At 41.0% G+C, this 70,960-nt stretch overlaps 4 protein-coding genes across 4 annotated transcripts; 3 read left to right on the top strand and 1 right to left on the bottom strand.

Annotated features, from left to right (window-relative positions):
- Positions 1-5,414: 5,414 nt before the first annotated feature.
- cry2 (cryptochrome circadian regulator 2) lies at positions 5,415-20,670 on the top strand. Its single transcript, XM_030770116.1, has 12 exons — positions 5,415-5,642; positions 7,926-8,034; positions 11,442-11,584; positions 13,099-13,283; positions 13,690-13,778; positions 13,906-14,046; positions 14,524-14,835; positions 16,165-16,316; positions 16,818-17,020; positions 18,161-18,247; positions 18,821-19,035; positions 19,404-20,670. Exons 1-11 carry the CDS (start codon positions 5,485-5,487, stop codon positions 19,027-19,029), a joined length of 1,788 nt encoding a protein of 595 aa, XP_030625976.1. The 5' UTR covers positions 5,415-5,484; the 3' UTR covers positions 19,030-19,035; positions 19,404-20,670.
- Positions 20,671-22,436: 1,766 nt separating this feature from the next.
- mapk8ip1a (mitogen-activated protein kinase 8 interacting protein 1a) lies at positions 22,437-33,999 on the top strand. The gene is made up of 12 exons (XM_030784835.1): positions 22,437-22,507; positions 23,402-23,513; positions 24,732-25,067; positions 28,397-28,478; positions 29,013-29,951; positions 30,367-30,442; positions 31,180-31,335; positions 31,456-31,573; positions 32,319-32,435; positions 32,959-33,029; positions 33,646-33,744; positions 33,927-33,999. Exons 1-12 carry the CDS (start codon positions 22,437-22,439, stop codon positions 33,997-33,999), a joined length of 2,250 nt encoding a protein of 749 aa, XP_030640695.1.
- A 3,397-nt stretch (positions 34,000-37,396) lies between these two features.
- cstpp1 (centriolar satellite-associated tubulin polyglutamylase complex regulator 1) lies at positions 37,397-40,555 on the bottom strand. The gene is made up of 9 exons (XM_030788381.1): positions 40,507-40,555; positions 40,076-40,178; positions 39,805-39,935; positions 39,606-39,690; positions 39,236-39,321; positions 38,653-38,842; positions 38,160-38,269; positions 37,863-37,926; positions 37,397-37,562 (listed from the first exon to the last, which is right to left on the bottom strand). Exons 1-9 carry the CDS (start codon positions 40,553-40,555, stop codon positions 37,397-37,399), a joined length of 984 nt encoding a protein of 327 aa, XP_030644241.1.
- A 2,197-nt stretch (positions 40,556-42,752) lies between these two features.
- ckap5 (cytoskeleton associated protein 5) lies at positions 42,753-64,604 on the top strand. Its single transcript, XM_030779280.1, has 44 exons — positions 42,753-42,817; positions 44,418-44,507; positions 44,950-45,143; positions 45,963-46,169; positions 46,428-46,599; positions 46,853-46,985; positions 47,360-47,460; positions 47,567-47,680; positions 47,775-47,879; positions 47,976-48,065; positions 48,980-49,144; positions 49,267-49,395; positions 49,652-49,795; positions 50,362-50,463; positions 50,618-50,728; positions 50,857-50,949; positions 51,187-51,372; positions 51,467-51,561; positions 51,704-51,761; positions 52,216-52,341; positions 52,874-53,010; positions 53,315-53,489; positions 53,675-53,788; positions 54,051-54,179; positions 54,281-54,475; positions 54,699-54,834; positions 55,368-55,465; positions 56,064-56,192; positions 56,480-56,629; positions 56,856-57,059; positions 57,415-57,550; positions 57,913-58,106; positions 58,774-58,940; positions 59,977-60,150; positions 60,573-60,693; positions 60,852-61,031; positions 61,339-61,526; positions 62,091-62,166; positions 62,660-62,848; positions 63,006-63,143; positions 63,339-63,422; positions 63,575-63,734; positions 63,836-63,987; positions 64,257-64,604. Exons 2-44 carry the CDS (start codon positions 44,451-44,453, stop codon positions 64,473-64,475), a joined length of 6,027 nt encoding a protein of 2,008 aa, XP_030635140.1. The 5' UTR covers positions 42,753-42,817; positions 44,418-44,450; the 3' UTR covers positions 64,476-64,604.
- Positions 64,605-70,960: the final 6,356 nt, after the last annotated feature.

Below are 70,960 nucleotides of genomic sequence, written 5' to 3' on the forward strand. Positions count from 1 at the left end.
TATGACTTCAGTCATGATAGAGGGATTCATTTACTTCCTTAAATATACCTAAAGGCTCAACAGAGCCAAAAACACAAATCCCTGTCAACATTTTTGATGTTTGATGATGATACGGTTGATGACTGATGTATTATTTGCATACACAAGAGTCTAAGTTTAGAGAAAGGCTATTGGATGTGGAGGTTAGTCCATTTGCACTCGGTGAAAGAACTGATTGATGACCCTCGCCACGCTTGATGGATGATGGCCCAATTTGACCAATATGGATGCAGGGACAAAACTATGCTACTCAGACAAAGCCAAGAAAAGTTAGGCTTTGCAGGGGCCAGCTTGTTAGTCAGCTATTCTGAGGTATCTTTGCAACCTCAGATTTTATCAAGTATTCTCCCTCATTATCTCAGAGCCGTATAACTCTGAAAAGTACCGAGTCTGCAAATAGTGCATTTTTAACATTCAAGACCTTTGTGCAGATTCTTTAATCTCTGGTACACTGTGGAAAAAGATCTGATGCCATAGCATGACTGTGTTAATTAAAGGACTGCAGAAAAATATGCGTGGAATGCAGAGTTTCTTTAGATCTCATTCACAAGGAGTCGTATCAAAAAATAAATGCCAACTTTACATCACCAGCTTTGAATTTCAGTGTGGAATTCCGCCTATAAGGTCATTTACAAGAGAGCTGACGGGTTATAACAGATTGAATTTAACTGTAAATTTGCACTTATACAGTGTTCCACAATGCCAAAATGGAGAACTTTGTACATCTTACCTTTAGCACTTTAGCACATACAAACATGTGTGCTGCATCCATTCTGCGCCCAGCTGTAAAACCTTTCAGCTTGGCTGACACTCCTGTGTGCTTGGTATCTTTACTAGCCTGGAAGCATTAAGTTAACAGAGCTGGAAGTACCTCTGAAAAGAGTGCCATGATGAAGTCAATTTCTTTGTGTCACCTCCAGATGGCTCTACCATTTAAATGGGTAAGAGAGAAAAAAAAATCCATTAATCAGACCATTTTAGTTGAGTCATAGCACTTTTCCCTCCACGCATTGCACCATATTTCTATGGATAAGCTTTGCACCATCTGCTCTCTCACTGTAAGCTTTACACATCCAAGGATCCTGCTCTTCAGCCCAGGAGAGTCACAGGATGAGTAGGATGCACAGAAAGGCATGACATAGACACTATGGTTCAATCTGCTCCGTCATAAACATGCATCTTAGACACAAGATATAAAACCACAAGACACAAAAACTGCAGTCAGTTTAAAATACCTGTGTTCCCATTTTGTTGAATGTACACTAAATGCTGAAACATTCTGCTTCTATGTATACTGGTAGTCTTCACCTTGAATAGAGATCTCTGTCGAAAATTTGACAGAGACCTTTAGTGATTCAGACAAAACTTACAGTACCAGATTTGCGTCATATGGTGCGCATGTGCACTATAACAGGGGGAAGGTGTAATTAAAGTGCCCTTGTAGCAGACTGGCCAAAAAACCATTCGGCATCACGACGGCCTTGCCATTCTGACTGATGTCTGGCCCAGTACAAGTGGAAATGGCTCAGACACCATTTTAATACCGAGCTCACAGATGGTCACTGGTTTGAAACGCGCTGTGTAACATCCATCTTACAGACAGCACATTCTGCCCCCTTGTGTCATACACAAAGGTTACGTTAGACAGATTACTGGAGGGACGGATTTTCAGAGAAACAGAACAGTAGATGTCTTATAGATGTGGGGTTTTTTTCTTTTCTTTTTTTTTTTTTTTTGGTATTAGGTTCATTCAATACCTGTCCAAAAGTGCACCTGCACGCTGCTGGCACATTTTGTACAAACGGGAAAAACAAACAGGTGTATTTCCTCAGATATAAGCCTTCTAAATATAGAGTTCTGTTGATTTTTTTCTGTCAAAATTCAGAGGATGCCTTATAGTTTATCATTTACCTCATGACCAAACAAGTTCAGCATTTGTCTTGTTGACATTGGGTTTGCTTTTTTGGCACCAAAAGAAACAAAAAAAAAAAAAATTCCTCTGATGGATTGAGGTAGAGTTTTGCTTACTCCTGCTACACTACAACAAATTACAGAAACTTTGTATTAGACTTACTTGCTTATTTTTCTCAAAAGATTGCAATAAATAGCACCAAAAATATTTCATTGAGGGCTTTTTCTGATATTCTCAGATCCAGTGAACAATCTTAGATTCTCCTGTTTCTTAAGATAAGGTTTTCACATTTGATGAATCCCATATTGTTTCCTAGTCCGAGGTAGAGTATCTTTTTTCAACATTTATTCAGTGAATTGTTCTCAGCACCAGGGAGCTGAGATAGAATTTGCAATACAGTCAATGTAATATCCCTAGAGTGTAAAGATGCCCTTGGTGATAGGAAAAACATCATAATTAACGCATATCCTGGGCATTGTTTAAAAAAAAAAAAGATTTCAAATGCAATTTAAGTTTACAGAGTGAACACTACTGTGTATCTGAAATAAAGAGATGTTGAAACCATAGACCCTTTTCCCAACACATGCACAAAACAACTTTCTGAAAGAAATTTCATAAGAGGTGAATGTAAACTGTGACCATTCCTATGAGAGCTATGACCTTCAAGACCAATGTTTGCCCTGTTTTCATGCAGAGTTGTGAATCAAATCTGCTTCACAAAGAAATAGTCATATTTTAAAACTCTCTGATGGTTCACTGTGAGGTGAACAGTCTGAACAACAGAAATTGCAAGACAAATCTCACACACACACCACAGATAGACATCCATACAGCACACCAACCATCAGTTGGCTGGAGACATATCTGCCCTGGCAAGATATGAATTATACCCTAAATAGCACGGAACTCTAGCACCTCTCCTCTCCCATCAGTGCTCCACAACGCTGGATTTCAAGGATGAAAAGTCACAGGCTAACCTTCATGAAATTTCTTTTCAGGTGTTGTTGAATGTGTTCTCTTGAATTATTTTTGGTATGCTTTTCAACTCTGTCACTAGTCTCAAACTTTGCACATACACATACATACATACAAGTATATATCTGTATGTATTCAGTGTATCAGTGATTGTCTTATCAATTAAATCTTAAATTTAATTGTCTTCATTTAGAACTGGCAGTAACTGAAATTGCCTAACTGTATTGATACTCTTCTATTGCAGATTGAAAATGAAAAGGTCACAGCTCCAACCAAAAAAAAATTCAAACACACTGAAGACATCTCAGATAAATCTTACTGAGATCTTTGAAAAGACTCAGTTTAACAGACCAATATATTTCATCATATGGACTGCACAAACTCAATTTAAGCATATGAAAAGAAACGTAGATATGAAGTTGCAGATTTTCTTTTGAGATGTGCAGTCTAACCGCTGTTTTTTTATCACGTGTAATGTCAGATATGGATTGAAATGTCATAATCTTCATCCATTTTCATGTCTAAGCCTTCAGATGTTCTGATAAATGTGCGTATTACAGAAAAGTATTTTATTTGACATTTTCTGAACACCACTTTTCAGCGGAGCCAGAAAGTTATTGACAGGAACAAATGGGGTGCGGAACAGAAATTCGTTGGCTTTATAGCCTGTGTTCTTTAATGCAGATGTACTTATGTTCACATGGCAATATTTTACCATTTTAGGTTAATCAGTACATTTAAAAAATTGTGTAGGAAAGTTTCATTGTGACTTTAATGTTGTCACTGTAAACGTATGTTTAAGAAAGTTTAAATGAAATCTCTCCCTCAGTAAATAATAAAGAAAGGATTTCCACACATCTCTGTGATATCATCATATATCCTGAGTGCTTCTTTGTCTTAAAATGAAGGTCACAACCAAATATATTTTATTGTTATTTATAACAAAAGTCTGGAATGCCACTAAAATCAGTTTGCATTTTAAGATTACTGATAGAAACTGTAAAATAAAAACATGACTTTGCCCATGTCAAATATATCAAAATATGAACCAGGGAGGAAATACATGCACTGTAAAAATAACAAATTTGTCCAGGTCTCCATGTTATGATTTGAAATGCATTATTCAGTTTAGAATATCTTGTGTTTAATGTTTTGTCTGTATGAAAAGGTGCTGCACTGAATTCAAATTCATTTTGACAGTTTTCTCACAAGGTGTAAAGAGCTCCAGGAAGAGCTGTCACATAAAAAAAACTTAGCTTATAGCACCCTCTATCGGTTTGCCTTGGGAAATCTATAAGAATCTATAAAATACAAAACTTGAGAGAGCTAGGTGATGTCAGTTATTAATAATAAGAAAATGTATGTGTAAAAATGTTTGTGTGTGTGTGTGTGTGTGTGTGTGTGTGTGTGTGTACTTTTACATATATGCATATACATACCCTATATATATATATATGCACATATATATGCACATATATACTGTATATTCCTATATCTATCTATTGTCTATGTGTCCATGTATCTATCTGTCTATTTTTCTGTCCATATAGCTAAATAGAGACACACACATACATACATACACACACGCACGCGCGCGCGCGTGTGTGGGGGGTGGGGGGAGAGAGAGAGAGAGAGAAAGAGAGAGAGAGAGATGTGTGTGTGTGAATCTGTCTGTCTGTCTGTCTGAGGTCTGCTAAAAGAACGTATTAGAAACATTGCGAATGCCCCTGTTCTGACAAAGACACCCTTACCCTTTAAATCGTGGTAGCGATTTTACCAAAACAGAAAATGAGATCTCTCGGAAACAGAGACAGAAAGTTATTAGTTAGGTATTCCCTTGAAATCTGACACCTTAGAATCAGCGGGACGTGGAGTCAACACTGAAACATTTAATGGCAATGCAAATGTGTATTAATCTCCATATTAGAGTGTCCTCTGTACTCTCCAGGGGTTGCTAAGTTTGAACCACTACTTTTTAGATGAAGAATTTTTAATCGGTAAATGATCGGGAAAGTCACCACTAGGATATAAGGACCATCATCTACCCTAATGCGGAGAATCTGACCGATTAGGTTACAGTAAAATATAATTGCGTCACATCCTCAGAAGTTGGGCGACTGCTGTGTCTTTCATGTGTAAAGATAATTGCAAGAGCGGATAGGAAAAGCTTCTGCTGTTAATCATGTCTCTCTGGTTGATTTTGACTTAACCGACGTTGTATAAGTAAACATGGGAGGTCTGAGTCTCTCGTTTGCAGCATCATTTTGGCGTACAACCATAACACACCAAGTAAACGTGACGGGGCTTGGCCTACACGTGCTGACTAACCAATGGACGCGAAGCTGACGAAACTACTTATTTTAATACGGTGTACACGTGTCATTCTTCTGACCAATAAAATGAGAAAGAGGTGGAAAACGATTACGTCTGATGTCTCTGTCATTGATCTCAAACTTAAGAAGGAGATAATGTAGCAAACGGCTGTTGAACTGTGGATTGCTTGAGAAGCTCAGGATTTCTACGTCGAATTGTACATGAGAATGGACTGAATTGAAATCATGGTCGTGAATTCTGTTCATTGGTTTCGAAAAGGGCTGCGACTTCACGATAATCCGGCTTTAGAGGAAGCCTTAAATGGCGCTGATACAGTGCGCTGTGTTTATATTTTGGATCCGTGGTTTGCTGGTTCTGCCAACGTGGGAGTGAACAGATGGAGGTTAGTTGCAGAAAGAGGGCTAAAATTTGTTATCTAACCGTAAGAAACACTGTCGGTTTTGGATTTATACGATAGCATAGTTCCTCGGCCTGTTAGCTTACGTGTTAGCTAGCCAACGCCACAACCGCCAATTCACGATAAAGTTGCTTCTGAATGCAATGACAGTGTTTTGCCTTGGCCCACACTACTGAGCGAACAGCGCACGTTAGTTAGCGGCCAAGGTGTGCTTAATAGCACGTTCACTACCTCATTTCAGTTCATTCGCAGTTAATACGAATGTTGACTGTAACCGATGCACGACACATGTTTAATCCCAAGATATTTTTTCTCCCCGATCGAATTAACAGTTTAGGTGTGTTGACTGGCGTAAGCACACGAACGCAGTTAGCTAGCATACCCCGTAGCAGTGGTTCGCTAGCTAATTAAACGTTGCCTTGTCTGGCCTTGTAGTAGTGCAGCCATACAGATATTTATACAATGCATTAGGTCCCCAGTCATTTTGTGTTCATCACTTAATTCTACAAAATAGGCTGGACTGGCAGGTTTATAAACTTCACTGATATGACTTCGTACTGTCCGAAAGTAGCTTGGTGAATGAAGAACATGCTAGTAGCAGCGAGGCTTCGCTCACGCCCTCTTGGTCACTTGTATTTTATGTAACTCATAGCAGCGCTGTTTTCAGTGTGCGTCCTCAGTTCTACAGAGGCATGTGGGAAGTTTGTCTCCATCTCCCTCCCATAATATTTTTCAGCCGAATGTGATAAATAAAAATGAAAGACGCATTGAGGGCGTCTTAATAGGAATAAATGAAAGAGGGGGCTGTTAAACGCTACGTCTTAGATTTTCAAACCGCATGATTTTCTTGAGTCACTGTTATAGAGTAGTCCCTTTCTGAAAGAGTCATGACGTTATAAAAGTAGAATAAAGTTGGACAGTGACGTCCTGGATTTCCTTCACTGACACACACACACACTTCCCCGTGCAGCCCCATCACAGAAAGCGTTTGGAATACGAGAAAAACATTTAACAAAAACAAAATACATATTTAAAAAATGAGAATTTGGGGTACCCAGGGGCACAACAGTGCTCATGCTTCAAACATGTTTTTATTGACTTTGGCAACCGCATTGTGTAAACCGGAACAAGTATGCCAGTTTTTACAACCGACGGATATTCGTTATATGATTATGGGAAATAATTATGTGTATTTTTCAATATTCGTTGTGAAATGTATTGATATAGGTTCGTCTACTGGGGGAATATGTAAAACCTTTGAGAAGCGACCCAAAGCGTGATGCAGAGGGATTTGGCTCCGAAGTTCAAAGTCAATGAAATTACTATTTGCCACTATGTGACAGTTTGACCCCAACTGAGGCGGAACAAACAGTTGTTGTCGCATCTTCCATAAGTACTGCCACCATGGTGGAAAGTTCGTTTTGAATTTCATGGCGGTTGTTTGCCTGTCTGTTTCCCTTTGCTGTTTTGTTTGAAATTGCCCCTGCCGTCATATGTTTTCACATTAATTTGGGTAGAGTAGAATTACACTTAAGCTCTTGCATGGTACCAACATGGAAAGCAGGATTTGGGGACTAATGGTGGAGTTCTTCCTCCCACATGAGTGGACAAGTTCCTCTGTCATGTCGTGTTTGTTGAGCAAGATGTCTCTTAATGAGGAGACTAGAGTTAACCCCATGGTACCCCTCCCCCACTGCATAGTTTGAATAATTTCTTTAGAACTTCTTTAAATCCCACTCGTTTTTTTTTTTGTTTTGGTTTTTTTTAGACATGTCATTTTTATACATTCTAGAATCATATGATTGTTCATCTGGTGTTTTTTGTTTTTTTTTGCTGTACAACACATGTTTTGAATTTCAAATAATTCAAGACTGTGTTTGAGGCTTGTATAGATTAAAAGCAGGTTTCTTTTCTTGTGACCTTAGGTCAGAATGTCATTTTCTTAATCACGATTTCAAATACACGCACACACACTGTGTCACTATTATTGGTCACTATGCAGTTTCATATGGAAAAACAAAATGAGAGAAAAAAAAAGAATGTTGCTTTCCTGTTTTGTCACCAGTTCAAATGGATTGACTCAAGCACCCATTCTCAGCTCATATTTCAGAGAATATTTGTCTTTAACCAAATGTTCTCAAAGCCTAGTAAAGTAATTTTGCATCAGGTTGAAAAAAGTCACAATCTCCTCTTTTTGGATTTTTTTTGTCTATTTTTTGCTTAGAATGTGGCAGTTTGTGACCTCTGACTAAATCTCTTGACCTACAGATTTTTGTTGGAGTCTTTAGAGGATCTGGACACAAGTCTAAGGAAACTGAACTCGAGGCTTTTTGTAGTACGAGGTCAACCTACGGATGTGTTTCCAAAGCTCTTCAAGGTCAGTACACTCTCTCACACACACACACACTCTGTCATACCAACACACAAACAGTTTGTGTCTCTTGTAGTACCTCCTCCACGCAGGGGCTAGATGTTTGATGTTCATTTTAACAGTTTTGTGCACTAGATTTAACATCTGATGGTATGCAACAGCAGGTACTCCTCAGTCTTGTTAGTTAACTGTGTATACAAGTTGCTGTGGCCCATCTTGTTTTTGAGATGTTTCAGAGAAACCAGTATTTTGGTGAGATATAGATCTTTTCTTTTTAAACTTCTTCAACTTCAGAAAAATGTGAACTATTCCAGACCATTTCACATTGAATGACATCCACATGTCTCTGGCAACTGAACAGTTAAAGGCTGGGAAACAGCTTAAAGATTCTGTGCATTCCCTTTTCATTCCATTTTAAGCTTTCTTTGTAGGTAGAGCACACTGTGCTTCATAAAATCTTCTCTTGATTGAGCACTTACATTGTTTGGACAGTTTCATGAACTGATTTGTTGAATAACCTGGCCATTAGTTCTATTTGGGTGTTTGTTGTGGGTTTTTTTCCCCCCCCTCTGAAGAAGCATTCTTCGAGGAACAAGTATAGTAGGCTAAGTCAGATAGGTTATTACACTTGTGTTAGCACGCAAAGAGGAAGTACCCAAGAATGAGCCATACTGAGGTACTGGAACAAAACCAGATGTCAAAAGTGATTCACACTAGCAAACAGTGCTCCTGATACAGCTGGCACTCCTCTGTTTCCTATCACCTGGTTATAATAACACAACTGATTTTTCCAGAATATTCCACATCTCTAATACACAGTCTCCCTGAGCAGCCACTGACCACTCAAAGCCCTGAGGTGAGCATGCCTTATACAGGCTTGAGGAGTGTTTCAGAAAGCTCTAGTTGTTCCAGAAAGTTCTGTAAGCTTTGGGGAAAAAAAATATCCAGAGGTCCCCAGAGTGCTCTCAGCTGTTCTTCTATGAAGCAACTTACAGAAAATTCTTTAAAAAAGCCTAACTACAAATAATGAAGGTTTGTAGATAATTATGCAAGATAGAAGTTGTTAAATAGGCTACATTATCACATACCATCTCAGCAGTGTGAATTTGTGTCATGTTGCTTCGGTTGCGAAGATGGGGGTGGGGGGGGGGGGGGGCCTTTTTGATTCTGTTGCATGATAGACAAACAGCAACATGTGGCAAATTTCTCTGGGCCCCTGCACATTTTTGTTTCCGCCATCGGATGATTCCAGTGCCCACATCTGGATCTGAACTGAGTATCAGCTGTTGCAGAGTTCAGTTTTTACCCAGTTACATGATACATGATACTCCTGAGTTAGTTTAAATATGAAAATACAAAAACAAAAAATTAAAATATGCTAATATATATATACACACACACACACACACACACACACACACACACACACCCCAGTAAAAATTAGCTCCGTCCCCACCAAGAAATATCAAAGGACAAATCAAAACACCACCCCTCTCTCCTGTGTAACACGTTAATTCCTCATTTCAGTCTTTTACACTTTCACACCGTGAGTGTGTGCTGTGGCATAGTCAGACAACAGCACATTGTAGGTTAAGGGAAGCGGTGGGCGAAGCGCGTACCCCGGCCTGAAACACCACGGTCAGTGTGGTGAACATCCTCTAGGTAATGGAGCCATTGAAATTCAGTTCATTTTCAAGCACTTCCACATGGTACTAGACGTTCCTAATGGAGAGATGCAACGTGATGGTGGTGGTGTCATTGGGTGATCTACCTGCAGTCATTCTGTATCTTCTCAATTAACCAGGTAGCATGAGCCAGGTGTTGCTGATTCATATCCTCTACATTCTAATCTTGACACATTGTGTGCTGCAAAATATTACAAAGTCTAGTAAAGTCTTTCTTAATTATTATGAATCAGTATGTTAATGGTATGCTGTATTTCCTGTCATGACTTAATTGGAAAATGAGAACAAACAGCTGTAACTGTGTCGGTACCTAATTGTAACTGACATTATCGTTAGTTTTTCAGAGAACATAGAAAGGGAAATTGCAGCTCATTTTAAAACAGCATTTGAAAGAGTGGTCTTCTTTTGGTCTGTAGCAAAGTGTCTGGAAACAATCTTTTGTTCAGACGTACTGTGGGTGTGTTTGAGGCGTTGGTTTTCAACATGAATGAAAACCAGTTTACATTTGTGCCATAGTGAAGTAAACTACAACACTAATTTGAACTCGTCAACAAGTTGCTGTTCTGGGAGTTTGGTTGACCAGTGTTTTGACAGTGGCTTCCGCTTCTGATCTGATTTTATCCCTCTGTTGGTATTTTTCTCAAAACTACAATATGGAAGCAGTCCTGTTTTTGCTTTCTTTTTCCCCATTTGACAGTACATGTTAACTGCTGAGTAAGTTGCCTTTGTTATTTTCCACGCTCTTTGTCAACTGAACGATGAAGTTCAAAGTTTTACTTGCGACAAACTTACAGTTTTTTAATGGTTTCTAAGTAACACTGTTGTATCTTCTTCAAATTACACCTCAGTATTTCCATAATAATTCCAAGGTTGCCATGCCGATGGCAATGACCACACCTCTGTGAACGTGTGACTCTGTCTGGTTGCATTGTAACTCTTAGTTACTCAGTTAAAGGTTCAGATTGAATACTGAGTATTCATTGACTGACATGACGGTCAAAATGACACTCTCGCTAGGACTGCACGCAGCAAAATTGGCCTCTCTGTCTTTCTGGTGGCAGGTGAAACGTCCAGTCTCCCCAGACTCTTGCGTCAGTTGAAGCATGAAGTGGTTTTCGTTCCCCTATTGGCAGGTTACCGCATCTGTTTATGCAAGAGTCTCTTTTCTGTCTGGGTAGGGTGTGCAGAGGCAGACTGACTGGATCGCTTGCATAAGCACAGAAGCATCATTTCTCTCTCTCTCTCTCTCTCTCTCTCTCTCTCTCTCTCTCTCTCTCTCTCTCTCTCTCTCTCGTCCTGTGTGTGTGAGTGTGTGTGTGCGCACGCAGAACGTGTCTTACAAACAGCTGCTAGGGCAGCCTCTCAGATGAAGGGGATTGGAATGAGAGCGTTGCTGGGTTAGGGAATACGTGACATGCCATTTAACAGACACTCAGCCCATCACAGAGTCACCCCTGGCGTGGCTAAGATGATGCTTCAGGGCCAAGTCAGTTACGATCAGAAAGCAGCAGTCCGCTGCCAATTTGAAATGAGAACACTAGAGATTGAAAGACTAATAAAAATATGTGGAGTTTTTTTTTTTTTCCCTAGCTGTTAAGAAATTTAAAGTGCATAATCTAAATTATCACACACTGTGTATATTGCATGTGAGTCAGCATTGGTCTTGACAGATTCACGCTCTAAGTTCCTTTCTTTCTGTCTTCTGATCTTTCCCTGTTTAAAATGCAGGAGTGGAACGTCACCCGCCTGACCTTTGAGTATGACTCTGAGCCGTACGGAAAGGAGCGCGACGGTGCCATCATTAAAATGGCCCAGGAATTTGGCGTGGAGACAATAGTGAGGAACTCTCACACGCTCTACAACCCCGACAGGTGGGTGTCTCGGCTTTTTGCGCGTCCGTTCGATCCGATCAGCGTTCTACTCCGCACTGAGCATCCTACAACTACCGTGAAGCGACTCGTGCAGAACACTTTTCTTTTGGTTTTTCTTCCCTAAGAATTATTGAAAGTGTAGTTCGACATTTCACATGTCATTTCAGTAGCGATGAGTCAGTATAACGCACAGTGGATAGAATGGTCAAGGTTTGTGACGTTTGCACTTTAGGCGTTGTTAAATGCGCTGTTGCGCAATCCGGAATCAGTCTTGTGCATTGCCCTGTGGTTGTATTAGTGTGTGTCAGAGTGTAACATAATAAGTAACCACATTCCTCGACAGCCTCCCTCCACTGTACACTGACCTTAAACTGATACAACAGTCACATCTCATTGTTGAATCCACAGTGTAGGAGGAATACTGCTAAATAAGAGACCAGAGAAGATTTGCATCCATTTTGACTAAAAGAATGAAATGCAAGCGTTTTAATATAAGGGAAACAGTGGAACACATTGCCTCAGTTATGTAAAACAGGAATGACGCAGTTAATATACCCGTAAACCCTTTTTTTAAATGGGAAAAAGACACAGGCTCATTCAAATGCAGAACCTGCTCTCCTCTACCTGAGTTAAGTAACACTTTTTCTCCCTCCCCTTTACCATTTAATCGCAAACAATGGCAAAAGGCTCAGGAACCATAATCTCAGCTCTCTCTGCCTGTGTGTGTAGCAGCAAATTCCCAGGGCTTCTACTCCTCACGCTAACATTACGTGTTCGGTGCTGCCACCTTGTGACGGCACGTCGCATCCGTCAGTCACACCACAGAACATGTGCAGTGGGCGGGTATTGAAATAGCTGAGCATGGGGATCATCAGTGAAAACATGTGCTGGGCTGGAGAACGCCGCAGACACATGGAAGCCTCCTGACCGCAGGAAAGTAACGACCCAATGGGAGGTGCTACAAGTTGGCCAGATATAGTCAGGCGTTGTATAAGACACGGCCTATAAATAAGAGGCATGTTGTAACCGTGTCAACAGAAACGGTTGTACTCTAAAAGCTTTCTCTGGGTAAATAACGGTCATAGCCACAGGATTTGATCCAGTTTTCACAGGAGTGTTGGACTGTTTGAGTCGCAGCAAAAGTTGAGCAACCTAGTGGTTTTGGAGAAGTCTAGTTAGTAGTGTTTGAGTGTGCAGCAAATGTGATAATATGGGTAATAACACACCAAATATCTGGGTCATACCTGGACAACTGTTAATAGCCATACAATAACCATAAGTAATTTTTCAGTCACAAACTGAAAAAAAAGCATTTCTTACCAATTCCAATGAAATGTCTTAGTTAAACTCATCAGATATATTTGTTTTGGAATTAAGCATAAGTACGTAAATATATATATAAAGAGGTTAAAAAAACAAGAGAGAAGCTCCACTCAGAATGAATGAAATGTTAGCTGTGGGAATGTAACTGTGGGTTTGTGTTTGTGCCCCCCACCCCCTCCCCGCCTGGGCAGGATCATTGAGATGAACAATAACAGCCCCCCATTGACCTTCAAGCGATTCCAGGCCATCATAAACAAACTGGAGTTACCCAGGAGACCCCTGCCAACCATCACCAAGGAACAGATGGACAGGTGCAGGACCAAGATCTCTGACAACCACGATGAACACTACAGCGTTCCCTCTCTCGAGGAACTGGGTGAGACATGCTTTTAACCATTGACTTCTCCTTTTTACACAGTGTTTTTTCTCTTTTTTTTTTTTTTTTTTTTCTTTTTTTTTAAGATTGGAGTTACGTGTATTATGCTTGGGTATGAATTGGAGGGGACAAATACATGTTCCTTTTGATCAACATCAGTCTTTGTCAGTAATTATTGTAGGCTCGAGTCTGGTCTCTGCATTAAAACATAATTCTGTTTTTGGTAGAAGTTACTTGTCCAGTTTATGATGTAACTGTCTGGGATGTTTTTTTTCTCTCTCTTTAACAGTTTGTGGTTTTTCTAAAATTAAGATCTTGTGACGACCAATGTTAACCTCACTTAATGTGCATAACACATTGGCATGCTCAGTATGAATGACTTCATAGTGGTGTTTTTGTTCAATAGGGTTTAAGAACCAGGGCCAGAGTGCAGCAGTGTGGAAGGGAGGGGAGACGGAGGCTCTGGAGAGACTCAGTAAACACTTAGACAGAAAAGTGAGTCAGCATGTTTGTGGTAAAACACACACAGAGTTTACCAATAAGGCACACAACACAGTCTAATGATCTCCCCTGTTTAACGGCACGTTTTATCTGCTGTCTTTGTCCGACTTTTGTGTTTCAGGCCTGGGTGGCGAATTTTGAGCGTCCTCGAATAAACAGCAGTTCGCTGTTCGCTAGCCCCACCGGTCTCAGTCCGTACCTCCGCTTTGGGTGTTTGTCATGTCGCGTCTTCTACTACAACCTCCGGGAACTCTACATGAAGGTATGGCTGAGGTTTTGAATTACACCACTTCTTGTTACTCTTGAATTCAGTGCCGCATGAATCTACCTAAAGAGTATTATTTACTCCCTTTTTTTCCTAGTTTTTTAAATTTGAATTTAAACAAAAAAAGAAGAGATGGAGCTTTTTTCTATTTTTTATTGGCTTACCAAAGCAACTTGAGGCAGGCTTAGCTAGAGCAGACCTCAGAAACCGCTAAGAGCACAGGCATGGAAGAGCTCGGTCAAGAAAATCTGAATTTAAAATCTTCAAAACAGTAATTACAGAGGACCACTCTGATCCTGTCAGTGTGTTAATACTGCTGATCATTTTGAAAGGTTTGCGTGTCTAGCTGAGAGAAGTCATATACCAATTGTATTAATCTGTCAAGACCTCAGTGACGTCAGTGGTGATGATGCTGATACCAGGGGTGTCAGTGGTGGCTTAATGAGTGACATTTTGGAGCCTCTGCTCTTTCAGTTGAGGAAACGCTCCAGCCCCCCTCTCTCATTGTTCGGCCAGCTGCTGTGGAGGGAGTTTTTCTACACGGCCGCCACCAACAACCCCAACTTTGACCGCATGGAGGGTAACCCCATCTGCGTGCAGATCCCCTGGGACCACAACCCTGAGGCGTTGGCCAAGTGGGCTGAGGGCCGGACGGGTTTCCCCTGGATTGACGCCATCATGACCCAGCTTAGGGAAGAGGGTTGGATCCACCACCTGGCCCGACATGCTGTGGCCTGCTTCCTGACCCGCGGAGACCTTTGGATCAGCTGGGAGAGAGGGATGAAGGTAAGAACTAGTTAAACATACCTGTTCACTACATTGTGGAGGTGTGTGCCAAGCCGAACCAAAGAGGTCTCGTGTTTGACAAACATGATGGGTTGAGTTTTGTTGATGAAATATGGTGGGTTGAGTTTGTACGCAGGAGCAGGGTGGGTTGAGTTTGTACGCAGGAGCAGGGTGGGTTGAGTTTGTACGCAGGAGCAGGGTGGGTTGAGTTTGTACGCAGGAGCAGGGTGGGTTGAGTTTATCTTGAAGTTGTAATGAATGGTAAGCTGATGAGCAGTGAGACAGATGTAGTTGTAATGTCTGTGATGACATTTCAGAACGGTCTGGACATTCCTGTCTTAGAATTAGAGCAGATTTACTGATGAAAATGAAAGCCAGTCAGTTTTCTTGATTTAGTCAGGTCAGCAGAAGATAGTGGAGCTAACTAGACAAAGTCAGCAGTTCTTTAGAAGCCATTATCAAGCTGGAGTCTGTGCATTAACTGCTTTGAGGCTACGTAAGCAACTGCTTCAGCCTCGTTTTGAAGAACAAAACACAGCTATGAGTTGTTCACATATCCTTTGAAGTAGCTTGACCTTTTTGGTGGAGTGTGGCCAGCTCTATCTCAGAGCTGAAGTTTTTGACTGTCGGACGTCATCTGAAACCCTCATTTTATGAAATCAGAGTAACATATTGTTTGAAACCTTGTGAGTTGTGAGCATGAATTAGAGTTGGTTTGATAAGACACAGCACAACATGACCGCTTCTTTTTTAACTTTCCTGAGTGAATTGACATACTGCTTTCAGCTTAAGAGAGAAGTTCATGAAGACAAACAAAAATCTTTGAATCCTATGACTTTCAGATATAGAATCATACCTGTACAGCCAAGTAAATGTTTCTCAGTGTGTTCTAACACAGTGGTTCTCACCTCCAGTCCTGAGGACCCCCTGTCCTGCACACCTTTGTTTTAATTTTTCATTATCACAGTTGATTGAGCCAGTCAAGGACTTAATGATTAACTGATCGGTGGAATCAGGTGTGTCAGTCCTGAGCCAACTGTGATAATGAAGAGATAAAACAAAAAGACATGCAGGACAGGGGGCCCTCAGGACTGGAGCTGAGATTCACTGTTCTAACACATCTATTTCAAACAGATTTGCAGAACAGTTCAAACTGGGCAAACAGGTTTTGAACGGGTCCGAACTTGTGTGGTTGAACGAGAACTTAAACAAACCCAGTTCAACCCAAATCAGACATTTACTTTCATCATAGTCCAACACAATGTTTTTTTTCAAGTTGTGTCCTGTTTACAGTGCTGTTAACCATGGGCCTGTTTTTCTGTGGGGCAGGTGTTTGAAGAGCTGCTGCTGGATGCAGACTGGAGTGTGAATGCAGGCAGCTGGATGTGGCTCTCATGCAGTGCTTTTTTCCAACAGTTCTTTCATTGTTACTGCCCTGTTGGCTTTGGCCGCAGAATCGACCCCAGCGGAGAATACATAAGGTAACCCGGCCTGTGAAAAAAGCAATTTTACAAGGACAAGAGTAGCAACATGTTGACCTAGTTGCAAGTCCAAGTTACAGGCACTCCAGGGCCAACCAGAGAAGCGGAAATGTAGACATAAAGCCCTAAGTGTGTATGTGCTTGAGAAACTGTGCTGTCGGTCATTCATAGTAATCACGCCAATTGTACGTTTTCCTCTTTTAGCACCTCTCCCCTGTTTTGAATTCAGTTCACATATTGTTGACTGAAACATGAATAGCTTTTTATGTTTCACCTTTACTTTAAGCACATTTCTTTTTTTCTTTTTTTTCTTTTTTTTGCATTAAGCAATACAGTTGTGTTTGTGGTTCTTGTTTTTCAAGAATTCGTATTTTAGGCCTTAATTTGTTCATGTTTGGTTTTGATAGTTTATGAGCCTCATTGATATACCCCAGCTGCCCCCAATGAACCAGACATACAAATGGTATTTCATAGGAATAACAGTGGTAATATATTATGCAGGAGATACATCCCAAAGCTGAAGGACTACCCCAACCGTTACATCTACGAGCCATGGAATGCTCCAGAGTCTGTGCAGAAAGCAGCCAACTGTGTAGTGGGTGTGGACTACCCCAAACCCATGATCAACCACGCAGAGAGCAGCCGTCTCAACATTGAGAGAATGAAGCAGGTCTACCAGCAGCTCTCTCACTACAGAGGCCTTAGTAAGTTACACTGCACTCAAACAACAGCAACACACACACACACACACACACACACAGAGAAATATACCAAAGAAAGACCGAAGCAAGTGTGGATCCAGTAACAGGAGGACAAGTGCAGCCTAAGGTTTCTGAAGATTAGCTAACATTTTTCTGTTAGCCTTTGGTTTTTTCCCCATGAGTTTTTACATCACAGCACAGTCCAAAAAGGCAATGAAAATGCATACTGCTGTCCTGTTAAGACGTTAATGCTTAGAGCTTCAAATATTGGAACAGTTATTTTGAATAATTGAACTGCTGCAAGTTAATGTACTCTAAATTAATACTATGTTAGCAAGTAACTTGTTGAAGAGATGTCAGGCTTATTGTAGCTGTTTTTCCACAGAGGGCTGAGTCATGCTCAGTTCCCATACACACACACACAGAAACCACTTTTTTTTGTCAGTGCCTGGTCTTTTTCCATACCTCATCACACTTTTTTTTTTTCTTTTGTTCCTCCAATAAAGACTTTGGACCTCTTAGCAGACAGGGAGGTGAATAAGCCTTTTAAAATGTGCTAGCATTATAAGAACCAGAACTCTTTTCATATCCACCTCTTGACCTTTTTATTCAGGATCTGTTTGGATGTTCTCAGTAGCTCTTGCCCTCATATTTCTATATTAAAAACAACAGCAAAAAGGAAAGAAGAAGGGAAAAAAAAATGTCATTGTAAAATTGTTATTTAAAAAAATGTGTGATTTGCCACTGGTACATCATTAGCTTTGGTGATAATCTGAAAAGACCCGAGAAATTGCATGGAGGGCACATTTGGGGTACACTCACCTGTAATAAGTGATGATGATGCTGATAATAACTGTGACAGTAATTGACCTTCCTGGTTACACAAGCCTGTTTCTTGGCACATACTGAGCCTGTCCCCAAAATTGTCATGACCCATTTGCAGCAGATGTAACCCCCTGAGTAATGTCCTTATTTCCTGCAAGACTCGAGGTTTTAGTCAGCGTGTATTTAAAACTCATGCAGCGACGTCTTTTACAGCTGGAGAAAGGTTGAGGGCCTAAAACCCAACCCCCCCACATTTCAGAGCTGTAAACCTGTTGTCACAGTGGCGTGCTCTCTGATTGGTTCTCTTGTTTGTCTCAGGTCTGCTTGCATCAGTTCCCACAATCCAGGAAGAGGCAGAACCGCCCACATCAGATGACTCCTCCCAAGCCAGCAGCAGCACCAGCGGTAAATGATAATACTCTCCAAGTCTAAAGCCGTATCAGGTTCAAACTGCAACCCAACCCTCCACCCCTCAGAAACCCACAGCATCAGAATCAGAGGTGTATGTGACAAACTAGTCCCAGTGCCATTTGTTACTGTGCTGATAGGAAATCAGCTTTCGGAAATTCTATAAAGCTAATGGCACAAACAACACTAATTTAATTTTCTATTTTAAAGTATTAAGGGTTCAGAGTGTTAACTATGAGGTGACCCTGACAAATTCTCTGACAATTCTCTTCATCCCACTAACGCAAGAGACTTTTCCACTGAGAAAACCAATCCAGTCTGCTGAGGCTGGGTATATTGGATACCCTGGTATTAATGTTGTTTCATCTTTACGTTACCGGGATTCCTTTGATTGAACACGAGGATGCTGAGAATAGCGTCTCAAAAGGAAATGGACAAACGATCTTGTAAATGTGACTTGACTTATGTCTCATGGCTCTAGGATAAGAAAAGATGGGGAAAGTATAATGTTGTTTTTATTGTCTGTGGGGAAAAACATGGGGTAATCCGTATCTGTTCTCTCTGGTTTAGGACCTGTTCCTACTCCTGCATCCACCCCTACCCCTGACCCCGCCTCCACCCAACAGCAGCAGCAACAACAACAACAACAAGCAGCAATAGCAGCCATCCCCGCTCAGAGGAAGAGAGGCAGACCAGCAGAATTACAGAGCACCCAAAAGTCTAAAGTTCAACACACCAGCCAGGCCAAAGCAGATGACCAATCAGAGGACAAGCAGTGACCACAGGTGAAATCCACCAATCAACTGTTACTACATCACACAAATAACATAGCAGTTGCTAAGTGACCGCTGAACAATTGTTTTCACAGTGAAATATCTGGCAGTTGTCCTCTAAAAGAAAGAAGTATCATCAGTGCATTTTTTTGTTATTTCAAATCATTCTATTTTCGGTGGCACTTCTCAAACGGTTCACTGAATGAGATATGCCATTGCAGCTACTTTGAAATGAGGTTTTTATCTCATTACACCTTAAATGTGTCAAATTATGCATCTAAAATGACTCAATCAGTTTCACATGCTATGTTTACAACGTGTGTACTTCATTATTTTGTGTATGTTCATGCTATTTTTTTTTTTTTATCTCTGCTTTTCAGATGCTGCCAGATGCTATCTTGGAAGATTCACACATACCGCAGAGAAGTAGATTTGTCTCTCTTCACTTCCCAGAAAAACCATCCAGCAGATAAAAGGAGTTTTGCCCTCGCTCACTGCTTCATGATCTCCACTGACTTCAGCAAAACCTGATTAGCCATAGCAAAAACAACAAACAGCAACAAAGCAGTACGAATGCCAATAACAAACAGTGCGGTGACGCGGAGCGTCTTAGAGCTAGCGCTGCAGATTTTTTGTTTTTTTTGTTTGTTTTTTTTTTCCTTTCCCTCTCAGCGTTCCCAAATCTGCTTTTGTAATAGTTTTACAGTTTTGAATTTTTCAACCAAACATTTATAAGCGTGTCTATAACGGTTTTCATGGCTCACCGATGCTTGTTTGTACAGTAGGGGTAAATCTAACTTTGATCAGAAGGCAGAGCTGAAAATGGTACAGTTTCGACCATTCGCTAAGGGCATGTAATTTCATCGATTATTTGTGAAATATAGCTATATTTGATATGTACGGACTGCACCTTTATGCAGTTAAAGTGATTGTTGTTAATATTAATAAAAGTTGAGTTATATTGAACTGTATCGAAATGCTGACCTGGGAATAACTAAACCAGTGGTATTTTTAAGGAGTATTTCACAAAGCAAGATCACCTATTGGACAATCAAGGCTTTTCAGAGCACATACATTAAAAGGATCAGACTTACTGAAAAATCTTGCCTTCTGAAATAGCCCTGCTATCTGCAAATGTGGAGGGGGGGGGGATTATAATCATGTGCCCAGCAGCATTACAATTTAAGTACTAAGGAATTAGCCCTCCCTGCCCGCTTTTACATTTCTATCCAACATGAAATAAAGACAATATCCAGTCCTAAAATAGTAACAAACTGCAATATTCATATTCTGGTCGTCTTATCTGAACTGTTTTTTTTGTTTTGTTTTGGGTTTTTTTTTATCCTCAAATCACTCGTCATAGACAACATGTACCTTTCCATCTGTCACTAAATATTGTACATTCCACACAAACATGTGCATTCACAGTAATTTAAAGTGTCCTCCTGCTAAGTGGAATAGCTTTATTTATTTTATTGTAATTTTTTTTTTTTTGTATTGTACAAAAGAGTTTATTTTCATTAAAGCGCTGATGTACTCATGACCCATTCTGTGCGGAGGCATTAATTTATTAAAGCCCGTTATACCACTCGCTTCTCTTAACCTTGGCCGTCATTTTGGTGACATATTGCATCTACAATATTTCACTGTAGGATACAATGTATCAAATAAATTTCTGAGCATATTTAAACATTTTGTTGACTTCTGTTTTTATTAAAAAAAATTTACCGTAACGTTTAAGTAATGTGTTTTGTACAAAGGAAAAGGACCAGTGTTTGTGTTTTTTTTTTTGTTTTTTTTTTCTTTTAAGGTTTCAGTTGAGGGTGCAATAATGTATAGTGCCACTAGAGAGCAGTGTTTATCTTAGTACTCACAGGACTCCCCATCCCCACAAACACAAACACACACAATCATCTGAAACACCTTAAATAGATCATCTTTATCAAGACACTGTGCTGAAAATTCCAGTACAAACCTCTGCAAGTTCATGAATTTTGTTATAAAGGTATAAATGTAGTGTAGGTTTCAGCTAAAATGTTGGCAAAATGTAAATTTTAAAAATCTGCTTATTTTGAGTAGGAAGAATTCATTAAAGATATTGCATCTGGGATGATTGTGTGGGTAAATAAAGCTCAGACATTTATTTGTAAATTGACAATACATATAGTCTTTTTTTTTGTTGGGGGTTGTACAGTCTGAGGTCTTGTTTTCCTCTCTCACACCGCAGGAGGATGGGAATTAATGGTCTGCATCCCTTTGGGAATTTCCTCTCTTCCCTCCTTATCTTTCTCTCTCTCATGTTAGTGGATCCACTAATATCCACTCCCTGAGAGAATCTCCATGTAACCTGCGCTATTCACCTCTTTTTTTTCTCTCTTTCTCTCTGGTTTTCGCAACCTCCACCCTCTCCCTGCCCACCCACACACTCGAGAGCAGCCGATTGTATCCAGTCTCCAGAGCATCAATATTGAATTTGTTTGGGCTTCCTTTCCATGGATCAGCATTTCTAACGTAATGACACACGTGAGATTGCAGTTGAAGGGGGTGGGGTGGGCGGGGGGGGGGGCATAGCTTGTTATTTTTTTATGCTTCAGAAAGCTCCAGAGCATAAGATTATGGATGGATAAGATCCGTTATAGTTTTACCAAATTAGTTACAGAGAGTCCACACAGGAAATAGATTTTGAAAAACAATAACATCCTTCACAACGTGTTAAGAATAGTATTTTAACACTTTTTTTTTTTGTTCAGTCATCTCCTTCAACCTTTCCCCAGGACACTGTACATACCCACTTGGAACCATTCACAGTGTTGTGAAAGAGAGAGATTTCTAAAGCAGCACTCTCTGCTACCTGAGTACAGCCTGACAGGATGGGGGTCTTGACTTTATTCTCAGCCTGTCGATACAATTCCAGTCCTTGCGTTTCCACTGCTGCAGGACCTCCTCTGTGTGGAGGTGGCAACTTGAGCCGCATCGATCCAGCCCATTCATCATGGGAGTGGCAGGCTTCTACAGAGGTCTGCTCTGGACTATGTCTCTCTCTCTCTCTCTCTCTCTCTCTCTCTCTCTCTCTCTCTCTCCCTCTCTCTCTTTTCCCCTCCCTTGTATATTTTTCTTCCTTTCCCACTCACTTCCATGGACTGAAGGAGAGGACATACATACACACACACACACACACACAGACAGGACAGGAATACCCAGGAAGAGATGGAAGGGGCTGTTTCTTTTAGGAAAAGCAGGGCTTCTTCGATCTTCTCCCGTGCTCAGTCTGAGTTGTCGTGCAGCAAATGAGTGTGTGTGTGTGGAAGACCCTGAGGTACGGAGTCAAGTCAAGAGGGAGGGTGCCTTAATTGACCGTCAGCCAGCTGATCCAGGAAGTCTCCATCGCTCCTGGTCTAACCCACGCCCTGCAGATGGTGCTCCGTCTGGCCATGGAGCCCACTGATGATGGAGAGAGCTGGATGGAGGAACAGTGGGAGAAATGGTACAGCTTCTTCACTCACATGGCCTCTTCACCATGGAGACTTTGCCAAGATCTCACTTTGATAGTTTCAGACAAGAAACCTCCTCTAGCAGGGAGTGGGCCAAAGTTTTTTGGAATTAATCCGAAGACAAATTTGATCTGGCGAACTCTGGAGATTTGTGGTTACCAAGGGCTGGTTCGGTTTGTTTGTTAGTTTGTTTTTGTTTGCTTAGTTTTTTTTTTTGTTTGCTTTTGTTTATTTGTTCTTTGAAAGGATTGTTTAGGGTGGTTCAACCATTGTATGGTGTTGTTTTACAATGGTGCAAATGTCAATAGGAATTGCTGACATACGGTTTGTAGAGTTCTAGATTCTTCTGCATGCGTAATGATGTAATTAGCTGGGAGGTCCACTGAGACCCAAACGACATCACTCACTGTAAAGCCAAATTCCATAAAGATATTGCACAAGATACAAACCATTGCATAAGTTAATTCACACAGTCTGTAAGTTCATTCAGAGTCTGCAATATACGAAGAAAACACTGCCCATCGTAAAGTTACCAATTCTTTACCTAATAATGCAATCATGTTGTAAAACCAGAGATTTTTTTGTTATGATTAAAATATTCAACAATCTATATGAAGAAAACCGCACAAAGCGACGGATTTAAACTGTTTCGTTTTTCCTTTATATGTCATTAAGATAAATGTGTTGTGTTATTGTACTAAAACTTGCTTAACAATGCAGACATTTCCAAATGCTTGGTCATTCTACGTACATAGAATTACACAGTTACGCAGTATTTACAATCTAACATGTCTGATGCTGTTGTAGAGATGTGACAGAGAGAGCCTGTATTTTGTGTGTGTGTGTGTGTGTGTGTGTGTGTGTGTGTGTGTGTGTGTTCTACTCAGGCTCACACATGATATTAGCCTGGAGGAGTACGAGGACGATGACCTGTCCGAGGTAACGGAGATCACCGATGAGAATGGGATCAGCCTCAGTCATAGTGACTTGGACATTGAAGTAAGAAGTCAGGTGTTTTCATACACTGTAGTGTACTCTACCGTGAACATTACTGTACCTGTTCAATTAGCTTAGTCTACATGTGCTCATGTTTCTACTCATCACAGCTTTATCTTCTCTTTAAACCCATAAACCAGGCCACTGCCTTCCCAACATCCTCCACTAAACTGGGGCAGTCATTTTCAATGGTCATTGACTTTTTTAAAGACTATATATTTTAATATTCTTTTTTTTTTTTTTTTTAATATTAATATTCTTTTTTTCTTTTTTTTTTGGTAGTTCTCTGACCAAATATAAAGCTTGACATTACAGACAATGGAAGCACATAACCTATTTGCTGTGTTTCACAGCAAATTTCCCTTTTAATACTCAAGATATTTAAATACTCAAGATACTAACCCTACTAGCTCTTATTTGAGCTACTAAGACTACCTGGCGTGTTTTGTGTGTGTGTGCGTGTGCGTGTGTGTGTGTGTGTGTGCATGTGTGCGTGTGCGTGTGTGCGTGTGCATGTGTGTGTGTGTGTGTGTGTGTGTGTGTGTGTGTGCATGATCATGCTTAGACAGTCTGTCAACCTGAAGGCTGAGAATGAGCTGAGAATGGGAGAAGCAGAAGACAGGCAATTGGCTAATGGGGGATGAGACACAATTATCAGCTTAATCGTGGTCTTTAATGCCAAAAGAGCAGAGCAGAGCCAAGTATACTGGCCCTGTCTCATTTCATCAGAGATTTGTTATTTAAATTTATCTCTGATCGTGTACACACTGTTATTTAAATTTATTACCGATAGCGTACAACTTCTGGGCCAGGGGATGAACAACTGTTGTTGTTATTTGCTAATTTGAATCTGCTGGTTTAACTAGGGTATCATCATTTACAGAGGATAGATATTGATGTCTGTAAGATCAAAGCAGTCTGCTTCTTCTTTTTAATCTTTGGAGAAGCCTGAGGTGATGTTCCACAGCTGAGACCATTATTTTTATTTTATTTTATATTTGCCAAAGACCCGTATTGTTTCTGTTACTGAATTAGCCTGCTATACAGGCAGACAGAGAAGCTACAGGATGATGTCACTGCTGAGCCAGGATTGGCCGACCACATCTCTCTCTCTCTCTCTCTCTCTCTCTCTGTCTCTCTCGCTCTCTCACACATAAACACTCTCCCCCTCTACTGCGGCTCCTACTCTCTGCTCACTCAAACATTTCTTCCCTGATCCAGCATCATGTGACACAGCCAGCCAATGGCGTGGTGGAGAGCACTAAGAGGAGGGAGGTGGCTGAGCTGCAGACAGAGATGCTGCACTTGGACCTCATAGATGCAGTGGGTGGAAACCAGGAAGAAGACGAGGAAGAAGAAGAGGAAGAAGAAGAAGAAGAGGAGGGGGCCCTACAGCTTATCGATGCCGTCTCTGAGAACTGGGAGGAGGAAAAGGGAGCTGGTCCAGCTGTCAACCAGCCACCCCCACTGAAGGATTTTAACTCTGTCGCTATGGATACATACCGGCCCAAGAGACCCACCACCTTGAATCTTTTCCCCCAGGTGCCTCGGACTCAGGTGAGTGTACTGTGGGTCTTTGGCAGCTGTCAACTGGGCCTTTCTGTGTAAGAAGCTGGAAGAGGTAGATAAAGATGTGTGTGAGCTGACAGGACAGTTAAGGCTCAGTTCATTGTCATGCATGTTGCATTCTCATTGTTACAGCTGAAATCTCACATAGGATTTACTGAGGCATCACGGCTGAGATCATTGTGTGTTTTGTTGTTGAACACTTCATCTTTCCCATGCCAGCGCATGTTAATTTGGTCTATTTAACGGACATAACAGAGCGTAAGAATCTGTTGTAGAATATGAAGGATGGATGGATGGATGGAAGTGGCAGAATGGTGCTGCTCTGAAATGTGTGGCATTGCTGACGTTTCCACACTCTCGCTGTGTCACTGCCGATGCCTGTGACGTGGTACAGTTGCTTTTCCGCCGGCCCACCCGCTGTGAGTCATTGCTGAGGGCTTCCCATCACCGTGATTTGATCAGACACACACAGGAGAGATTATTACTCCTGACCTGTCGAGGTCACAGAATAGGGTACTGTATTTTCATGTAACAGTAAAATCACCCTGTTCTTATAAATTATATGAAGATGACTAAGAACCAGGAATATAAAATAAAGTACTTGACAGCAGAATTACAAATGAATGAAATCTGAAAGCATGAAAAGTAGTAGACATCATCAGAACAGTACAACTCAGCTGTTAAAAGACAAGTACATACAATGTTTTAAAACACAAAGGCTGATATAAATGAACAAAAAATACTAAAAATATATTGTGTGACAACTGCATATAAAGCTTCTTGTGAAAATGTGATCTGAGCCAAGTATTATTCTGGATATTTTGTAGAAGAGCATGATTTAAATCATTGGCCAATTTAGAGTCTAAATACTCAGAAGAAGAAAATATTTTACCGTCTTGGAATTATGCGAATTTGTGTGCTAATATTTCATGTTTTAGTTAAGTGATGGCATATTAATCCGTGGTTTGTTCCTGCTCCGCTCTGGAGCTGAACTCACACGGCTTTGAAGTAGTGAACAGTGTAAGCACCTCCTCCTGAAGGAGTTGTGTGTGTGGGAACTGCTGTCAGATCTTTGGAATAGGAGCAGAATGATTTAAGTAATTGGCCTGTAGAACAGTATACTGTCTAATCTCTCCAAAAGGCTTTTAGCTCCGACTGACCACTGTGAACATCACACAGCACAGTTTGTATCCTCTATCAGAAGGATCATACATTATTTTTTTGGAGATTACTTACTCACCGAAATCTGACAACAGACATAGTTTTTTTTTAGTTTCACCATATATGTCCTGGTGCATTGCAACACTTCGTGCCCTCATTACTTTTAGTATTTTATTTTAACATTGCCTCCTATTAATTACACTGATTGTCACAAAGAAACTAGTTTCAGTCATTTTTCAGCTCAGAAATATCTGCCCCACACTTACTGTATATATCCAATATGAAACTGCCATGAAAGCAATGTTAACATCAGGCCAGGGTTTATGACGGCCCTAATAGTGCATTGCCCATTGAAGATGAACACAGATTAGCTCTGGTATCATAAAAGCACAAGTGTTTATATAACAGTACCGGTATCACGGTTCTCTGTTGTATGGCTTGTTGCGGCGCGTAAGCTCGCTAAGTCCTAACCGGGTCACCTGGACAGTATTGGCTTGGAGAAGATGGTGGCTGCCTGGCTGTTGTTGCAAGTCTCCGTTCTGTAATCCCCTAATCTTGGGCGTGTCGGCTCTGCTCACGTCTGTCGTTCGGCCCTGGCTCAGCCTAAAGGCTCAAAGGCCGTAATGGGGATTACTTATGGGAATCTCATTCTGTATGGCCTCATACTGAACTGCTCTTGTAAATGGTCATAGTAATCAAGTCTGCCCCCTTCAGGGACACGGGATGATACTCATTGCTTAAACTTCAGATTGGCCAAAATGTCAAATTACTAAAACACTTGGAGCTGCCACCCTAGCCAAGTTAGGTATCTTAAGGAATATGGATCCATACCCACTCTCTCTCTCTCTTTCTCTCTCTCTCTCTTTCCCTGCCGTGGTACTTATCCATACTTCGCACAAATATCTACAGATTTACACATGAATATACACACATTGGCCGAGTCCCCCGCATTTTTCAGTTGCTCTGTTTCCACAGCAACAGGGGGGTGGGTTGATAGTATAAGAGCCAGCTGTGTGAGGGTGGCTGAGCTGTGAGTCAGCAATAAGAGCCGTAAACATTCTCTTAGCTTCCTCTTCCTGGAAGCACTGTTACTCTCAGCCATGTTAACTGAATGAGAATCACCAGGGTGAGGGCTGTATGAAGACACCATCCCACTTCCCCTGCATTCATGACCAAGTGGAAAAGCAGAATTGATTAATAAAAGAAACATTTGGGTCCAGTCATATGGCGGTACGTGGGTAATACAGTTAAGCATGAAGAAGCTTGTAACTGTTAATTGTTTTGATGGGGGGTTTTTTGCATTAAGAAGAATATCTAGAGCTACATTCGCTTTTCAAACAAAAGGAAGGTGAATGGAAATATGCGAGGTGAATTGTATATGCCTTGGTGCAATTAATAACAGAGAGGTATGAATGACAGGAGCGATGACCAATGACAATGACAGCAAAGAGTTGTAACTGATAAACTCATTTGACTCAGTAGGCAACTTGTACTTTAGAAATGTTGTGAAAGCTGCCTGCCTAAGTTAGAGTGTGAAGAGGGAATGAAGGAGGGAGAGGGCGGGGGGGGGGGGGGGGGGGGGGGGGGGTAGAGGGTGGGGGAGAGGAAGAGAGGGAGAGGGGAGAGGGAGAGAGAGATGCTAGTAACATCAACAATGATTGGTAAAATGCACTCGTCCTGCTCCGTACCTTGTAGTGTTAATCTATTGTTAACATTGTTTATGTACCCATAAAGTTTCAAATATGTTTGCTGGAATTAATTCATCATTGAGTAATTTAACGCCTGAAGATGAGATTTACCCTTTTTTTTAACTGCAATATTACCTTAACTATAAGTGAACTGTGCAAAAATGGATGGGCAGCTTTAAGTGTGCACTTAAATAGTTTGATAGCTTCAAATTCTCAAGTATCTAATCAGTTCAGGCCCTTAATTAACAGTCAAAAATTACTAACCGTGTTTGAGGAAGAATTTAATTCACATAAAGTTAAAGGTAACATTCTATGTAAGGGGAAACCATTTCCATTAAATTATTTTACAATGATAGGAACTTATTTATGTCTATTCTTATTTATGTCTTCTCTCATTGTTGTCTCCAGTTGTGTTTGCCTTACTCAACCAAACCTTTTTCCCCTTCTCTATCTGTGACATCGCCACAGGACACAATCAATAACAACTCATTTGGAGAAAAAGGTAGAAGAAAAGAGAAGAAAACACACTCATCCTCACCCCTTATAAAAGGTAAACACATGGCATCGTTCGGTTCACCGTCATGATCCGTCCTGCTTGATTTCCAACATGAGAGAATAGTTACCTTTTCATAATGTGCAAAGGGCCCAAAACACTGCTACTCATTCTTGTGTAATCAGAAGGATTGTATTTCTACACAATGGGTGACCATAATAACGCTATTCATTACGAGCAATGCTAGTCCGTCCATTAAACATACAGCAGCTGTCACTGCTGTTTTCAGCCTTAAATCTCCATATTCATCTCAAGCTTTCTAAAGACATATAGAAATATAGCAGAGTGCCTAATTGTGTCTCAGTGATTTAATATCTGTCAGTAGGCTCTCGACTGTAGAATTCAAGACAATAGGTGAATGTTACTTTCTTTGAAATTTTGTGTGCCATAAATACAAAAAGTCATTTCAGTCTCTTCTATACTTAGTGAAACATAAAAAAAAATGGAATGGATATTTTCTCCATAGTCCTTTCCTTTTAAGATGCTTACCTAATAAATGATCTTGTGTTTGTGCTTGTGTGTGTGTAACAGGGGATCTGACGCCCAAGCTTGAGCAGGCTGAAGGGGACAAAGTACAGAAAGATGTGAGGCCCAGTAGCCCAGTCTCCACCTCCTCCAAGGCTGGAGCCTCTCCCTGCACCCAGGAGCAGGAGAAGCCTACAACTACTTCGCACAACCTCTGCCAAGCACACAACTCCACACACACAGCCATGAGGGAGACCGCCATAGATAGTCGGCTGGGGCCTGTTAGCTTGGAGAAAGCCCATTACCATGCCGTGAACGGCTGCAAGGAGCAGGTGAGGTATTCTGTAGCAGACCAGAAAAACAAGTACAACCATCAAGCGAACGGGGAGGATAACAAGGCGGAACGGGAGGCAACGGACGAAATTCACTTAACGCCCGTGGTAAACGGTGAGAGGGAACGAGCTTTCCTGTCGCAGAGCAGTGACAGCAATCGCATGTCCATCAGCTCAGACACGGAGCTGCCTCCATTGCATTACCACCCGCTCACCGGACGCGCCAACCCTTCCATCAGCGAGGAGGACGAAGTCTACCCCCCCACGCCTCCCTGCAGGACCGTCAGCCTCAGCGAGGGGTGCAACGCTGCAGCTTGGGTCCCTGCTCAAGCAGATTCGGGTGCCCAAGGTTCAGCTGTGAGCACAGATGCCACGGGGCTTTCCTACGATACAGTGAAATATACTCTGGTGGTGGATGAGCATGCGCAGCTGGACCTGGTCAGCCTGAAGCAGTGTTACCAAGGTTACCAGGACAGCGACAGTGATGACAATACCGTCTACGAGTCTGCCATCGAAGATGAGGAAGATGAAGAGGAGCAGGAATCCAGGACAGAGAGCATGAAGAGAGAACCATCTGGCCTGTCAGGAGATTCCACCACTGACACCACATCGGATTTACCTCGCTCTAGAAAGTTCCTTAATGTGTTTGTGAACAGACAACCACGTTTCTCCGGTGAGTTTTAAGCATTTTGTGAGCTGGTATCGACCTTTAGTTCTCGTAAAACAAAAAAAAATTCTAATGCAGCAGTTAAGTAGGGGAATGCTGTTAAAAATATCAGAGTGGAATAAAAGAGGCATGAGTGAGAATGGCTAAAGGCCAAACACACAAAAAAAAAAAAGCCTTGACGTTCAGCTCACACAGTGCTTTCCATTTTAAGCACAGAACTTCCAAGAAGGGCTGCTTGCCGGCATCTCAATAGAAACCCTATAATAGCTGCTTTGTCAATCGCTGACACTAATATGATGAAATCCTGTGGAAACTGTTTACACCAAATGTGACTTTTTTCCTCCCCAGCCTCTGTTCAGTTCTTTTTTTTTAAGAGATGAAAGTGAAAACCTGAAATTTTGTTTGGCTGTTTATCTCTCAGGGGCTGAGTCCTTCGGCCACTTCTCCTGTGTAATAGATGGGGAGGAGAGAGAACAAAGCCACAGAGCAGTTTTCAGGTAGAGTACAGAATTCTGCTTTCACTGAATCACCCAACAAACGTCTGACAAATTAGCACTGAATGATTTACTCCACACCCTAAAATGGCTGCCTTTCCTTACCTTCTTTCCTTTGTGCTATCAAATGTGTGAGATCTGAGTCATATTGGTAGTAATGAAAACCCATTCATACACTGAACAGTGTTCATCTCTGTACTTACAGCATTATTATCAATCAACTCAAACCTGGATGAACATGAAGTTGAATCAAACAAGTGAGGGCACAGGCATCACTTTCATGTACAGATGGCAAATATAATATTTTGAATTTGGTCCTGTGTTTGTATTCATCCCTAAAGTGTAGTGGTAACTGAATACAGAGCATAAGGACCTAGTATTGTACAGGTTTTTCTTTCAAATAGCCACTAAGGCCATGTCATAGCTTTTTGCTATTGTTTTTTGGCTTATTCTTTTTCTTTTTTGCAAATCTGGGATACTGAACCTCTCCTCCAATTGTAATCAATCTGGCAATCAAATGCTCCTCAGGGCTTTGATTTACTGTGTGTTTCGAGTAGGGTGTGGAGCAGAAATCTGCAAACGTACTAGCTAAATGGAAAATTTGTCGATTCATGACCTCAACTGACTGTAAAACGGCAAGTAGGGTAGGGTGGGGTGGAGTGGAGGGGGCAAGAGGCTAATCAGATTAGTCAGCTGTGCAGTAGAACCTAAATGAATGCTGTTTTGTGGTTTGTGTACAGGTTTGTCCCTCGTCATGAGGACGAGCTAGAGCTGGAGGCAGACGACCCGTTGCTGATGGAGGCACAGTCAGAGGACCTGTGGTGTGAGGCCTACAATATGCGGACTGGTGCGCGTGGCATCTTCCCGGCATTTTATGCCGTCAAGGTTGCCAAAGAAATGGCACATGCTGCAGGTATTACGATCACACTCCACCCCGTCAGCCCCACCTGTGTGATGCTAATGTTTTTGTTGTTGTTGTTGTTTTTGTTTTTTGTTTGTTAAATTAATTTTCCTTCTATTTTGCTATCAGAGGAAAAGGGCGAATGGGTGGACACGTTCTGGGTGAAATTCCTCGGCTCTGTTCAAGTGCCATATCACAAAGGGAATGATGTACTGTGCGCAGCTATGCAGAAGGTATGACTCCTCCTGAATAGCTTCATTTTATGACCTTGCATGAAATGTTCTCATTTTAAGACCCTAAATTTAGACTTTCTGTTGCAAATACCAGGTAACTACCTGAGAGATGATGCAGGATGCAGGTTTCTGCATATAATGAAACCTGCAGCGTATTCAAAACTCTGCGATGATTTGACTTTTCAAACATTCAAACTATCCTACAGAATAGTGCAGATTATCACAAGTACTGACACATAACTAATATAAAACAAAGCTATTTCCTTTCCACTTTTGGGTTGAGAATAAAATCGGCCACACTAGCTTGGTGCTAACAGCTTTTCATAGTGACATGGCATCACCATAAGTTCACATTACTTTAACAGATGTTCAATTCATGGCTGATGAACAATCAACTTTAAACTTACTAATTGGTAAAAAATAAATAAATAAATAACGTTCAAAACTGCATACACATGAAATACTCATCGACTACCTGATGTGCGCCTCTACAATCGTAGGAGCGCCTTGTTATTAAACGCTTCACTTTTGAAACGAAGAAATTGTTTGCCTTAGGTTTTAAATTTTAAGAAATTTGGACACGGTCACCTTTCTGAACTGTGATATATATTTTCCAAGTAATATGTTGAAATAAGTTGTTCTGCGTGTAAAAATAGACCAATACTGAAATCAAAATCTGGATTTAATGAGACTGTAAAGCGAAGTGACGTGAGGATTTATTGGGATTATCGTGTCTCGTTTTCAGATTGCCAGAAACAGGAGAACAACAATGCAGTTTAGTCCTCCCTCCGCATGCATCTTGGAGATCAGTCAAAGAGGAGTGAAAATTATAGTTCAAGATGAATGCCAAACCGCTGAAAGGGTATGTTAGTGCCAAACAGGTATTTATGTCGCACACGAAGTACACATCACCACACCTACAGTGTATTTTATATAACAGAGTTCACACTGGGAAGCTGTCAGAGAATTAGATTTTTAAGTGAGATTTGGTAATGTTTGTTATTAAACAATATAATAAGATAGATTAAAAGAGTTCTCATTGAATTTCAACTGAAATTACAACACGTACATGAAGTGACACCATTGTAACGGTAGAGTTGACATTGCCACCATGAGGATTTCACGTTACATTGCAATGACATAACACCTCAGTTGCATAACGAAGTACCAGTCATGAGACAGCGTGTAATCAGCCCTGTGGGTGCGCTCTCTCTACCCCGTGACTACAAAAGTTCACAGAAGCATAGCAGAGGATTTAGGAATCTAACCATGTTCCATAACGACACTGAAAATCCACCCATAGGCTAGAATTATCATTGTGCGCTAGCATCTCTTTTTATGGTCGTTATGTTTCTGAACGTATTCGTTTCTTTTCTTTTTCACAGGGTGATAAATGCTGTCACTTTTTCCAGCTTAAGAACATCTCTTTCTGTGGCTGCCACCCTAAAAACAAAAAGTGAGTAAACCAAGAGTACAAATGCAGGGAACCGCCCACGAAGCAACTGGACACGGTGTCAGATCCATGCAAAATGTAGAGCAGCATCCGACCCAGATCCGTAAAATAGATCTGGCTCGGTGTCTTTTTGCTCCGTGGACCAATGTTGACACATGTCCGCGTTGACTATCTGACGCAAGCAAAGGCCAGAATCAGCCGAGATCCACCACAAATATCATAATATCTGGCCCGGGTCTGTAAATCATGTTTACATCTGGCCCAAATGTGGCACAATATGACTTGTTTTGTTCTGGACTGATATTGGGCCAGCTCTGCCCCAGTCTCCACCATAAACACTCTCACATCTTATCCAGGTCGGATCCTGTTGCCTCAGGCCTCTTATTCTTGTTTTAAAATCTTGGATCTATGCATTAGATGTATGACTGCACTACTGTAAAAGAAAAACTCTGAAATATACCTACACTCACTTTCTTTCTTTCTTGATTTTGATAATCATGACAGTGTCAGACTGAGTCATCTAGAGTATTTCTGTTAAAAATGACATCTTTAGCACAGATTAAGCTGAACATACTTGTTGTGTAGAGATGATATTTCATGTAAGTGTTCGATATTTCAGATACTTTGGGCTCATCACTAAACATCCTGCTTACCAACGATTCGCCTGTCACGTTTTCTTCTCAGAGGAGACCACCAAGCCGCTAGCCGAGTCTGTGGGGTGAGTCTGAGTCTGAGTCTTGAGTCCTCTTACCAGTTATTTTTATATAAGTAAAAATGAGTCACAGCACAGTTTTACACATCAGATGTGCACGAGATATTTGAGACATGACACATTCAGCAAGATTATTATTTTTTTTGGCAATAAAAACAGATTAACCTCTGTTGTTTTGTGGTTAACAGAAAAGCATTTCAGCAGTTCTACAAGGAACACATGGAGTATTCCTGCCCCACAGAAGACATCTTTCTGGAATGACCTTCGTTAAACTATACAGGCCTACTTTTTAGACCATTGTATATTAAAAAGTGTTGCATGGGGGATTATAAAAATCCATTAACTGATCCTGTTTGTTTTGAGAGTCTGTTTCAGACTATCAAAAATGTTACAGGACACACTAAGTGTTCATATTTGTTGAACTGGAGCTGGCCATTGTGTGACTACTTTCAAATGCAATCTGTGGAATATTCCTGAATGGTCCCAAGCCTTACTGAACTAGGCCATGTATGATCATGTCTTAGTTCAAACATTCCCATTGATTAAACAGAAATAGGTTTTGTTAAGAGGGTCTGTCTGTGCAGGTCCCTTGTCTTATTCTTCAGCACAATGCTAAGTACAAAAATTAAGATGAAACCCTAAACGAAAACCTGTAGCTCTGAAGCAGGAGTTGCACTTTTTGATTGATTTGATGTCATGTTTTTTTTTTATTGTTTTTCCCTGAATGATGTTTGGGGCAATACTTTATGGACTGAAAGTGTATTATGAATTCAGAGTGTTTCTGTTGAAGTGTACTGAATAATTATGATCCCATGTTTACCCAAAGTTATAATGCCCCAAAGACTGAGCGCTGATGGTCCATTTCTCTATATCTGAAGAAGGACTTTTGCTGCAACTAACAAGCTCTACCCGATATAACACTGCGCTGGAGGACAGAAATGTTCTGAAATCCTACTGGAACTGTGTGAAAGAGATTTCAATCCATTTTAGCTTGGATGTGTCATCCTATAGTCTGTTTAAATGCAGACAAAACATCGAGTGTCGTTTGTCTTTCATAAACTACAGTATCTCTCTTCCACTGGATGGTTTTTTTTTTTTTGTATGTTTCTGTGAACATTTTCAGTCTGAATTGAAAAGGTTTCTAGAACTTCTCAACAACAAAAAGTAGTTGGCTGTAGCACTTAATTTATTTCTGAGTTTAGCTTGTAATGCTGCCGTTGCTGAACATGAGTTTGTAGCCATCAAAACCAAATATTTTGATTTTGTTTTTATACAGAATATTATATATATATATATATATGTATATGTATATGGTCAAAAATAATTATAATAGAGGAACTCTGTAAAAAAGCAAAATACAGTGCCTATGGAAAGTCTACGCACATTGTGGTGTAATTCAATAAGTATCTCCACATAATTATCTACACAACACTTAACCACACTTTCAAAGGAAACATATTTTAACTCTGATCCAAACTGTGTATTCAAAATGTAAAACTGAAGAATGGCATTTCAATCCTGAGACCTTTATAGAAGTAGATCTCTACCAGCGTAACACACCTGGATTCCACAATATTTGACTATTTTAGACCACCAAAAAAACCCTTCAAGTTCTGTCAAATTCTTCAGGAGGCATTGATGGACAGCAGTCCTCAAATGTCCAAATGCAAATGTACAAACCCTGGATAGGTTTTTGACTTGGCCACTCAAAGATGTTTACCTTTGTATCTTCTCCTCCGCCCCCCCCCCCCCCCCCCCCCCCCCCCCCCCACTACATATAGCTTTTGGCTGTGCTTCAAGATTTTGTCATGCTAACTCCTGTCCCCAATTGAACTTTATTTTGAAGTCAGTGGATTTTTCTAGTTTGCTCTACTTTTTTACGCCTTATAGTCTGATGTGTACCAGTCTCCTTTTTTTTATCTGTCCCCTTGAGCTGTGCCTTTCAACAGAGGTTCTTTTGAGGCTCATTCTAGCTGATGTTTGAGGGTTTACTTTGAGATGCACTACCAAGCACAGTGTATCCACAAGAACAACAGAATTTATCCAGAGATCATGTAAATGAATTGCTCGTTAGGCAGTTCATCTGTGCTCTATCTCACTACCGCATGCACCAATCTGCCCAACTAATCTGGGGTTTTAGTTTTTATTGACTTAAAGATTTATTTTCCACCTGAAAGCTGTGAAGGATGATGTGTAGATAAATGTTTAAAACAACGCATTTTGTTTCAATGTTGTAAGGTGACAAAAGGCAAATACAAAAAATTGTTTTAGACATTCAGTAGGCACTGTATGTCCTGTTTAAGCTGATTCTTCTATAGAGACGGGTGTGGACATAGTTAAAATTAAATGGAGTCACACTGTATTGAAACCATCCATCACTCATGTTCAGACATACCGGGGGTCCTCTCAAACCTGTCATGCAAACTGACATTTAATCGTAATTAGGTTTTGAGCAGTTAATTAAAATGGAGGAGGGTTTCAGAGGTTTACGCTTTGTGCTGGACATTAATACTTGACTTTCTCTGGTTCTTGTGAAACATAATGGAGATGCGAAGGCTAGCATACTACTGGCTGCCCAAACAGTCCTGAAGATTATTTCATATAATGAAATTGCCCATTTCAGCAGAAAAATCAAAGTAAACACACTTTCAAAAGTCACAATTGTTCAGTAACAGGGAAGACGGAGAGTATGACCATTGCACACTCCTGACTGTGTGAGGGTGTTCATTCATTTTGTGAAAGAGTCTTTAGCTTCACAGCAGAGAGTGCCGATGTATAAATGTCATGTTCTGAAACTAATGCTCTGGAATTGAGGAGGTGAAAGACCAGAGGTGTTTTCAGATCAATTCTGCAAATCACGAGTTGTGCCTATTCTGTTCTGTTGTGATTATTGTAAGTTGTCCTTTTATTTTAAATCCTGACCACACTGTGGAACTGATTAAAATGCTGTTTGTAAACAAACTGCCTTGAAGTTTGATTAAAAGTATACTTTTAAATGGTTATGTATCAAAAAACAGAAAAGAGACTGATCCCAGTTTCTTAAGAGTCCAGATATAATTAAAATCTTGACAATTTCAAACTGTTAAAAAATTTATCACATCAGGAATATTCTGTGTTGAGTATACACTGGACATTGGTTTTATGTATGATTGTGCAATAAATATTTACTTATGAACATATCAAAGTGGATCTCTTCACTGATGCAATAAGTAGTGTTGTTAGAAGCAAAGAAAAAGACAAATTCCCATTGTGAAAATGAACAATAAAGGTTGTACTGTAATACAAAAGGTCAGTTTGACATGTTAATTCTTTGCATGCGACTAAAGTCAGGAGCACTTTACCTTCAAAAGTTACCAGTTTCATGTTTAGATTTCTTTTAAACACATAATTATTTGTCATTCTTGATATATAATATTATGTCTTACAATATATTTATTTCCAGACTTTTGTTCACGTTTGACTTTAACAGTGAACACAGATTTAAGTGTAAAAAGAGTTAAGGTTTTGTTATTGTGGTGTATTGAACTGTGGTGACAAGTAGTGTTGCCCAAGTCATTGGGGAAAGGAAATACTAAAACATCCCATAGAATATGTGTATATTTCTGCTACAGTCTCTCCCTCTCTCTCTCTCGCTCAGACCTTGGCTGACCACTTAGCCTCAGTTTTCGGAGGAGTCCGTCTCCTCCGTTGAACCGTCACTCTCCATCTCGATTCTCTTGCGATGGTGCAGGGACTTCCGTGGGGAGGCCTTCCGTGGAGTCTCCTTATGCCCCGGCAAACTGCTGCTGCTGTTGGATGTAGGGCTGACAGAGATTTGGGCGATTCTGGAAGAGACGCTACAGCTGTAGCATGAGTATGTAAAACGCAGACCGTGTGACATTAATTTAACTTCCATAGAGTATGATTAATTTATTTTCTATTTTATTTTCTATGTTATAACACAAGAGTCATTTTATGCTGGAGAGCTCATGAAAATTGGCATCAGTCCTCATGGCTGTTACTGAATACCTCTACGTTATGTACACAACTGAATCACAAAATTTACACAGCTGTCTTGCAAAATCTACACGGCTAACCTACAAAATCTATACATCTGACTCACAAAATCTCCAGAACTAACTCACAGTCTCTCTAGTTCCTGATCCATCTCAGGGTCAATGAGAACGTCGGTTCTGTTTGGCAAGGCACCTGGATATGAGAAAAGTGACATTAAGATACAAACTGATTACAATTGTTTCTTTAGCTACACATTTATAAAGTATACTTTTATACAGGTTTTCACACAAGTCTTATGATTATAGTGCTGATGATTAGTATTAGTAATTAATCATTCATAGTATTAATATTTCATATGATTGTATTATTAAAAAGACAGAGGAAACAGTGAAGTGTGTGTGTGTGCAGTGGTTTGCAGTTCTCACCAATGTCCTGGTTGATTCCTTCATGTTTGGCTATTGCCATCAGAAAGCCGTAGAAGGTCATACGCTGGTTGTTCTCAAGAATCTCTTTGATGGCAGAGATGGAAGGATAGCTAGAAAAAGAAAAAGAAAATCAGTACAGCTCACTGGCAACCCAGCTGCACCCTGTATGTTTTAGTGTAAGAGGACCACGTACCTGTTTGCATATCAGTTACATGTGTTTGACCCGAGACTTTTTTTAAAAGATGACTCATTCATTATCAGGATGTATATGGTTTTCCTAGCCTTGCCTGTTCTTGGATTACACCAAATGATTAGCTTAGGCCTCACCACTAATGAAGTAAAGCAAACAAAACCTTGCACAAAATTGCATTGAACTAGTATAGAATTTGCTCAGTTCTAAGAAACTGTTGCCTGTTGCCACTTTTCTGAATCTTATCTCTTAATACTAAGTCTGAAAAATGTTTTTACTGACACTAAAGGCGTGCTGTCTTACTTGTGTTTAAATCTCTCACAGAGGCCTTTGATGCACTCACAGAAGACCAATGAGTCCACCCCTTCCTGTGTTTCTGCCTCCTCATTGGCTGCGTTGGAGAGCTGCTCCACTGATGTGGGGACAATGACAGTGTTGGGCGTTTTCCCTGACAAGAGGTCTTGGTATATCACTGCCACATTTTCCAAAAACTCTATGAGAAAGATTAACAGTTACCTGGGGCCCAAGGTTAAAGCGAGAAAAACTCAGGTTAACTAATTCTTATTTCAGAATTGCAATTCCATCCTTTTCTGTTATGATAATACTAGTGAATAACTCTGAGGCACAGAGGGGGTAAAAAGCTTTTATCTCATATCTCTTCTGAAGTAAGTGCCTGGACCTGTGTCTGTTCTTGCCTTCAGAATAACCGTCAACACCTGCTTATTCCACAAAGGATCTCAAAGGGATGTTTTGTCAGAGAGAAAGGTTACATTTCTGTTCAGTACCTGACTTATATTTACAATTCATTATTAACAAACATGAGAATGTATGTCTGATTAGGTTAAAACACTTGATAACACATGACATCAGATAGGCATGCAGTTACCCTCAAAGTAGAACTGAATTTGCAAAGAATATAGGAAATCTGAAAAGGACATGAGGCAGTCCATAGCATCATCCATTAGCACAATCCTGAGAGGGAGATAAATAACAGTTAGCAGCACATTCAGTAAGGGAACTTAAATGTCAAAATGATCAGCAAAAATATGATAAATGTGTTAAAGATGTGTTAAAGACAGGATACATCTCTGAATACAGTCAGATAAATTAATACTAATGAAACCAAATCCTCAGCTAAAAGACAGAAGTTCTCATTTGTAAATGAAATTGTATATGAGGGCTGTTGTAAGCACAATGGACCTTTCTACTGTCTTGACAAAGTTTAATGTTCTGGGAAACAGGCTTCATGTATTCACCTTGCAGCACCTTGCACCACTTCCAGTGGAAAGTCTGGACACAGAAGTTGCAGAAGTGAGCTGTACTCCAACACTGCCAGTAAATCTACAACATAAATTATAACAACAACTGATGGCTGAAAAGACACACCAAGTAAGGACAAATCGGTTCATGCATGCGTGCACAAACACACACACACAAACACACACACACACTTACCACCATTTTTGCCAATCTGTCTGAAACATTTCCAGAAGATATGTAGAAACGATGCTCTGTTGTGCGGTGTAGCTTTAATATAGTTGAATTCCCTAAACAGCACGTGATTCCCATTCTTTACACTGGTAAAACTACAAAGCAGAAGCAATGGAGGTACAGGGGTCAAAACACATAGGCATAAGGAATCTATTCTATAAGTGTAATACAACGCAAACCCTGAAATGCTAGGAAAAGAACAAGGCGTATGGAAGACACAAAAAAGAAAACTTACTATTCAGCAAAATAACGCACCACACCAAACTGAGTGTACTCTTCCCTGTGTTCAAGCAGCTGAGCGACAGCATCGTTGAGGTAGAAAAGTACGTTCGTGTCGGCTGTCAGAGAAGTAGGGTTGATATTAATAAAGAATCTTGTCATGACATCAACACTGACAATATGTTGTTAATATTGTTATTATTACATTTATTTTAGGGATATTAGCATATTACGTATTGTACGTTTCTCCTGCTGTTTTGCTACGGATGGGTTTTAGCTTAGTGTCTGGTGGACAGTCTTCATTACTTAAAATATTTAACGGATGAGCGAGAAATAACGTTGTGTTATGTAGCTGACGATGGCTAAACAGCTCATTTTACGCTTAAACCCAAATATATTGTCAAATTAACTGTTGTCATGCATTCAGAAACACTGACAGTAACATACCTAAATATTCATCCTCTGTGAGGGTAAAGCGATCGGGGTTCATTTTCATTGATAGCTAGTTTATGTTGAGCCGTTGGTTTCCATCAGCAACCAGAAAGCGTGAGGAGACTTGCCTGCAATAGAGGCTTGGCAGCCCGTCCCCTTGTCCTTAACGCAGTTTCAACGTTTAACAGCGCGCAAGCGCGCTGTCTGTGCCTCTATTGGCGCCCTCCAGTGCTTTTAGTCGGTAAAGAAAATAAATCCCTCATGTTTTCTGCGGTAACCTACATTTTCAACAATGTGAAAAATGGAAGACTGTATTCTTATTTATGCGAGTAGATGGGTGGGGCTGGGGGTGTGTCTTTACAGCCACACCCAAAATATTTCAAATCAGGTAGCCAGCGTGTAGATTGGTGAAATTTAGCTGTTTCCTGTGCTATTTATTTAAGCACAGGAAACAGGAACAGGCAGTGTAAAGGCATACATTAAATAGTCTTATAATATTTGCCAGTCAGTGAAATTACCTGAAGATGGCAGCGGGATATCACCTCTAAAGTAAACATGTTTTAATAGCAGCTTTAAACTAACCGAATAGTCATCTCTCAATTACTGCCATTCCTGTGGAAATTAACCTGAGTTGTGATGACACAAATCATTTTGAGCAGTAGTATCGCATCTCTCTGTTATCGTCAGTTATCATGTGGTCTCTGCCAGCTGTGCTGTCGAGCAGTAATGAGTAAACAAAGACAATAAGGATATTACAGATATTAAACTGATTCTAAATTACACACACACACACACACACGTGTGTGTGTGTGTGTGTGTGTGTAAAAAAGACAATATTCAACAATACTGGTGAATGAATATTTATTAAATTGTGGGAACACAGTACTCCTCCCTAGACTGCTCTGAGTCCTGACAAGTCCTGACATTCACAATTGCTTTATTTACAGATTAAAATGAAGCACCTGCCAGCTCGCGCTCTCTCTCCCTCTCTCTCTCTCTCTCTCTCTCTCTCACACACACACACACATACACACACACACACAGAGAGAGAGAGAGAGAGACTCTAAGTGCAAAAAGTGAATGTGTAGATGGGACCTCTATCTCTGTCATAACAGAGTCTCTGTGAAGGGGCAATACTGTGTTTTGTAGGCCTTATGATAACTGTTCCAGTAGAGTTATATGAGATAAAGGTCAGGCTATTATGAATGTGCTTCAGTAGAACCTTCTCTGACAAAGTAGAACACTGCATTCATAATGGACCAAACAATTTATTTTCTATTCTTTATGGGGATACAAAGAATAGAGAAATGCAGAATAGTGCTACTGTAAGTCTTATACCAAGCAAATAGGCCTAAATATAAACATAACATGGTATAATCATTGCATTATCTGCATGGCTGTGTTGTAGGACTGGGGCTAGGGAAACAGAGAATCAGTAGATAATTATATTTAATTTCCTAGAATACAAAATAAAGTTGAAACTGACATCTGTCTTGAGATGTACAATTGTAACTGTACTGAAATGACAAGAACTCAGTTTAATTTCACAAAACCCTGCAACCAAGACAGGTATTCTTTGCGATTATTGAACATATAAATTATGTTAAATGCTAGGCCATCAAATAAAACTGTGTTAAAGATTGGCATATACATTTTTAATTTTTATCCTTTTCATATTGTATCATAGAAATAGTTTATGTAAATTACTCTTTGTGAACTTCTGATGTTTCTTTCTGGAAACAGAATTCACATGTATTTTCACAATATCAACACTGTATAAAGAAGGAGGTGTTTGGTGAGTACCCACAATGTGTCCTATTCATTTTCGTGCATTGCAGTGTAACTTCCTATAATTCCAGTTCACTGCAGGTATTTCCTCGATAGTTTTACTGATGCCAGCCCAAGCTCTATTTCTTCCCTTCAATGGGAAAGCATGGATTCATTCAAAAATTGACCACGGACCTGCCAGGCAGTCAAGTTTAGACTTCCTTAAAGGCAGCTTAAAAATGTGTGCTTAATACTGAACCCGTGATTTCTGACAATTGTATGATTATACATGTCTGTCTATTTTAGAGCTACGGGGTTCCTTACTATTCATCTACACATTTGCCAGTCCTTTCATGTTCAGCCATCCAGGCAGCCTACAGGCTAGACTAGTCATACGTATTCGTCTGCGTGGTTAAAATGACTGCTATAGGCGGTGCCCCTTCATACTGCCCCTCCCTCTGACTCTCCGCCCTTGGAGGCGTTTCAAAGCTTGGGGAGTAATGACCAAATATCGGCTCCATCTAAATAACATCGCTCTGCCTTCCCTGTCTAAACGCAGGTAACATTATGAGCTGAATTCTGTAACTAATGACCTTGTCAGCAGATTTAAAAGGATAATAGGGCTAGTGTTGTGGTGGTGGACGCTCAAAATTTTGATTCACTGCTGCGTTTTCTCGGCCTGGTGGTGGATGGAATACCAAGCGTTTCTGACAGACAATAGTGAGTCGTTATTTTGTACTTATGTTATCAACCGACGCGTTAGGTGAATGCGTTGTCATGCCTAACGTTCAGTTCCTCGCAACAACTGGATTACAGTAATTATGTTTGTTTTCAGACTGCTAAAATAGGACAAATGAGTTGTGATTTTAGCTGCGCACTGTTAGCCAGTTTAGCTAACAAGTTACAGTCAGACAGGCCTATTGCTAGCTAGCCCGCTAGCGATAGTTTATAAGATCTTGCCAGCTAAAACAGTAGCCGTACAAGCCACAGCCAGATTCTTGCCTGTGGTCGGAAACTGCAAGGTATAGTGGGGTGCACCGTGTAATGAAATGCAGTTATGTAACATTTTTAGCTATTAAAGTAAGTAGCGCTGGGTTTTTTATGTTATCTGTGACACTGACGACAGAGGTAAAGCTCGCTCAGCATCAGTGGTGCAAGGCGAATGCATAAATCCCATGATTTTGCCTAACCATTACGATTTGCAGTTGAGCGTTTTGTCATGTGGTTGTTCAACATGCCTCGCACTGCTGTGAAAACAATCAAAACGTGTCATACTTTCATTTTAATGTGAACTGTAGCAGTGCCCGCGAACAGTGGCGTTTTTTTTTTTTGCTAGACCGGTCAGGTAATAGGAAGCAAACAGTAAGGCTACATCCTGTAGACTATGCAACATGGGTTTACAGCATGATCTCTGAACCTGGCCAAACTTTACATATACGTCTGAGCACAGTGTTGTGGATCATTTGTTACCCGAAAGGCTAGGTCGCGTTTTTTCTCTGTGTTTATGCATTCGTATGGATCAATATGAAATCTGAGAGCCGTCTTCCAAACATGCATTAAGAGTGCATTATCTGTCACACATTACATCATACTCTTTATCGAAGTAGCCTCAGAATGCCAGAGGTATCTGAAACGCTTCTATGTAAGTGTTTTTGTGGTACCAACAAAATTTAATGTAAATATTAAGGAGGTGAGCTTGAAGTTTCTTACGAAACTGTATGTCTGTTTGTCAGTAGCAGCTCATGGTCTATGTGTGCATTTGTATAAATAGTATGATAAACAGAAAGTGTAATTTGAACTAGCAACCTCATCTATAAAACTGGAGTTTTAGCATTGCCTTGTTCCCCCTCACAAAGTGTTACTTCCACTGTACTATCTCTTATGCTCTGCTGTTGTTTTGCCAGAATGTTCAGAGTATGTTGTTGATCCTTTGTGTTGTCTGGCCAACAAAAGTCCACTCCTTCAACCTTTGTTCATCTTAGGAACCAGTGATGGCTTTAAAATTGTTTTGTGTTGTTTTTACACCAAGTAACCTGGTGATTTCATTTCTGTTTATTAATGTAACACCCATCATAAACTGCTGAATTTAAAGATCAGTTTTGCTTAAGTGTGTTGGGACGATAACACAAACCTGACTTGATATTTTGGTTTTGTTTCAGTTGAATAGTTAAGGCACACAGAAAGGAGCCACCATGGGGGACGACAGTGAATGGATGAAATTACCCATCGACCAGAAGTGTGAGCATAAGGTGAATAAGTTCATTCATGTCTTGGCTGAAGCTTTCTCCGTGTGTGTCTTGTTCTTTACACATGGGTGTGGCTATAGAATTGATAACCAAACTGTTTCTGAATCATCATTTTGGCACATGCAAACACAGCTATCACTTACACTTTGCCTCTGGGTTAGATGCAGCAGTCCTTCTACAAAAAAAAAAAAAAAACCCAGATGCACAGTGGCCTGCACAGGACCTATTATGTTTATGTGTGTGTTATAATGAGTAATGTTGATCTGCCATTATTACCCATCCAGTACCCTGGAAGCCCGTCCTTTTACTGTAACTTAACAACTCGGCCACAGTGAACGTCCTCAGAAAAAAAAAAAAAACTGGGTCATTTTTCCTCTGTCATAGACTGCCATCGCCTTTAATGTTCATCGTAATAATAGTCCTTCTCCTCCTCTTTGATGTCAAGGTTTGGAAAGCCAGGTTAAATGGGTATGAGGAAGCACTCAAGCTTTTCCAGAGAATAGCAGATGAAAAGAGCCCAGAGTGGGGAAAATACTTGGGACTCATCAAAAAGTTTGTCACAGACTCCAATGCCGTGGCCCAACTCAAAGGTCTGGAGGCAGCTCTTGTTTTCATTGAAAATGCTCATATCGCCGGCAAGTAAGTACACTATTAACCAGGTTTCCTTTTCTGTGTTGCCAAACATAGGGGTACCAAATGAGTGTAGGCTTTTTTTTAATCTTGGTGGAGTGTAAGTTTAGAACTGGCTACTAATAAATTGTTTGAGGAAATCACATGTTGGTTCTTTTTAAAGCAACACAAAAAACCCAGTTCATAAATTCACTTCAGCCTTATATGTTGTTAGTTTATTTATAACCCAGATCACAAAAAAACAATTCAAGCTTCTCTCTGTCTCATTTTTTTTGGAAGCCCTGTTTTTGTGTGACTGTTGTGGCAAAGATCCATTAACTGTGTAGTGCTAGGGGGGGAGGGGGGTCATTGGGATTTCAGTATTGTGTTAACTAATGAATACTGAAGCTACTCTTTTTTTTATTATTACTGCAACTGTCTTCTTAGCGTTGTATGTATTCATTGCAACGACAGGTCTAACAACAATATCATTTCACCAGTATAATCACTTACTTTGCAGAACAGAAGCCTTTTCTGTTTCATTCCTGTATTTTTATTCATGAAATCTTGGCTTTGGAGCTGCTTTCATTTTAAATGTGGAAGTGTTTATTGAACTGTGCCTCTGTCTGTGCCCTGTCTAAATATAGAAGGGCTAGATGGAATGTAGACAGGCACGGTTAATGTCGAATTAAACCCCGTGCTGGGCATTGATTGTGGCAATGCGAGACTCTGTTCTGTTGTTATCTTTCTGACGGTGCACGACGGTTGGCCGACCAAGCTCTGTATAGTACCGCTGAGAATCTTCCAACGCGGAGCATTAAGCAGCACATCAATTCTCTTGTCTTTCAGAACGACGGGAGAAGTGGTTTCTGGAGTGGTCAGTAAAGTGTTCAACCAGCCTAAAGCCAGGGCCAAAGAGCTGGGAACAGATATCTGTCTCATGTACATCGAGATAGAGAAAGCTGAGATAGTCCAGGACGAGCTCATCAAAGGACTGGATAATAAAAATCCCAAGATTGTCGTGGCTTGTATTGAAACGTTAAGAAAAGCACTCTGGTGAGTTGGAAGTATTTTATCATTTGGTCTTGTGTGTCTGTTGAGATGGTCTAGCTAGCTCTTAAATGTAGCTGATTAGAATTCTGGTGAAAGAAGCTTTTTCACTTTTTCGTTCTGAAACGGGAACAAAATTTCATGTAGTTTTCTGTTTTTCAATTTACACTTATCTGCATTCAACAAAAACTTTGAACTATGTCGTAAATATTATTTTATATCTTTCCTAAATATTATTTTATATCTTTTTCTCTGACAAAACAGTGAGTTTGGCTCCAAAATTATTACCCTGAAACCAGTAGTCAAAGTGTTGTCAAAACTGTTTGAGTCTCGAGAAAAGGCTGTACGAGATGAGGCCAAGTTGCTTGCGATAGAGATTTATAAGTGGATCAGGGATGCACTCCGACCTCCTCTTCAGAATATCAACTCTGTACAGGTGAGGCCAAAGTTTCCAATGAAAGCTAACTAAACAATAGTGTCCAGTCATCTATTAACACAGCTTTAGAGCCGTATCATGTAACTGTGTAGGGCCTCGGGGAGGGCGGGGCATAAAGTAACTATATTTCATATAATGCTGAGAGGTTTGGTTCTGTCTCTTTGTCATGGGCTTGAAATCATTTTCCTGCTTTAAATAAAAACAACGAATCAAAGAGTATAGCTGTCTCACAGGAGTCTTCTCCTTTGGCTAGTTAAAAGAGTTAGAGGAAGAGTGGGTGAAGCTGCCGACCGGAGCTCCAAAACAGAGCCGCTTCCTGCGTTCCCAGCAAGACCTGAAGGCCAAATTTGAGCAGCAGCAGGCAGCCGGGGGAGACGAGGCAGACGGTATGTTTGTGTGGCTCTTAACCCAGTCTGAACCATCAGTGTCTGTAATGTTCCTTCAATTAATTATTTAATAGACTTGACAACAGGGTAAAGTTAATTGTAAGACTGTCGCCAAACAAGATTTGTTGCATTCTTATCAATACCTATTATTAACATAGTTTTGCTACACTATGTGTTTTTCTTTAATCTTTACTTATTAAGCAGCATTCGCCTACCAAAGAATGTGTAAGAAGCATAATTAGACTGCTTCCCATCTGTTGCAGCAGCTTAATTCCATAGCCCAGAGTATTTGTTGGTATTTAAGATAATCCCCAAATAGTCAAGCAAGGCTTTGAGACTGGTGTAAAACTCCTTATTGATATCCATCCATGCAGGAGACGATGCTGAGGAGACTGACGCACAAGTGGATCCATATGAACTACTGGAAGCTGTGGAGATCCTCTCTAAAATCCCTAAAGACTTCTATGAGAAAATTGTAAGCTGGGGTATTAGTCTGACCTGCAAATCCATTTGGGTTCAGTCTGAAAGATGTAGTTAAATGAGTTGCATTCAAAACCTGTTTAATGGTGTCACTGTTACAGGAAGCAAAGAAATGGCAGGAAAGGAAGGAAGCCCTGGAGGCAGTGGAAGCCTTGGCTAAAAACCCTAAACTGGAGGCCGGTGACTATGGGGACTTGGTGCGAGCGTTGAAGAAGGTAATAACTCTCTGTTCTTTGGGGGTCTCAGTGGAGACCAGATTCCTCAGGGAAGCAAAGCTTTGAAAATCTCTCTGCTTCTTTTGTTGTGTAGGTTGTGGGCAAAGATGCAAACGTAATGCTAGTAACCCTGGCAGCCAAATGTCTGGCTGGGTTGGCAACAGGACTCCGGAAGAAGTTTGGAACATATGCAGGCCATGTATGTTTAGAGACTCATTAAGGATTTTAAGTCTCCCAGTATTTACAATGGCATTTTTTTTGCAGTGATTAATTACTTCTTGTTGTGCTTGTTAAGGTGGTGCCAACCATTTTGGACAAGTTCAAGGAGAAGAAGCCTCAGGTGGTTCAGGCCTTGCAGGAGGCCATTGATGCAGTCTTCCTAACTGTAAGAGTTACTGAGTCATACTCACAGTTACACAAACTCTGTAGCCATACCCACAGTTACACAAACTCTGTAGCCATACCCACAGTTACACAAACTCTGTAGCCATACCCACAGTTACACAAACTCTGTAGCCATACCCACAGTTACACAAACTCTGTAGCCATACCCACAGTTACACAAACTCTGTAGCCATACCCACAGTTACACAAACTCTGTAGCCATACCCACAGTTACACAGGCTCTGGAGTCACACCCACAGTTACACAAACTCTGTAGCCATACCCACAGTTACACAAACTCTGTAGCCATACCCACAGTTACACAAACTCTGTAGCCATACCCACAGTTACACAGGCTCTGGAGTCACACCCACAGTTACACAGGCTCTGGAGTCACGCCTACAGTAACACGGGCTCTGGAGTCACACCTACAGTAACACGGGCTCTGGAGTCATGCCTTCAGTAACACGGGCTCTGGAGTCATGCCTTCAGTAACACGGGCTCTGGAGTCATGCCTTCAGTAACACGGGCTCTGGAGTCATGCCTTCAGTAACACGGGCTCTGGAGTCATGCCTTCAGTAACACGGGCTCTGGAGTCATGCCTTCAGTAACACGGGCTCTGGAGTCATGCCTTCAGTAACACGGGCTCTGGAGTCATGCCTTCAGTAACACAAGCAGTAATTCAATTTTTGGGTGGAGAAATAGGCTTAATGTAGAATTACAGCCTGAAATGACTGCACAGTCGTACAAACTTCAAAATAACCACCAGGGAACATGACATGGTTCAAAATCTGTTAGTTAGTTTCTTTGAATGAAGCAGCTGTGTGATATGAAAAGCTGTATTTTTTTGTTAGTTGCTGAAAAGTCACTGCTGAATGCACTCATTTTCTCACACAATGTGGCAATGTTTTTCAGACCACTCTTCAGAATATCAGTGAGGATGTTTTGGCTGTGATGGACAACAAAAACCCCTCTATCAAACAACAAGCCTCTTTGTTCCTGGCCAGAAGCTTTCGCCATTGTACCCCATCCACGTTGCCAAAAAGTGTCCTGAAGCCTTTCTGTGCTGCCTTTCTCAAGGTACCAGTTTGCCTCTCACTCAGAAACCCATAACCGATTACGTTAACTGCCACTTTCTCGGCTCTACAAGATTATTAGCGTCATGAGTGACATTTCTCTTCTCCTGTACGAACCTCCAACAGCAAGTGAATGACTCTGCACCCGAGGTGAGAGATGCGGCATTTGAGGCTCTGGGAACAGCCATGAAAGTAGTCGGGGAGAGAGCTGTGAATCCGTTCTTGGCCGACCTGGATAAGCTCAAGCTCGACAAGGTGAAAACACAAATACGCAGTTTATGTGTCGGCGCTCAAGCATGATTTTGTTGGAATTTGACCAAAGCTGCCTTTGGATTGAAACGAGTTTTGTAAAGGAAGTCACATGAGAGCCCCTGAGTTGTTTGAACTAAACTGCTCTTTTCTTATTCATACGATTTTTTTTACAGAGCACAGAATAGATATGGTGTTTTAAAAATGGAGTAGATTTTACATGTTTGTATGTTTGTTTGTTTGTTTTTAAATCTCCAAACAGATAAAGGAATGTGCTGATAAAGTGGAACTTGCTGGAGGAAAGAAAGGAGGAGGGGGAGAGAAGAAAGAGAAACCTGCTGCTAAAGCTCCTCCTCCTGCAGAAGCTCCTCCTAAAACCTCTGGACCCCCCAAGAAAGCCCCTGCTGCCAAGGTGAATACACCATAGCACCTCACCTCACAGGACTTTGGCTCTAACTTGACAAATGGACAGAACGCTGATCACATTTTGGCTTAAAGGCATTTGGTGGCACTAGGTACCCCACTGCTGGGTCTCTGTGTACCAGTAGCTATGGGACCCAGGTCTGACCTAACACGGGTGTCCATACAAGCACAATTGAGGGTGTTTGCAGGTGGGATCATCTCCCTGTCGCTGCAAGATCAACTTCTATTTGTTGGTCAGGGCAGTAGATTAATGGTGAACAGACCTTGGGAGCATATCATGAATGTCCAGGAAGCTTTGACGAAAAGTCCTCTGTGGTCTTGTGAGAAGAAGCAGTCAGAGACCCCATATCAGTCAGAGGGGACATGTGGTGGTTTATACCCTTCCCAGCCAACATGAGCGTTGTGCAAACAACAGTGAATAGAAATATTAAAAGAGATTAAAAAAGCAAAAAGAAAACTTGGCTTGTGAACAGATGGAATGTATAGAAGTAGTGGGTGCCAGATCTCTTGAGTGTCTTTTTTTTTTCTCTCTCTCTCTCTCACTTTTAGCCAGCGGCAGGACCCCCCAAGAAAGGAAAACCTGCTTCTGCTGCAGGTGCTAAAGGAAAGAAAGCTCCAGAAACGAAGGAGACAGTGGAGGCTGAATTATCAGTAAGATAATTTGGTTTTGATCAGTTGGTGTTCAATAAAGCTATAATATCTGTTCTGATGGACTGAGTTATGTTTTACCAATAAATCACTGATTTTTAGTTCTTGGATGAAGCTGTATCTCACTCTGTGTGTGTGTGTGTTCGTTGTCTGATAGATGGAAGTGTGTGAGGAGAAATCGGCCGTTGTGCTTCCTGCCTCTTGTATGCAGCTGCTGGACAGCGCTAACTGGAAGGAGAGGCTGGCCAGTATGGAGGAGTTTCAAAGGGTAAAAAAAATTTGTCCCGTCTCTGTTCAATTTCACCAATTTTAACTCCATCACTGGGTGTTCATGGCGTAGAGCAGAACCACTGAACTAAAGAAAGAGATCTGAATGTTTGTTTTTGCCATTTTCAGGCTGTTGAGCAGATGGATGACAAAGAGATGCCCTGCCAGGCATTGGTCAGGATGTTGGCTAAGAAACCCGGCTGGAAAGAGACCAATTTTCAGGTGGATATGTACAGTCTGAATGAATTCCAGACACAAGTGCACTGAATTCTTTGGACAGATACACTCGTAGCCAGTCAGTTCCTTATTAATTTATAGATGTTTCAGTCACGCTCAAAATCAAAACCACACCCAACCGGAAGATAGTTTAACTAGTCATGGGAGGGCGCGTTAGCTGATTTGTAAATGACCCCCCCCCCAAGTCGGTCCCTCCAAATACTGATGAGCTCTGTCCCGCAGGTCATGCAGATGAAGTTGCACATTGTGGGTCTTATAGCCCAGAAGGGCTCCTTCTCCAAGACGTCAGCACTGGTGGTGCTGGATGGACTGGTGGATAAGATTGGTGATGTGAAGTGTGGGAGCAAAGCCAAAGAGGCTCTGACGGCTATTGGAGAGGCTTGTTCATTACCGTGGACTGCCGAACAGGTTGGTCGTCTAAGTCTCATCTCACCGAGTTATTTCTTATCTGTTTTGAGTATATGACATTGTACAGATATTGACTGACGTTATCCATTCTTAGGTGGTCTCAATGGCTTTTGCTCAGAAGAATCCAAAAAACCAAGCAGAAACACTGAACTGGTTGGCTAACGCCATGAAGGAGTTTGGATTTGCAGGGTAATGAAAGTTCATGGTTATTCTCAACTCTCTCATTCAGCTGTGTCATTGCTGTCCTTTTTTTTTTCTTTCTCCTGTATTGTATGTTGTTATTATGTTTGATCAGTAATATGAACTGTCTGTTTTTCTTTAAATCTCTCAGAATAAACGTAAAGGCTTTCATCAATAATGTCAAAACAGCTCTAGGTGCCACCAATCCGGTGAGTGTTTCTGTTAGTCTGGTGTGTGTCCACCTGGATTTTGTTTTTTGTCTGATTTCATGCTCTGTTATCTTACCTGTATTTAAATACAGAACATCAGTCTAAACAGGCTTTGGTAATGAGCCATTCAGTTACAGTTATAGCCATTCAGTTACCAGAGCGTCAGTAAAATGACTTTTCAACAAAATGTAAAATCAACAGAAAAATGCTGAAGCATGTCCCCATATTGCACATTTTCCTCAGACTACTGACACTTGTACGTAACTGTGAAAATAAAAAAAAAAGAAAAACTCGTTAACTTTTAATACATGACCTTTTTCTTTTTTTCCATTCTGGAAAGCATATTGATGTTATTTTCTGCAAAGGGTTCCTTATGTTTTCAACCATTGTTTGAATGTGTGTTACTTGTGGAGCACTAACTGTGTGTGTGTGTGTGTGTGTGTGTGTGTTGTAGGCTGTGAGGACTTCAGCCATTACTCTTTTGGGGGTGATGTATCTTTACATGGGAGCTCCACTCCGAATGTTCTTTGAAGATGAGAAGACTGCGTTACTGTCGCAAATAGACGCTGAATTTGAAAAGGTAGGATATCCCTTTAATTGTGTGTTTATCCATATTAAACACGGTGGATGTCACTGGCCTAATTACTACTCCAACCCACTGCTGTTTTCTGTGTCTGTCTGTTTGTATGTCTGTCTGTGTCTGTCTTTTTGTTTGTGTGTGGGTGTCTGGTTGTGTCTGTGTCTGTCACTGTCTGTTTGTCTGTGGGTGTGTGAGAGATTTAACACCACCACAACAGAATATTAAAATGGTACAATGTGGTAGTTCAAATATGCTGTCAACACATGTGGCCTCATCCTCCTACCACAGATGAACTATGTTTATGCTAGTTCCTTTGAACAATGGGAGATGTGTCTGTGTGCGTGAAGGACAGGTATAGCCAGTAAGCTTTTCTGTATGCAAACACAAAGGAATATGTGTCATGTAGATTCACGTGTGTTTGAGCTCAGAGGGAAAAAGATGATTTTTTTTGTTTGTTTGTTTATTCGATTTTTTTGTGCTGGTTCTGTGAAATAGTATTTGTAGAGACAAATATGGTTGTTTTTGTAATCAGATGCAGGGCCAGTCTCCTCCAGCTCCTATCAGAGGCGCTAAGAAAGCAGCGGAGGAGGATGGAGAAGAGGCGGGAGAGGAAGACGAGCCTGAAGGAGCCGGAGACATCATGGATCTGCTGCCCAGGACAGACATCAGGTCTGCCTCATACTGCCTTGCCTTAAATTATAATATCCAAAATCCAGTATCCAACACTACTATTATACCTGAATCTTCATTTAAATTCCTCTCTTTCCTCCAAGACTCACGGTATGTAAATAGGATCTTTAGTTGGAATCCTTGACGAGAAAATTTACTTTGATTTCAGCCTTAGCTGGTAATACTGTTGCAAAGCAGGGAGTTGTGGGTTTTTTTGTTTTTTTTACAGGATTGTCAGTCAGTCCTCATCAGCATGATCTTAATGAATTGTGGTGATATCTCTAACCCCTTATTTGGTTTGCAGTGATAAGATCACGTCTGATATGGTGGCTAAAATCAGCGATAAGAACTGGAAGATCAGGAAAGAGGGATTGGATGAGGTGGCAGCAGTCATCTCTGAAGCCAAGTTTATCCAGTCCAACATCGGAGAGCTGCCCATGGCTCTGAAGGGCCGACTCAATGACTCCAACAAACTCCTGGTAAAGGCGCTACTCTCTCTGTATCATCTCTGTCAGTCCTATTGTAAAATCAGCAAATTTTGTCAGATTTTTCCCTTGATTTAATATTTTTGAGATAATAACTTAGTAGAAATGGCTAAAGCATAGTGTTGCAAGACAGTATGGGAGTTTAATTGAGATGTGTGTGTGTGTGTGTGTGTCCTCAGGTCCAGCAGACTTTGACTATTCTGCAGCAGATAGCCACAGCAATGGGCCCATCTCTGAAACAGCATGTGAAAAACCTGGGAATACCCATTATCACTGTACTGGGTGACAGCAAGGTGAGCAACACGCATTCACTGATATGAACAAAACAAACTGTACACTGGTAGCCACGCTGCCTTACTGGCCTTGTCATGAGATTTATAGTTGCGGTTAACACAGTTTAGCCACCAGCTGAAACAGGTCATTTCCACTTAGATTCTTAGCTGTATTGTGTTCTGTCTCACTGTACCTTTACAAATGATGACAACATATACACCCCCACACCACTGATGGACTGACACAAATCACTTGCACTCATCTCTCGTCTGCTTCTTTCAGCCCAATGTCCGCACAGCTGCCATGACAACACTGAACGCCTGGGTTGAGCAAACAGGTATGAAGGAGTGGCTTGAGGGAGAGGACCTGTCAGAGGAGCTCAAGAGAGAGAACCCCTTCCTCAGACAAGAGGTACGAGTATTGCCCCCCCCCCCCTTAATCCACCCCCAGCAACTCCTCAAAAGAAAACAACTCTATAGAAATACATAACACTGACCTTCTGCCCCCTGCAGGTTTTGGGCTGGTTAGCCGAGAAGCTGCCCACACTGCGGACCGTGCCCCCTGACCTGATGCTGTGTGTGCCACACCTGTACGCCTGTCTGGAGGACCGCAGCGGAGACGTCCGCAAAAAGGCCCAGGACGCCCTCCCCACCTTCATGATGCACCTGGGCTATGAGAAGATGAGCAAAGCCACTGGCAAACTCAAGGTTGGGATTAATCTGACCACAGAAAGGCGGTTTTAGATAAGATCTAATTATAAGCCAGCAGAAATCCCACTTGTCTAGACATTGTTATATAAGTATTGTGATCTGGGAACATTCCATTTGATTGAGATCAACTTTTTGGTTTTCTTGATGTGTTCATATGTCGTTTCTGACCTGATTTTCTACCTGTCTGATGTCGTTTCTCGTCTCGACACGTCTCCTGCAGCCCGCTTCAAAGGACCAGGTGGTCGGCATGTTGGAGAAGGCACGAGCGGTGATGCCAGCCAAGCCAGCGGCGCCAGCTAAAGCCTCCGCGTCCAAGGCCACGCCCAGCGCCCCTACCGCGAAGGCAGCCCCAGGTTGTCCCAGTTAGAAAAATCCATTTAAATATTTATGATCATTGCACCAAAAACACAGTGGATCAGCCCATTCTACCAGACAGTTTAAGGGTGTGGCTGGCTGGATTTTTCAAACTGCTGAACAGTACCATTTTGGTTTTATTCCCTTTTTGTACCTTTAATGTGAGTGTGGATAGAATGCGTTGGCATTTGCAAGTGTGTATTTATGTTTTCAGATGAATAGGCTACGTTACTCATTATAATGGTGGTTATGAGGATGAGAAGTGGTTATGGGTGAAGTCTGTGACTGAATACCTTTAAACAACATGTTAATGTATTAATCCTGGGTTTCATTAAAATGCAAACTGCAATCATACTCATCCTTAGTGTACTGCAGAGTGTCACACATCATTCTATCAGACACTGCTGAGGTACAGCTGAGCTATACCGAAGGTGTATTGGTAACTATTTCCAGATGTGTGTTAATAAACACACAAGTTTTTTTCGTGTGCTCAGACGGTGCATTCTGACTGTTTTTGCTCCACATTTCTCCACAGCGGCTAAAGCCCAGCCTGCTAACGATGACTACACAGTGCCTGCCGAGTCCAAACCAGACTCTAAGAAAGTCAAAGCAGGAGGGCCAGCGGCTAAAAAGGTACAGACACGCCCCTGTGCTCTCCATCCTGCCCCGAGCACCGATCGTGACCCACGTCATTAACGCAGGTTCTGGAGTAATGTTAACAGATAGTGCCACACAGCCTGCTCAGATCTGAGAGAGTGCAGCTGTCTTTGCCCTTTTGTGTTTGGGTACACGACAAACCAGTCAAACTCTCCTACATTTAAGTTTCCTCTTACTGGCATACTTATTTATTTATTTATGTATTCATTTATTTTTGCATTGTATAGAGAATCAGCACGGAGCTGAACGTAAGCACGGACAAAGATAGTGTCAGTAAGCTAAAAAGACTCTCGAAAGGAATACCTAGCCATTCGCAGGTATTTTAAATACATTAGAAAACTTTTCACACAAAACACTGAAGCACTGAGGAGTGTCACTAAATCTGACGGCGTGGCTGTTTGACCTTGAAGCACCGGAATGTTATAATTTGCACCTCTTTGCTTTCCGTTCCTTTCCACACACACAGCCTGTTCTACTGTTCACTCACTGCCCCTGTTCTCCTCTTTCCACTTTTAAATTTGTCAAGCAAATGAAGTGGTGATACCAGTTTGACTGTTCTTGTTTTCCATTTAAGAGTGTACTGGGGAAGAAGGCAGCACCAGTTAAGGTCAGTGCAAAGGATGACGAGGACAAGTCGGGACCCATCTTCATGTTGGTGCCCAATGGCAAAGAGCAGAGGATGAAGGAGGAGAAAGCCTTGAAGGTGTGCCACCTCACAGAAAGAGATTTTGACAGTTGGTCACTATGAGTGCTCCAATTCTGTTCCAATACTTTGTGTTAATCTAGCCTAGATCCAGGAGTCAGGGAGGGATCATGTGCCTATAGATGCCGTTTTAGAAAATCCTTTTGGTCTATTAACCGTTCGAGTTCTTATTTTCCTTTTGCCAATTTAGCCAGCCTCTGTATACGCACTTTATAGCAAAAAAAATCTCCTTGCAACCATTATAGCTCTTAAAGTCAGTTCTGTGCTGATTGCCTGTTCTTGCCTAGATACTAAAGTGGAATTTCATCACCCCGCGGGATGAGTACGTGGAGCAGTTGAAGACACAGATGTCCACCTGTCTGGCCAAGTGGCTGCAGGATGAACTTTTCCACTTTGACTTCCAGCGCCATGTCAAGGCCATCGGAGCCATGATCGAGGTAAGGCTGCCCAGAAACATCCGAGTTGGCGTCAGTTCACTCACTGAAACAAGCCACACCTGTTACCAGAGCGATTAAATGTTTATCTAAATTAACAAATGAAGAACTTCTGGTTTGATGACACATTGGAAAAAAAAAAAGGCTGTGTCCTTGTGATTCACTGGGGACTCCCTCTCTCTTTCTCTCTCTCTCTCTGGCTTTCTTTCTTCTCTCACTCTCTGTGCAGCACTTGGAGGCTGAGGTGGAGGCTGTGATTGGTTGTTTGGATCTGATTCTGAAGTGGTTCACGCTGCGTTTCTTTGACACTAACACTAGTGTGTTAATGAAAGCCCTGGAGTTCCTTAAACTTCTCTTCACTGTGCTCAGCAGAGAGAGCTACCACCTCAGTGAATATGAGGCTTCGTCCTTTATCCCCTACCTCATCCTTAAAGTGAGAAAATACACACGCGCACACGCACACACACAGTCATATTCACGCTCTTTAATGCTCTATTTTGGAGTATATATATAGGTTCAAACTCACATATAATTCCTGTTAACATTTTAGATGTACATTCCTGCACTCCATTGGCAGCCAAAAATGTTTTGTTTTTGTACCTTGCCAGTCCCTCAGAATTTTATGTAGTCACTCAAACAAAATCTTTACAAGTTTATCAAGCAATAAAATGTGCAAAGCTATTGAACCTCATTAGCATTAGTTGGACAAGACATCTAAAGTTCTGCTGTGTGCAACTCACGTGTTACATTTCCGATTTATGTTTGTATTTCCTATTTTCTCTGAGCAGGTCGGGGAATCGAAGGACGTGTTGCGTAAAGATGTGCGTGCCATTCTGAATATGCTGTGTAATGTTTACCCTCCCACTAAAGTCTTCCCTTTCCTAATGGAGGGGACCAAGTCAAAGAACTCCAAACAGAGATCAGGTGAGGAAGGAGTAATCGCTGTCCCCTTGACATCGGATCATGTCCTGCTAAACACCGTTCTAAAATGCAGTGCCATGTTGGCAGACTGGGTACACACACACACACACACATACACACACACCACTAGGCGGAAGACCTTGTCAGACAGACAATAGTATGATTGCAGGGAGAATTTAGTGCATATTGTTCTCTGACAAGTGTATTATGTTGTTCAGTGATTCTACAAAGTGTAGATTTTAAAAAACAAAGTTTACCCAGGTGTCAGAGAGCTGTAATGCCTAGGATGAAAATGGCTCTGATTTAATCATATTTTATTAATATTATTATTATTATTATTATTATTATTATTATTATGTACCCAGAATGCCTTGAAGAGCTGGGCTGTTTGATTGAGAACTATGGGATGAACGTTTGTCAGCCGACTCCAGCGAAGGCGCTCAAAGAGATCGCAGTTCACATCGCCGACAGGGATACGACCGTACGCAACGCCGCACTCAACACAGTGGTGGCCGTCTACAATGTGTGTGGGGACCAGGTCTTCAAGCTCATCGGCAATGTAAGACAGTCATGCAACCAGCAGCACCCCTTTTTTTTATATTTTTTTTTGCATGTTTTATATTGTTTAAATAAATATATGTATGTATGTATGTATGTGTGTATATATATATATATATATATATATATATATATATATATATATATGTGTGTGTGTGTGTGTGTGTGTGTGTGTGTGTGTGTGTGTGTGTGTGTTTGTTTTTTTCGTGGAATTACACTCATGTGATGCCAATTCTGACAGAGGCAAAAAACATCAGCTTTTGAGAGGATCGTGGAATTAATGATGAACAAAACAGAGAACAGAGCTATTAGGAGATAGAGTGTTGTGAGAGAGGAAGAAACGAGCTGTTACATTTAGCTTTGGATGTTACTGAGCACACCTAAATAAAAATTTATGCTTAATGCCAGTAAAATACACACAATTCACTAAAGCAGTTAACAGGCACAAGCATTCATTAAGTTATATTAGAACTCAGTGATACATGGTCTAATACTGAACTCAGAAGTTGCCTTGAATAAAAGCGTCTGTTAAAGGAGTAAAATGTAAATGTACTTAGAATATGTTAAGCGGAGTGATGGGAGGCAGGGCTTGGATCATAACATTACAGTAGATTCCAGCAGCGTGCTGTGATTCAAGGCCATTCATTTCTCTTTCATTTGGTTCAAAGCTTTCAGAGAAAGAAATGAGCATGTTAGAGGAGAGGATCAAACGCTCTGCCAAGAAGGTGCAGCCCGCACCCGCCAAACAGGAGAGGGCACAGAGAGAGCACCCCGCCAATCCCAACGCCACCTTCTTACGCAAGCCCGCTCAGGAGGAGGTGCCCAATAAGCTTAAGTATGTCCGTCCACCCTCCGATAAGCTTTCACACACACTTTACACTGGCTTGAGTTAAACAAAACAAACAAACAAAAAAAAAAACCTGCAGTGAGCCTGAAACCATGGTAACCATATTTGCTACAGCGATTGAATACAGTGTCTGTCCTGTGAAACCAGATGGTAAGTAGATGGCAAACCAGATGATAAACATCAGCTCCATTAATTCAACCCAGATTTTTACTCCTTCAGTAGGCAAGTCAGTGCCTTACAGGTATCTTTCAGCGTCTGTTTTTCCAATCTCTTCTCTTCTTTTTTTCCCCTTTTTTTAAAAGCATGTTACTGTCTCCTCTTACAGGTTCTCCTTGCTCTCATTCTCTCCTTTTGTCTCATTGCATGTGGTGTGTCGTAATCCTGAGCGTCTCTCTCTCTCTCTCTCTCTCTCCTTTGTAATTCCTCTGTTTCTCACTGCTCTCCGTGGACAGAATAATGTATCGCACGTATAGGATGTAAGTATGGCCGTATCTCTGGAAGCTCTGCTCACCCTGCACTCACACAGGGACTAAAGAGAAGCAGGAGCTTCACAGACAGTCAGTTTTAAGAGGCACAAAATCCCACAGGAAGCAAAGGGAAAAGGAGGGGGCAAAAGATGACTGTAAGACGCTAGCTTTCGCCAACGGTCTTTCAGAAGAGTCTTCACAAATTAGTCTGACCATCCACCTGAGCACTCATCATGCAGTTTGCAAACAAGCGTTTTTTGGTTTGACAAGTGCAGCAATTTTTTTCTTTTTTAATGAAACGTTTACTCATTTGGTTAGAGCAGACAGAACGTAAAGTCTCTGTGGACTAGACTGTACCACTGGTATGAGTAGGGCATTTTTTTTTTTTTAATGAACTTGTATGATATGAGTGTGACAAGTTGGGTTAGACAAGTTAGTGGCACTGTTGGGTCAGAAGTCACAGTGGCTTTACACATCACATTGCCTTCTGTTCTGTAACCATGTTTGTAAACGAGACCTGAGAGTGACTGAACCGTCCATTCTCTTAACTCTGACAGCCAAGCGCGGTCACAGAACGCTCATTCAGACCACTCGGCTCCGTCCATCCCTAAAGAGTTTCAGCTGGACCTGGACATGATCGAGAACGACCACACACGGGTCAGCGAACTACCTGACCTGGTCCAACACAAACTGGATGAGCTCCTGGAACCGGTCATGATCCCTGAACCCAAGTACGGCCTAAGTTCTTCCCAACACTCTGTGCCCGCACGCAAAGTCTAACTATGTTACCGGGATTTCAAGTGTTTGGAATTTTTATATGTATTAAAGTCATTCTTTCGTTTATCTGATAGACGATATGGAGATGTCCACTGAGGAGTGTAATGAAACAGTGAGCAGGATAGATTTTCATGATGGATTGTATTGGGATAAAGTAAAATCAGATTGAGTTTGTGGGCAAAAAAAAAGCAAAATCAAGTATATAATGTTTCAGCCTAGGTTTGTCCCACCCTGCAAAGTATTGCTTCAAACAACTTAGTGCTCAAATATGATTAGTCACATTTTTTTCTTCATTAGGTAATCTGGGGATGGTAATAAGTCTGTATGTTGACAACCCCGTGATTGACGAATCTGTGCGTCTTTCTGTCTGTTTTAGGATTCGATCTGTCTCTCCACACTTTGATGACCTCCACAACAGCACAGCCTCCACTATCAATTTTGTCATTTCTCAGGTGGCCAGTGGAGACATCAACACTAGCATCCAGGCCTTGGCACAGGTATGAACCGGCACACACAAAGAACTGAGTGATCAGGTTTCTCCACTTTCAGTGACTCGAGTATTTTTCACAGCCTCTGACCACTGAACTGTATTCCCTTCAGACTTTGTGTTGATCCTTTTTTTTTTTTCTCCATTACGTCTTTTTTCTTGTCTCAGATTGACGAGGTTTTGCGGCAGGAAGACAAAGCAGAGGCCATGTCTGGACACATTGACCAGTTTCTCATCGCCACCTTCATGCAGTTACGCCTTATCTACAACACTCACATGGCTGACGACAAACTGGACAAGAAAGACATCTTTAAACTCTACAGCTGCATCATTGGCAACATGCTCTCGGTGAGAACAGACTCCCCTCTACGCCCATACGTCCTCCTGCTCCTTTATATCAGTGCAGGGTTACGGGCTTTCCAAAGGGGTTTTCTTTTTCCCCACATTTGACTTTGCTTTCTGGTGTGAACAGTTTTGGGTCTGTGTCTCTCTTATATGTGTATGGCATTATTCAGTAAATATGTAGACACCTCTAGAGAATGTTTGTTGAAGCTTGTGCTGTAAGTGTCTCTTTGGTTTCAGTTGATAGTGATTTTGCGTGTCTGTGTGCGCGTGCGATTGCTCGTATGTGTCCGTGTGTGTTCTTCTCGGTCAGCTGTTCTCTATGGAGAGCCTGGCCCGTGAGGCGTCCATGGGCGTTCTGAAGGACCTGATGCACGGCCTGATCACTCTGATGTTGGACTCCAGAGTGGAGGACATAGAGGACGGACAGCAGCTCATTCGCTCCGTTAACCTGCTGGTCGTGCGTGTCCTGGAGAGGTCTGACCAGACCAACATCCTCAGGTCAGTCAGGCATAATCCGTCAGAGTTAAACTACAGTTTTCCTCACTTTTCTTCTGTCTGAAGTTTTTCAACGGCTGGTTATACTTGACATGAATGCATGAGAGAATGAATGTGAGAACTGCACAAAACCAAACATGACCTCTGCTAAGCTATAGATGTAGAATATGACAGAGTAGGTTGTAAATAAGAAGGTGTAGACAGGATAAAGATTAACAGTTTAGGGCTTCAATTTAAAAACAAGCCATTCCTTTATTGTTGTTGTTATGAGTACACTGGGTGGAAGTAATATTGTCACGAGAGAGGCTGCTTGTAACTATGCTTACAATGTCTTTTTGGGTTCGCATGAATGGCATAGGAAGGAATGGAGAGGCTAAAGCTAATGTGACACTGCTGCAAGTACTGACCAAGTGCAAAGCTTTGGCTCACCAACGCTGACATGCTGGAAATTGCAATAAGGCTTAACTGTAAGGTATTACTGTACTGTTTTTGTCTTTTGACTGAGATAACTCTGATGTTTATGTATGCCTCTCTCTCTCTCTCTCTCTCTCTCTCTCTCTCTCTCAGTGCTCTGCTGGTGTTGTTGCAGGACAGTCTTATTACCAGTGCAGGCTCTCCCATGTTCTCAGAGCTGGTAATGAAGGTAATGTGAGAACACTCTCCCTGCCATGTTTTTCTGCAGCATTCTCTGCTCCCTAATGCAGCTGTCAATTGGATAAGTGCCTCTGTAGTCTCAGTCTTATAAGATAAAGCCCAGACGCAATGGAGGACATTATCTCATCTGGGTGGCTGATTTCTTTCTGTAGACCGCTGACTGGGTTTTGAAAAAGAAAACATATTTTTGGACGCGAGTAGGGGACTGTGGAGGAAATGGAGAACAAAGCTGTGTGTTCTGGGGGAATGTTTTCCTCTGCAGTTTGATTTGTACTTGATTCTAATGATTTCCTGGTGTTTTATACAGAGCAGTTTTAAATAGATAACCGTAATTCTGTGACTCGCTCTTCAATATTGTTTTTCCTCTTGTGCATGCTTTTATTTTCCTTCTCTAAAAATTCTGTCTCTTTCCTCTGTGGAGAGGGCTCCGTTGGTTTACAGACAGTCTTAACGTTTGGTCTTCTCCCTCATGTCCACTCCAGTGCCTGTGGAGAATGATCCGTTTCCTGCCTGAGACCATAAACAGTATTAATTTAGACCGCATCCTGCTGGATGTGCACAACTTCATGAAGGTTTTCCCCAAGGAGAAGCTGAAGCAACTGAAGAGCGACGTTCCCCACAGAACCCTCAAGACTCTCCTGCACACTCTGTGCAAGCTCACCGGTGCCAAGGTACGGCAGAAACAGCCAGCCTGCGCAGGGAAACTCAGGCCTCAGGGATCTGAATGAGCGGCCATTTTGGCTCTCATTGGTAGTTTCTTTTGCGTAATGGAGAGAGAGTTTGCGCGAATATTCAAATAATTGCTGCTTTGGTCTCCGTTTGACGCAGATACTGGATCACCTGTCCATGATAGAGAACCGGAATGAGTCGGAGCTGGAGGCGCACTTGAGACGGGTGGTGAAGCATTCCGGAAACCTCTCTGGGTTAAAGTCTGACAGAAGCACAGAGAAAGGAGTGCTCAGAACAGTATGTGCAATACAAGCACCCAGCATGATCACCTCCCTCTGGTTCTGTCTAGCTTTTTGAGCTGCGTTTATTTTAAATGAAGAAAACGTGCACAAAAACTGGTTTAATGAGCGCTATCAGGCTTTCAGTGCTTAAACATCTCAGTGAGTGTATTTTGTATGTATGGTCCTTAATGATGTGGTTTACTGTTCACAGGATGAGAAAATGTCCAAGGCCAAAGTGAGTGACATCCTGTCAGAGATTTTCAAAAAGATTGGCTCAAAGGAAAACACTAAAGAGGTACATGTTTGTTCCCTCACTTTTCGACATGTTCATACTGTAATTAAATGATGGTTCCCTGAAGAATGACAGAGTGTGTACTTGTGTGTTTGTGTGTGTGTGTGTGTGTGTGTGTTTGTGTCTGTCTGTCTGTCTTTGTGTGTGTTCCACAGGGTCTGACGGAGCTGTATGAGTACAAACAGAAGTATTCGGATGCAGACCTGGAGCCGTTCCTGAAGAACACGTCTCAGTTCTTCCAGAGTTACGTTGAGAGAGGTCTCCGTATGATTGAGTCAGAGCGGGAGGGCAAAGGCAGAATTCAGCCCCCTACAGGTAACCTAGTGTTGGTTTTCATAGGAGAACCAAATGCCTTGAAAAAGAAGAGCATTATGTATGAGACCAATGTAACCCCACATGTGTGTCTGTCCTTGCAGTGATTGCCCAGCATGGCACAGAGACATCCACATACATGCCCAGCTCCAGCACAGTGCCAGCCAGCAACTACGGAGAGGACCTCAAACCCGCTGTGTACTACGAACGACTGAAAATCCTCAGACAGAGACACGGACTGGAGAATAACTCTAAGGTTTGTCTCCTACACTACAGCAACAGCCGGTATTTTAAAGACTTCCGTCTCTCTCTTTTGATTTGTTTTTTGTTTAAACTGATTGTTGGCTGCTGACAGCTCTTCTCACATTATGTTGTTATGCTATTTCCATATACATAAACCTGGCATGAACTCCTGATATAGTTACTCGGGGTTACAGTCATATCACTTTCCAGCCTCACTGATCTCAAACTCTACAGCCTCACTGATTTTTTTTTTTTTCTCTTCTCACCCCCGAGCAGCAGCAGGAGGATGACCGGCCTCCTCTGACCTCCCTGCTGTCCAAACCCTCGGTGGCGTCCTCCACCGACATGCTCCACAGTAAACTGTCTCAGCTGAAGGAGTCGCGAGAGCATTTCCAGCAAGACCAGTCGCACTCCCACAGCCCCACTCGTTCCTCCTCCCCGGCCACCAACCTCGACGACCTCAAAAAGAGGCTGGAGAGAATAAAGAGCAACCGCCAGTAAATACTCACCCATCTGTGACCCCGCCCACTGCCCCACCCACTCTCGTTAGTGCGCTAGCTAGCCTGCTCCCTCGCGCCAAGCCACAGGCCTCTTCTTCACCACTACAATTCGGGCCATCGTTTTTCAGGGCTGCCCTCTGTATAGATGATGATTATATTAACAGTAATTAAAAAAAATAAAGGAAGGATAGTCAAAAAAAGACAGTCTCAGTTGTATATTAAGTGACTTACATTTTTTTTTGTTTAGTATTGTGCACAACTGTTTGTATATACACACGGTTGCTAACCACTCCAAGCTTTTAAGTGTCATTTTAGGATTTCAATGTACAGTTTCCATGTGCAGAATGCTGTAATATGTGTAACTTAAACTGTCCATTTTTTTTTTAGATGCTTTAGAACCGAAACATCAGTTGAGCTGTATCGTTTTGTTTGTTTGTTTCTCGTTTCATTTTTTTTCCCGGGCTTCTTAACTCACTTGTTTACCACTGTTTGCCGACTTTTTGCTTTTCCATCTCTGAAGCTGTTGTAAAACTTGAAGGATTGATTGAGTTCTCTCATTAAAGAGCATGGCATGAAGTACTTAATGTTTTTTGTAAATAAGGGTTTTCTGTTACTGCAGGCTGTTCATTAATTAAAACATTGGTTTAATATTATTCTGGTGTTTGGCTCGCTGTAGCCAAACACTGGGAAGAATTCTGATGCATTGTTTTGTATTTGATTCCATTGGAAGTAGTGTTCAATTGTTGCTCTTGAGTTTGAGTGTATAATCTGTAGTGAAAATGGCAATAAAGTAAATTTGTTTTTTTTTATTTAACAAACTACAAAGCGCTCGCTGTGGGATTTTTTCTTATGATGGTGTTTTCTACACAGTTGTGTAGGTGTAGATGTTGACATTCATGATGATGTTGATGATGATTTAGTAGTTTTATGAAACCTCAGTCAGATGTACACAGTCAGTTTTAGGAGGGGTTTTTTTGTTACAGTTTTGGGCTGAATGTGTTTTCATGCTATTGTTGATGTTTTATTAGTCAATACGTAAAATTTACTTAAATATTGGTATCACTCAAACATGATGATATATCAGTACTTTAGTGTTGGATATCATGTCAGTTATATTGTCTCATCTTATGTCATCGTGGTAAAATTTCAACATCCTGGATCATAGATTCACATTTTTGACCTTTTTGTGGAACAAAATCTGTAAAGCCACTGTGAGCCAACACAACAACGTAATATGTGTGCACGCAGAAATGACACGTATTCATATAATACACTTCTCATATTTCAGAATGGCTACCAAGATTTCAGGATGTCATGTATATTAGCCCTAATCCCACATAGGTTTTGTCCAACTAAAACCAAACCTTTCAGATGGCTTCCCTTGATTTAAAGAAAACAAACAAACAAACAAAAAACAAGGAAAACCCATCACAGCAATGGTAGAAAATTGAATTTTTCCCCCCAAACAAACCAGTGTTTCTTGAATGCTTCAGTACTAGAGTTTGATTGGCCCATTTAAAGGTTTTTTGGTCCCGGTTGGCTGCCAGCAGCAAGCGTTAGCATATTTTAATGTTATTCACGAGTGCAAGAATGAGGGAGGGATTAGATCGGGGCCCCTAATTATTTTGGCTTTAGGTCTGGATTAACCCTCTGTACTGTCGACTTCAATTCACACTTGCCGTTTGATGAAATGTGAACTGACATAAACACCGTGGTTCACTTTCAATCCGATTATGCAGTTAAATCAGTTCGATTCTTACCCAAGCATGGGACGCTGGAGGCTCCCTATTCTGCAACTCCTCTGAACAACTGACAGCCCCTCCCTGAAACACAGGGACCCACGCTACCAACCCGTAGCCCCACGCTACACCCTTCACCCCACATGAATGGAACCTATTCAGGGAGGTAACGCTCACACCGCATCGTCTCAAACCTAAATATTGTTTTATTAGCAACAAATAGGTGTCAACCTCATAAAGGACGCTCACGTCTTTAGACCACTGGAATTTCCACAGTTCTCAAAGCTCTCTCTCTCTCTCTCCTTTTTAATAGAATGGACTGACGCCATAATACTACAATGACTGGTCTTGTGTTCCCCCTGCATTTAAAAAACTATAATGGAATTCCGAACAAGAGGGAACATATTTAGGGAACCGATTTCGGTGCAATGAGAAGCGGCCGATAAAATTTGGCTGTGATTTGCCTTAGGTTTCAGCGTACAATAGCCTTTCAAGAGGCTGCAGTGTTTGTCAGTTGACATGACATGGTTTTTTAGGGTTTTTTCTCAGGGGAAAAAAGAGAAGAAAACCAGCACATTTATACAGCTGACAAGCATACTGTAGAACACCACATTAATGGCGTAATGGGAATATAACTATTGCACGATACTCCATAGAGTTCACTAGAGCTGAAGTTTATTGAAATAAGAGTTTTTATTCTGTTAAGTAGTAAAAAGATTGTTCTAGTATTTTATAATTGTCTAACTGCTCGTGTAAGTGTTGAAAACTAGCTCAGATGTCAGTAATTTAACATAAATGAAAAGTTTGGAACTTGTGATTATCTGACAGAGGCAGCGTAGGGATTAGTAATGCCCAGTACCTACAGTTTTTAATAAACCAACATTATTTACAGAAAACGGTTTCATTACTTCCCTCTTAAAACTTTCAAAATGTCAAAAACGTAATTTTATTCTTATCTTTTTGGCGAAAGTTTAATTGAAAATAGAAATACACTGAAATGGATTTCAGTAGCCAAATTTGTAAGGAAATACACAGGTAATGTTTCTCCAGCTCTAATATTATTGTATTATTCTGTTATTGTTGTTTTTGTACCCTGTTGGCCTCTGTGGCAGGGAATATATGATATTCAGTTTAACCTCATGTTCTTTATGTAAATAACTTTAGATGTAATCGAGCAAGATTTTTTTTCAACAGTTAAATCATAATAACAGTTTCCTGATAAAGATCTGAAAGTTCCCAGTAAAGTCCCCAGAAGTATCCAGTAAGTACTATGACATCAGTATGATCTATATTTTGGTATTGTGATGTTTTTGTCACAACAGCTGAAACTTTCTGGCAGCCCAGTAGAGGGCGATATAAGCATAGCTCCTGATTTCCATGCCGACAAAAAACACCATGGGAGTTCCCAATGAATTTATCCCTTGAATTTGCAAACTAGTTTGAAAGGTCTATAGACTTGTCTTGTATCTGACATTACTACATAAATGATTTCATTACAGTTCTAGATGCTCTACTTTTCCCAGACTCAATAGAGAATGCAGTTAGACAGGAGCATACTTCACATATATATATATATATATATATATCAAGAACAAATCACTGGTTGTTCTTGATATATTTTCACTTTTAATGTCATTTACATACAGTACATTTACACAATTGTGTGTAAGTGTGTGATTTTTTATTTTCTTTATTTTATTTTATTTGTATGTCTATTGTCATTCTTTCCTCTTTATAAATATTCCAATTTAGTAAGAAATTAATATCATTAAAAAGGTCATTTATACACAGTTGCTCGACATTGTATGTTTGGTTTTACATTAAAAAATCAGCAAGACTTGATTCTTATCCTGTTTATACTAATTCAAATTCTCTTATACCACGTTCAGTTAGCCATTTTCATTGCTGTACTGAAATTACAACCACTAACACTCAGTGTATGGTCTTACTAAAATCACAATACTCCCTCTTCACTTACTTAATTTAGTCCACAACTTTTAATTTTCAAAAATGAATCATGACAAACATTTGTAAAAAGGATATTCAGACCATTTGCTGTGACTGCAACAGCCTCCTGAAAGAATTCAGAATTTAGAGAATTGATGATTGACTTAAAACACTGGAAAAGGAGGGCGACCATTCACGGTCATTCAATAGCCTGAACGGAAGTCTCCCACTGAAGTTCACTCATATCTGCTCAGCTAATGCTCTGTATGGAGGCCAGTCCCCAGCCTGCTTGTGCTGAATGGGAAATGTCAGTGCATTGTTCTTGCCGGTGGGCAGTAATTGCAGGGATCAGTAGGGAAGGAACAGTCAGTGAAGTCCCTGTCAGTTTAACACGTCGGTTTATTGTCATTCATTGATTAATGCACAGGATGTTCCAGGCCTGCTGATCAAGTCCAGTTGTTGATTCAGTGAGGGAGACTTTGGTAATCTTGTCACTAGCTGTGGGGGTTTTATCATCTCCTGTTAGAATGGGAAGAACGGGGTAAAATATTTCACTGCCTTGCTCTGAATTTTTTCTTTGATGTCGTATGGATTTTGTTTGTCCCCTTGGTAAAAATGTGCTTGTGATGTGTGTTGTTACACTGGTGCCATGGGATTTTTTTTTTTTTTTTTGGTCAGATTTTTTTTTCAGTTTAGTGCACTGAAATCGTATTTGCTTTTATGTGGCATATATTGGTGATAAAATAGATTCAGATCAACAGCTGTATAGCAGACAAGACCAAGCTATGAGAAACCTACATGCTTGTTTTTGTGAATTTAGGTTTTCTCAAACAAATGTTGTTAAGCAGGTGTGTCAGAAAGATTGCAGCACCTACATGACATTTCACATGCTATTTTTTCTTGTTCTTGATGTCATAATTGTCAAAATCATTTGCACTAGAATTATTTGCCTAATAGAAAGTCAGCAGTGCTCTAAAAGCATAATGAAGAAACTGGTAACAGGCAGAAGAAGTATTGCATCAGTAAATCTTTACCCAGGCTTACATTTCTGACTAAATCCCCAAGAAATGGACTGAGTGGAAAAAAAGGCTATCTGAAAGGAAATGGTAGCTTTGAAAAAGTATCAGGCTTTTATGTGGGCAGCCGGGCAAAGTGCACATGTGATGACAATTTTTCAAATATTCCCCATGTCTGACCTGCATGGTATGAATTCTCTTTAAATAAATAAATAAAAAGATAGTTTTCACTATCTGGCGAAATGACATAGGGTCTAATTTAATTTGATAGATAGATAGATAGATAGATAGATAGATAGATAGATAGATAGATAGATAGATAGATAGATAGATAGATAGATAGATAGATAGATAGATAGATAGGACAGACTGACAGACAGACAGACAGTTGTGTTTGCTGTCTACCTAACAGATCACATCACTTAAGGAAAATGTTTCCTTACTATGAGATGTGGTGGTGGAAGCATCATGTTCTGGGTGTGATACTGGTCAGAAGGGAGGGAGAGCAGGGAAAACCAGTTACTCAGCAACACTGGAATGGAAATGTTTTTTTCAGCATGACAAAGTCCTCAAGCACAAAGCTAAACCACTCCAGGTGTAAATACAGAATACACATCCTCAGCTGCTCAGCTCAGAACACTGATTTAAATAACTCTGTCATAACATGAAGACTGCACTCGCAGTAAGTAACTGAGCCACATTTAAACAGTCTTGAAAAGGTCAGTGGACAAAAGTCAATAAATCTAGATATAAAACACCACTATTTCAATTTTTACATTGAAATTGTTTTTTTATTTAACAAACTACAGCGAGCACTTTGTAGTTTGTTAAATTAAAAAAAAAACAAATTTACTTCATTGCGTTACAGAATCTGTTTTTATTTCTGCTGTTTTTCAATTTTACATTTAGATTCTTCTCAGAATTAAGAAACACTGTCCTTCCTGCCCATATGAATAAGTGATGAAATAAAAAATAGCCATGAATGTGTTGGCTGGAAACAACAGCAAAGGAAAAGAACCCTGATCAGAATCCATGGAAACATACTTTACATTCATTAAAACATGGTATGTAAGGACAGACAAAGACATGCTTGACTGTGCACAAGTCTCACCGATTCACAATATACTTTCCCAATTCAGTATGACAACAATATAATCCAACTATAATTACAAAACTCTCTCTGTCCAGAAGAACGAAGACTTAAGTAAGAAGTGGTCCTATCCACCATTGCTATCATCTCCTATTAATATAGACATATTATTAATAACTTCTCATGTCAAATGACTTTGGCCTTAGAAGTTTGCACATCTATCAAAGTTTAGGCACTGCTACTGTCTATCATATAAGATGAATGAAGAGCAAAGTGGTCTGTCAAGCTGACTGATCCAACAGAGTATGTTTATTAATATACATAAAAGTTGCTGAATGATAGACCATACACATTTATCCATGTCTAGCTTCAGTATGGTTCTCTATTAAAATCACGAGCCCAGTTGTACAACTAGCTTTATGAGCTCCTTTTCCACATAGCTTTGCTTTCACTAATTACAAAAATGATATTCCATCTTATCAGTTAATACATTTGAAACTTGCTCACAGAGTCTACAATAACACAATGCTTTGCTTGTTTGATGAAACTGTCTGGTGATAAAAAAAAAATTGTACAAGATGCAATACAAGCTCTGTTGGGGGATTCTATGCATATGGTTTGGCCTAGTCCACACGTTACAGTTTTCTGGCATCATGTATTTGAGATGCTGTCTGATTTTCTATAGGCTGTTATC

Source organism: Chanos chanos, chromosome 1 (genome assembly GCF_902362185.1).
Source record: "Chanos chanos chromosome 1, fChaCha1.1, whole genome shotgun sequence".
Lineage (NCBI taxonomy): Eukaryota > Metazoa > Chordata > Actinopteri > Gonorynchiformes > Chanidae > Chanos > Chanos chanos.

Bases quoted from the DNA above. Each gene is read 5' to 3' on its own strand.
- cstpp1 (XM_030788381.1), bottom strand. From the start codon at position 40,555: ATGAAAATGAACCCCGATCGCTTTACCCTCACAGAGGATGAATATTTA. The intron at 38,270-38,652 runs GTAAGACAGCAC...TTCTTTTTCTAG, and splicing joins TGTGAGAGATTTAAACACAA to CTATCCTTCCATCTCTGCCA. The intron at 37,927-38,159 runs GTGAGAACTGCA...TCTCATATCCAG, and splicing joins AGGAATCAACCAGGACATTG to GTGCCTTGCCAAACAGAACC.
- mapk8ip1a (XM_030784835.1), top strand. From the start codon at position 22,437: ATGGTGCTCCGTCTGGCCATGGAGCCCACTGATGATGGAGAGAGCTGG. The intron at 22,508-23,401 runs GTACAGCTTCTT...TGTTCTACTCAG, and splicing joins GAGGAACAGTGGGAGAAATG to GCTCACACATGATATTAGCC. The intron at 33,030-33,645 runs GTGAGTAAACCA...TCGATATTTCAG, and splicing joins TGCCACCCTAAAAACAAAAA to ATACTTTGGGCTCATCACTA.
- ckap5 (XM_030779280.1), top strand. From the start codon at position 44,451: ATGGGGGACGACAGTGAATGGATGAAATTACCCATCGACCAGAAGTGT. The intron at 45,144-45,962 runs GTAAGTACACTA...CTTGTCTTTCAG, and splicing joins AATGCTCATATCGCCGGCAA to AACGACGGGAGAAGTGGTTT. The intron at 63,988-64,256 runs GTTTGTCTCCTA...GAGCAGCAGCAG, and splicing joins GACTGGAGAATAACTCTAAG to GAGGATGACCGGCCTCCTCT.
- cry2 (XM_030770116.1), top strand. From the start codon at position 5,485: ATGGTCGTGAATTCTGTTCATTGGTTTCGAAAAGGGCTGCGACTTCAC. The intron at 17,021-18,160 runs GTAAGTTACACT...TGTTTGTCTCAG, and splicing joins CTCTCACTACAGAGGCCTTA to GTCTGCTTGCATCAGTTCCC. The intron at 18,248-18,820 runs GTAAATGATAAT...TCTCTGGTTTAG, and splicing joins AGCCAGCAGCAGCACCAGCG to GACCTGTTCCTACTCCTGCA.